The sequence below is a fragment of the Ciconia boyciana genome, chromosome 7, assembly GCF_034638445.1.
Source record: "Ciconia boyciana chromosome 7, ASM3463844v1, whole genome shotgun sequence".
NCBI classification, from domain to species: domain Eukaryota; kingdom Metazoa; phylum Chordata; class Aves; order Ciconiiformes; family Ciconiidae; genus Ciconia; species Ciconia boyciana.
The window spans coordinates 41877526-41940300 of record NC_132940.1 but is presented as its reverse complement, the minus strand read 5'-3'; the positions used below and the strand labels follow the sequence as shown (position 1 = coordinate 41940300).

Here is a 62775-nt window from a genome sequence, read left to right as displayed (position 1 = left end):
GCTAACTGGAAGAGACTACATACTATGGGTGAAGAAACTGTCTTTGCTTAATTCCTCCTGTGCCCAAGGAAATGGACTTTTGTATATTATTTGGAAAAAAAAGGGCTACACAAAGTAATACCCTACTTCATTCTCAGTTTCTCCTAATGGAAAACAACTGACAAGTTTCCAATACAGACCACTTACTCAGATCAAAACCAAAAGCTATATTCTTGATTTATAATTCCACGTGAAGCAGTGTTCTGGGGATGTAAGGTGGATGGGGTGGAAATGGGAAAGAGACTTAAGTTTGCAAGGGATGCGATTTGAGAGATTCAGGGAAATGGCTTTGTTAAAACATGCACTGCACCCTTACTCTGCAAAGCCTTTAAATACCTGTTTAATGTCAACCATATGTGCAGGTCTCACAGAAGAGTCCTTCTCCCTTCCTCTTTCTCTCTGTTTCTGCTTTCACTTCTTGTCCCCAGTCTGCACTGAACCCAAGCAAAGGCAGTTAGAGATCAAGCATCATTCAGCCCTGGAGCAGTAGACTGGTGCACGCTCAGTCAATTGGGGATGGTGCACATGCAGCCAGTCAGCACGTAGGAGTTCTCAGCAACTAAATTGTGCTTTATGCAGATAGAAATGTTAGCAAATTCAAGCTATAAATTTTAGGAAGGCAAGATTGCATATATGAGAGATGAAATTTTTCAAAGGATTATAACTTGGCCAAATTTGGGTTAATTCTTAGTAGTAAAGCAAAAAGCCATGTCTATGACAGCAAGCCGTCATCCATGTGCTCTACAGCCCTGTTCCAGGGCTTGCTGAAAAAGCTGTAAGAATCTTCTCCATGAAGGCAAAATGTTGTTTTCTTCCATAGCCACATTCTTGGCTACAATTGAAAAAAGTTAGCTGAAACTTCAAATTATCAGCACAAAAGAAATCTCTGGAATGTAAATTGGGGTGAATGGCATTCCACCTGAGTGGCCTCAACTTGTCAAAGCTATAAGAACTTGAAAAACAAAGATTTATAATGGGATGTGCCATTCCCAATGTTCATCATAAGTATGTGTCCGTGCATGTATGCCTGTACACACACACACAACGCACACTTACACACATACATATTACAGTGCTACTACATCACTGAAGATTTCGTAAACAGAAATATCCCCAAATAATTATATATACTGGCAGTAAAATTGTAAGAAGACAGAGTTGGACATTTCAAGGATGTTAAAATTGTGGCAAAAAATGTTCAAAGTGGCTGTGAAGTTAAATGGGTAGTTGCTATTTACAAATATGATGATTACATGATGTTACCATGGAAACTTGGGATGGAAAATAAAAAGCCAGTTTAGCTTCATCTTGAAACTGCCCTGATTAGGAGGAAAACAATATCTGACATTCCTCCAGTAGGGGACTAATTGCCCCCTTAAAGAATGTACAGTATGTTTCTCCATATTTTTAGCTACTATGCAAAGTTTTAAAACTGCAACCAAATGAAGATAAGGCTAGGATAATAGATACATATGTTGTTAAGAATCACAGCACAGTATCATTTATTATTTTTCCTATGCTATTTACTGAAATGGTAACTATTAAACATTTTCTCTCCTAAGTCTGCTTCAAGGGATTTTGTGTCACATCTAAGTATATGGCCTGGTAATTCTCCCCAAGTACATTTTTTCCTTATCTGTGTTTCTGCTTTGACAATATAATGAGTGAAGCATGCTCTAAGGATGTGACTCATTTCCATCAAAACAAGCTTCCTGAGAACCACAAAAGAGGCAGGGAGATGACCACTGGCCCTGGAAATTTTTAGGACAATTCTAAATGTGAACCACTTGGCAGAATAAGCTGAACAAGTTATTCCTAAATAAAAGATGTACCCAGTGAGATTGCAGCAAGCACTAAGGCTGGAAATCAGAAGACTACACAGATGGTACCATCTGTCTGTCTTCTGGGAATCATTCCGGTGCTGAAAAAACCCTTCTGAGACAGATGCTCAGAGCCACAGAAGTGTTTGCTAACAGACACACATGCTACACCTGGCAATGTTTTGTTGGATCCCTAGTGTTCACCAGGTATCTGTACACAAATGGAGCTAGCATATTCAATGGGCCAAGGCTAGACAGTCAGTGAGTGAACGGTCTTGTTACCATAGGTTGGAAGTTCCATTAAAGATGTGATTAAAATCCTGATTCCAGCCTGAGTTTGAATGCAGTAAAAATTGCACCTGTTTCACCTCTATCCCTGTTCCCATCTCAGGGGGTAAAAGTTGATGACCAGCTCCACTTGTCCCACAACATCTTTCATTCAAAGAAAGGCAGCAGGCCAAGAGCTGCAGGCATGTGTATGTACACTGAAACTTTAAGATGAGTCTTTAAATTTCTTTGATACTACTTTTTCTTATTTTATACAATAAGTTTGTTCCTTTTGTTATATACACCAGGTAACAAGGCAGTAGTTAATCTTATATGGACACACAGAGTCTGTTACCTATTTCATTGGGAAGAAGTGTAGTTATTGCTATATGGAAAGAAATACAATTTGCAAAACTCCTGAACTTGTTATTTTTCTTCTTTGGGGGGACAAGCTCCTTTCCAAAAGCTGTGCTATTTGACAGGTGAATGCCCTTCAGCTTTGTCACTTTTCACAGTGTTTTTTAATTTATTCCAAATTATTAAAATTAACAACAGTGAGACACTGCACTGAGACACATTCAGATGGCAATGATTCTACACTTCTGCTCTGATAGATACCTGTCTCACTCAAATACACATTTGAAGCACTTTAAAGCAGAAACATCCACTAAGATTAATAAACTCAGCTTGACAGTTCCTAGTCCAAGTGCTTATAATGGCAGAGACGAAAGTCTTGAGTAGTTATTGTAGAAAAGCAAATGATAATTATCTGCCAGACATTTCCATGACATTTTAAAGAAAAAGTGAACATCCAGTGCTCTTTGCACCTCCTCTGTGATAATGCTCACCAGTGATTTCCATTTGCCTATCAATATATTCTGCTTGGAAAGTTCAAGTAATCCAGCCACATGCTGACACTTACATGACAATAATAAGGCCCTACAGAGAACTGGTTTCTTCAAGAACTACTGTCAGAACTTTATTAGAATTAGGAGAACTTGATACTCACTAAAAATTATTAAATAGTTCTTCCTTGTGTTCACGCTCTATCAAGCCTGTACCTAAAACTTTGTTTAGTCCCCTATACTGCCGGGCCTCGTGGCATGCACGGACTGCCTTATGATGAACCCTGCTTATAACAAGCCTCTGTTCTTGTAACACCAATCCCAACAGCAAGAGTCAGTTATTTAATTGTTAATTAGACATTAGCCACAGGGCTGACCACAGCCGTGAAGATGTGAGTAAGCACAGGGAAATGGAGTTTAGCTATGTCTAGTTTGGGCAATAGTGAGTACATTTCACTTTTCAGTGAAAAGCCTGACCCACCATGAGGTGGCCTCCCCCTCATTTTTAATTACCAATCTCATGCTATCTGATCTAGACACAACCTTTACCCGGTGAGCATATTCCCTCCATACCATGTTCTGCATTGCTTTTTTGTTACTGATGAGTAATATCCAGGAAATTACTATATATTGAAACTCCATTCAATAGGGATATTTGTTATTATTCTGATGCTGCAAATTGTGAAATCCTACTGTGGCTAACTCCCTCATTAAACAAATATTCGTTCAGGTCCAGAAAACATTTTTAGGGTGAAGTTAGCCTACATTTAATGAAATAGCTCATGTTTCATAGCCCTCTACTACAGGAAAATACAGTTCTCAACTGATGTCTTCATTTACAATATGCTATTTTGCATTGTGGCTCTGTTTAGTGAAAAAGCAAATAGTGACACTTTACTGAGACTGATCTATAAGACATTAAGTAAATAAAAATACTGTATTGCTTATCGTGATATAAGCAGTGTTTTCAACTGCATTCTCTGATACTTGATGTTAAACTACCACATAAAATTAAGACTATTTAAAGTTTTCATGGTGCCTTGGATTTTACGTTTCAATTTCTGAATTTGCTAGCAGATATGTTAAAAATCTCAAGCAGGAACTCTTCCTACAGCTATGGATGTAAGAAGTGCCTAGAATACAATCCATTCTACCAAGTAAAATATGTCACATTTTCAAGATAAGAAGAGAACATTACTGCTTTTCCAGAGGCTTCATGTGAATAACTTATGTGGCAAGTCTGCAACTAGCAACAAGAAGGCTTGTATATCAATCAAAATTTTTTATGCTTTTTTAAACCTCTGGAGTATGTAATGCTGTTATCATTCTTTTTTCTTTTTTCTTTTTTCTTTCTTCTCTTTTCTCTTTTTTCTTTCTTCTCTTCTCTTCTCTTCTCTTCTCTTCTCTTCTCTTCTCTTCTCTTCTCTTCTCTTCTCTTCTCTTCTCTTCTCTTCTCTTCTCTTCTCTTCTCTTCTCTTCTCTTCTCTTCTCTTCTCTTCTCTCTCCTCTCCCCTCCCTCCCCTCCCTCCTCCTCCCTCCCTCCCCTCCTCCCCTCCCCTCCTCTCCTCTCCTCTCCTCTCCTCTCCTCTCCTCTCCTCTCCTCTCCTCTCCTCTCCTCTCCTCTCCTCTCCTCTCCTCTCCTCTCCTCTCCTCTCCTCTTTTTTCCAGGCTACATACACGCGGCTGTTTTTAGCAAACTTCTGCAAAAAGTCCTTCACACTTGTTTGCCAGTGTTGGGTGCTCTCATTGCTTGCACAGCTTAACACAGAGTGTGTTTATTAGCAAGTGCTGCTTTCTGTGGGGACCTTGACTTTGAATTCTTCATGACTTTCTGATGGTAGTCTCTTTTTCTGAAGTATCTGGATCTTGTAAACTGGTCTTGGTATGAAAGTAGTACCTGACTTCCATAAATTGAATTCTGGACTAGGTGACTCTTTGTTTGCTGTATTGTAATTGCTTTGCTGGTGGGTTAACGGTAGGTGTTCAATCCTGCTTGTCTCTAATAAAATATTACTCTTCAGCATAGGTGGTTTACAGAATTTAACAGCTGATCTCTTACTATGAAGCAACTTTCTAAAATTATAAGGTTGGAAGCTGAACTTTAGATGAACCTATTTCACTTTGTTTTCCTACTATCAGTTTAAGAATGTGTCATCTAGTCACAAAAAAATGTTACAAATATCAACTTCATCACACAACAGTAAGACTTAAATTTCTTTTGATAGGCAGCAACATAATGCAAATAAAGACAATTCTGTGGCACCACATATTGATGGAAGTGTGGCTCACAATCATCATTAAACTTCTGTCAACAGTTTACTAAGAAATTGAAGGCAATAAATCCAACAAAAGTAAGTAATGCACAGGAATGCATACAATACACAATGCAATACAGTTCACAGCTTTCTGTATTGCTTTGCCCTTCAGAGTCCTGCATTTGGGCATAGGGACAATGCTTGTTGTGGAATCCGTGTTATTTTATGTTTCTTAATGACTATATAAAGCTCTTCTGAACTGGACTATGTCTGGTATTCTTTCTAACATCATTCTTCCCTCATGTAACCCATCCTTAGAGGAAACATAAGACAAAGCTATGAAACATCTCTGATAAATTTCAATTCTGTTCAAAAAGAAAAAAAAACCAAACCAACAAATTAATAATTCTGAGTATCATGAGCTCACTGCATTTCTGCAAGTATCCAGAAAATGCCAGATACAGCCTATCTAAACAACCTCTTGGTACATGACCTTGTGGTACAAGTCTGATCAGTTCCATGGAATTTCCCTTGCGCTTTCCTCCCAGTTCAGCCAGCTGGCCTCAAGAGTCACAGATTTTTTCTCTGCCGATGCAGAAGCTTTCAGCAGCAAAGATTAAGAACAAAACAAAACCCTCAAAAGTGAGATCCTCATGACAGACATAGTGGCTACAGCCACACTGTTCTTGGTGCACACATCAATTCAGCTGCTGTTCCTGGAGCCACATGACCGCAGCCAGCTGCACTCCCACTGCCCGTGCCCGCATCTGCATGCCCTGAGAGCCAGCTGGCTCTCTCCAGACTATAGCCAGGGTACAAACTGATGTAGACACCGAGGGGTGTAGGATGAAGAGAGAATGCAAATACGTTGATGTTACAGACACAGGGCACCTTGCTGGGCTTTGATGAACCAGAGCCTAAAGCGGGTACGGGTTTTAAAGTGAACCAAAATATGGAAACAAAATAGTCAATTATCCCCCTAAAGAATTACTTTCAAACAAGTCCAAAGCAAATATGGACAAGCTGCTGATAAGCACATATTGTAGACTGCATATCCTCTGAGGGTTGTATTTCCACAAGTTTTCTATTTAAATAGGCAGTCAGGCATTTTTGAAGTATTGCTAGCTCATAACAACTGTATCTCACCATAATAACAGCTCCTAGAGAACCGTTCTCTGAGCAAGTGAGTCATGATGGGCTGTGTTACACTGGATCTATTCTTCCTGTGAAGCGGAGTTTTTAAAGAAACCAGTAATGTCTTCTCAGCTGCAATAAGCATCTTCCATATACATGCTGCTTTCATAGCACTTATGCATGTGACGAGTGCCGGAAGATGTAAATCAAAAGAGTATTCTCCTCAGCTGTCCCCATCCTCTTGAAAGCTCTGTTTATTCCCTGGTAAACTGAGCGCACTCAGTGTATCACTGACATGAAAATAATTAGGTTACTGTCTCCATCCCTTCAGCATGTACCTCACTCCTTGCCAGTCCTCTCAGCTGAGGCTGGCAGAGATGATTCCAGCAGTGATGATTTTTTCTTTGGCTTCATGGCATAAAGAGTGACACCAGGAACTAGATACCCTCTTCTTCCCTAGCTGGCAGTCTTTTGACACAAGTACAAAATGGGAGTCCTATTTCAACTTGGCATCATTTTTGCCTCCATTTTGTGTGAAAGCAAAGGGCTCCCAGGAGGTCAAGGAAAGTTTTGATGAGGGCAAGTGCATGGAGGTAAATGGGAAAAAATCCATTTGCAAAACCTGTTGTCCGAGTTGTATGTCTGTTATGGTTGTATTAGATGTGGAGATAATGTGTTTTATTCCCACACGTGCTCCACGAATGAAGTATAAAAGAAAAGTGACAAGTTCCTAAGTAAATTGTTGGGGATGCTTTTTCCTGTCTCATAAGGAAAGGGCATTGCTGTAGGTCATGTAATTTACAGCTTTTTCTGTCACCATCTGCTCTTGAATTCAAAGCACAAAGGCCGGGGGTGAGAGCATTACTGACATACAGAGGTGAGAGCATTAATGACATAGAGAGATTCAACAGATAAAAACAAAGGGGAAGCTTGCAAGTCAATTAGCAGCACAACTTGGCAATGACAGCAGCCAGCCCTCAAAGACAGAAGTTTCCAAGAATGATTATTACAGTGCACAAGTGCTAGGGATTTCAGCTCAGCAAAAGGAAAGCATACTAGACTCAAAGAAAGAGAACTTGCTGTCATCACCTGCTTATGTGCATTTTAAGGGTAATATAAATATTAATGCCTTCCAGCATTTTTTTAAGGTACCTTTGCTTTTTAATGGGGCAAGCATTATTTAGGTATGGGGTGGAGCTCAGTGCTCTTGCAGGGCAATGCAATATTAATGAGAGTACTATATATAATCCTAAGCCCTTCCCTCTTCCCCAAGGAAAGAGCTAACAGATCTTTATGCAAGCTTTGGAGAAATGACTACTCCTATGCAGTGCAACCGCCTCAGGTGAGCAATAGTGAGTGTTAGAGCCACTATTTAAGTTGACGCCAATGTTGCCTTTGAGTCAAAGGGAATGCATGAACCCCCGTGCTCTGTGCTTCTCAAGGAAGAAGTCGTCTTGGACCACATTTTCAAAACACTTCAAGATACAGTGAGAAACCCTAGAACCAGGTTTTTTCTACTTAGCAATAGGCCCCTGATACACCTAAATTAGGAGAAGGATCACTCTAGGGTTTCTGTTTATTCAGTGGAAAGATAGTGGCACCCTTAAGGAGTGACTGAAATTGAGATGGGTGGAAGCACTCCCTGCAGAGGCCCTTCTGTATTCTGGAGATTATAGAGTGAATCTAAAGCAACTACATCACTCTCCCAGTACCTAAATGAAGTGTCTGAAGTTTGATGGGATGAATTGGTATTTGAAGTATTTGAAGTATTTCAATATGGTATATTGAAATACCATAGAAGTATTTGAAAAATGCCTCTGAAAGTTAAGAAGCAAGATGATGCACCTCCTTAGATTATTTATAAAATTGATTCCTAACTGCTTCTTTAGGCACCTAATAAATTGGCAAATCTGGACTTCTAGGTATACAAATGGGGAAAGCCTGAGGAAGCTTCCAGGAAATCCTATTACACATTATAACTTGGCTGACTTCATTTAGGCTTTGTCAGCAGTGGAATTATCATATTACAGTGGCTCAGTGGCTGGCAAAGAAAAGGGCACCATGAAGGGACTCAGAAATGAAATGTCTCCAGATTAGTGACTATCTTCATTGACTCATTGAGTTTGAAGCCAAAAGCTCATTCAGTTAATCTAACTTCCACACACTGAGTCCACTACGTGTTCACCCATGTATGCAGCATGTTTTCCTTCACTTTTACAGTGTATCTTCCAGAAAGCTGTCCCACTTTGAATTTAAAACTTTAAAGAATGACCAGTGAGCATAAGCAGTTAATTTCAGGAATTACTTACTATGCCACTGCATCAAAACCACCACTTAAAATACTTTCTCTACAATGCAAGAATCTCAACACCAACTTAAGGGCTTTCAGGTTCTGTCATGCCAGGAATTTTATTTAGAGGTAGAATATTATCATTTTAAAGCTTGATCTGGTTAGATACAAACACCTTAGAGCTTTAGAAAAGTTAGGGCAGATGTATAGATGATATGCTGATGTGTTTGTTGTAAATGCTGTGGAAGAAACATGAATAAATGGATACTTGGATTTTCTATATGGAGATCCCTTGTCAGCTCCAGGTCTCTGAGGTGTTGTCAAATGCCAGTTGACAGGAGCCAATCCTTGCTGAACATGAGGGCTGGGGATATTTTTTTTTACTGCACTGGCCTAATGCTTTGATTCAGCACAGATGCCTGTCAATATGAACAGTTCCAGGGAAGGCAATGCCTGAAGTAGACACCTTTTATACACTGAATTAGGACTACTAGATCTCAAACTGCTAATTCTAAGGGAACATGAACTCTCTTGGTATGCCTTAACTCCCTAAGTGCCTGTTCTGCAACAATTTTTTCTCTTACTTATATTACAGTAGGGCCTGGCTGAGACCAAAACCCATTGTGTAGGGTACCACGCAAAACATAGCAGAAAGAATTCACATCCCACAGATCTCACATTTTTCTGAAGGTTTGTAGCTTTTTCAGAGTTGAGTGACACTTGAACAAAGAATATTTGAAATATTGCCTTAACACTTATGTCTTTGGCTGAAATAATTTATTTGAAGACATGGATGTTGGCCGAATGTTATTGCAGAGTTGCAAACCAGACAGTGCACCCTGAAATACAGACACAGCTGGCAATAAAACTACAGTGAAACCACAATGCCTGAAATCACTCTATCTGCTTTTCTTGCTTGAATGGTTTCAGAAAACAGCTTTCTGCTTTGGAGCCAACTTATCAACCTGTTCAAAATAAGTAAACAGCACCTTATCTGGTAAGTTGGTCTCAGAGATGGGTTGTATTAACCCTTTTTGTACCATGTCTGTTAAATGATAAGTTACTGGAGGAACGGGCTGCCTCTTTTTCTGCGTACATACAGAGCACAGAGATGCTCAAGCCTCTGTAATTACTGTAATACAAACAACAACAGAACTTTCCATTTCTGGTTGTTGTTAGATCATGGGTCAAATCATATAAAGAGCTTTTGGTGTGCGCTTGGAAGCCTTTTTCATATAGATGAGGTTTTCAGCAATTGATCCTGTAAAAATCAGTTGCATATTGGCTCCATGCCTGGAGCTTGATTGTTCCCATCACTGTTTTCTGGTGAATGCTTTCTGCAAGGTACACAGAAATTGTCAAGTAATTGTCTCTTAAGCTTTTGTATATGCAAAGAATGTACAATATGGAGAGCACTATCCTCTTTAGATTTATCAACTACTGCACAAATAGGCATTGTCTGTAGTATTTTTCACTACATTGTAATTAAGGGCTGTCACTACATTGTAATTAAGGGCTGTCTCTTCCAGTGCTGGCCCAACACATTAACAAAGGGGAAACACCGAAACACCTTCAGTGCTTCAAATAGAAATCTTTACAATTTCATTTTGATGGTATTTTATAGCAAACTGAACACTTCCAGACCTGACACAGTAAGGAAATAAAATGAGGTAACATTTCTGCTCTGACTCAATCCAATATGATTATCTTAGCAAAGTTTAGGCTGCCAGATGCTGTAGCACTGTTGTGCTATCATGTTAGTGGCAAGGGAGAGAAGGGATGTTTCTTAGTTCAACATGGGCATATACTTCCATGCTTTGCAGCCTTTCTACAAGAGGGAAACCTAGGTGCAAGCTGGAAGGGAACTACTCTGCATGCTAGTCAGATTCATATCTGGAGCATTTCAGCTTGATATGCAATCTATAGTTTTGCTTAGACAGAGTAGATTTTCCGGCATATTTCCTCGGGTGCCCGCCTCTTTCTACTAACTCTACAAGTTGAGTGCTGATGCTAGGTGCTGCATTCTCTCTTCTTCCTCTTGCAGCCCACAGGCCTAAAACATTTCTGCTTCAATACCCGTGTACGTGCAAGATAAATATCCAGTCTCAGAAGTGATAGAGTGGAGGTTTGAAAAGAAGGAGAATTAAGTGAGAATGATAATGAGATGAGATCATTAAGATGAGAATACTCTTCGCTGTGTAAAGAACTGGCTGGATGGCCGGGCCCAAAGAGTGGTGGTGAATGGAGTTTACTCCAGTTGGCGGCTGGTCACAAGTGGTGTTCCCCAGGGCTCTGTGTTGGGGCCAGTCCTGTTTAATATCTTTATCAATGATCTGGACGAAGGGATCGAGTGCGCCCTCAGTAAGTTTGCAGATGACACCAAGTTGTGCGGGAGTGTTGATCTGCTTGAGGGGAGGAAGGCTCTACAGAGGGACCTGGACAGGCTGGATCAATGGGGAAAGGCCAATTGTATGAGGTTCAACAAGGCTAAGTGCTGGGTCCTGCACTTGGGCCACAACAACCCCATGCAATGCTACAGGCTTGGGGAAGAGTGGCTGGAAAGCTGCCCAGCAGAGAAGGACCTGGGAGTGTTGGTTGACAACCGGCTGAATATGAGCCAGCAGTGTGCCCAGGTGGCCAAGAAAGCCAATGGCATCCTGGCTTGTACCAAAATAGTGTGGCCAGCAGGGCTAGGGAAGTGATAGTGCCCCTGTACTCGGCACTGGTGAGGCCACACCTCGAATACTGTGTTCAGTTTTGGGCCCCTCACTACAAGAGAGACACTGAGGTGCTGGAGTGTGTCCAGAGAAGGGCAACGAAGCTGGTGAGGGGTCTGGAGCAGAAGTCTTATGAGGATTGGCTGAGGGAACTGGGGTTGTTTAGCCTGGAGAAGAGGAGGCTGAGGGGAGACCTTATTGCTCTCTACAACTACCTGAAAGGAGGTTGTAGAGAGGTGGGGGTCGGTCTCTTCTCCCAGGTAACAAGTGATAGGACGAGAGGAAATGGCCTCAAGTTGTGCCAGGGGAGGTTTAGACTGGATATTAGGAGATTTTACTTCACTGAAAGGGTTATCAAGCATTGGCACAGGCTGCCCAGGGAAGTGGTTGAGTCGCCATCCCTGGAAGTATTTAAGAGACGTTTGGATGAGGTGCTTAGGGACATGGTATAGTGGTGGTCTTGGCAGTGTTAGGTCTACGGTTGGACTCGATGATCTTGAAGGTCTTTTCCAACCTATACAATTCTATGATTCTATGATCATTCAGGAGACCTAAATACAAAGGGGTAGATGAAGAGAGACACTTCTGAGGCACACTTCCACGCTGGCCTTTTCCTTGTTCTGATGGGAGATAATTTGCTTCTGGCTTGTCTTAGCAACAACAAATGGCACTACGCTGTGTGGCAGTCCTAGTACTGCAACTTGGTCAGAGGATCTCAGTGGGAATATATAGCTTGGCAGAAATTATTCTTAGCAAAGAATTCAGAGTAACTGCGTTTGGGTGTGTAGAATGCTCTGGCCCTCTTTCAGGACTGTTTCTGAAAAGTAGCTGTTAGGTTTTCTATTTTCACTTGGAGAAAACCAGAACACCTCAGGACTGTATAGTAGAGCTCAGCTGTAGAAATAAAACACTGTCAGTCAAGAAGCTCTACCCTTAGCCAGAGCTCCTGCTGCTTAATCAAAAGGCATGCAGAGGCTTCTGGGAGATGCAGATATTGAAGTCTGTCCCTATAAAAAGCAGAAGTCAAATACAAACACTTCCTACACGTTTCAGTGTAGCTGGTACACAGCACAGTAACTCCCAAGAAACAACGGATGGTCACCCTCCACTTTGTGACAAGGTGTTTTAGTGTCTGACTGCTGGAAGAGAAGGGAAAAAATATGGGGCCTAATGGAAAAGCTTCTGAAGACATGATGGTTTCCACTGATTCCAGTGTTTGGCAGGCTGGGTTTAAGAGGGCAGGCTCACTATGCATTTGAAGACAACACAGAGCGGGGTCTTCAGAGCAAGATGAGGGAATTGACTTTTAACTTACCAGTTCCAGTGAGCTTCAAGAATGATATTAGGCAAAGCAGATGCCCCCTCATCAACAGTTCTTCCAAAGTCAACTCCTGCCCTAAGTCCAAATCTTCACTAACAAGCAGCATGTAACTGAAGCTTTCTTACCTAGACTCAAATATAATGATAGACAAGAATATAGATCAGGAGCTTCTATGGTGGTGGCCACTGGGCTATGGCAGTCTGATAAGGGAACACAAATATATGGTGGCTTGGTAACGGGAGATGTAGATCTATTTCACCACATTGGCACAGATTTTTCTAAATGACTCTGTCCAAGTCTTATTGTCCCTGTGCTTTAGTCCCTTCAATGAAAATGGAGTGTAACTACTCTTTTGATCTCTCCCTCTTCCCTTGCCATGTCTTTCTTTTGGCTACGAGTGTAAATCCTCTCCTTTGTGCATGTAGCACTGTCTTTAAATGCTAATGGAATAGTACAGCCAACGTAAAGTAAAGGTGAGAGAGCCCCGATAATTCAGAGGAAACACTCCCACTGATGATGGCTGGCTGTCAGGCCGAAACAGTTATTAGTGGAAAACAGAGATGTGTTGTACAAGTTTTTTTTCCTCTTCCTCTTCAGAATGGCTGTGATGAGACAGGAACTTTTCTGCAAGTTGCAAAGGACCTAGACCATCCCTGATAATCCTGTGCTTTTCAAAACTGTGTACAAATAAAAGCGAAATACAAAACTCTGTTCCTGCCAAACAGGCCACATTTCACAAACAGTGAAATGGCTTTCTAGTGGCATGACCTGCAGGGATGTCTGATAAGCACGTGGTCTTTCTCCTGCCAGTTTGTTTTTAATCAGATCTGAATAATAGAAGCTGACAATGAAATCCCAGAGTCTCACCCAGAAAGTTCCTCAGCTTTTGGTTGGACTTTTTGTTTGTCTGTTGTTCAGGGTGTATTCTGCAATCTGCTGCCTGGAGGGCTACACTGGCCTTACACCAGGAAGCTACAGACAGCATCTCACTTGCATATAACTCTCTATACTGTTTCCTCTGGAGTGTCTGAAGACATCATTTCATTGCAGAAGCATACTGAAGTGTCTGGAGTGCTCCACAAACCACAGGCCAGAAGGAGGCAAATGAGAGGAAGCATGGTTTCAGTTATAGGTTGAGAAGAAGCATCCTCCACCTCTGCCACAGCCTTCTCATGCACTTGGGCAAGTCTCTCAGTCTTGCTGTCAGCATGCTAGAGCTAATCAGGCATTGGTCTGCTTAAAGGCAAGTCCCCTTTTCAAAAGCAATTTAGGCTTTTCTCAACTCTGAAGCCTTAGCCCACAGATTTTCCTAAGACATAGATGTCTAAGTACTTTAATTGCTCCGAAAATGCTTATCTGTTCTGTCAATGCAGTAGATTGTTGCTCATGTCACCTTTAGCAAAATCCAGCTCTCAAGGCTGAGAAGAGCTGGGAAGACGAGTGGCACAACCCTTCCTCTGTGTCTGCAATCACAATATGCCTCCACGATTCCTGGGAGCTTGGCTGCTAGCACATGCTACAGTCCGCACTGCTGTGGTCTTATTACTAGCTACATGCGGCTGGAGCAGAATGTTTCTGCAGTCTGCGAGCAAACTTCGTCTTCCAGATATGTTATACAGATATGCTGTTTTGCAATTACATGTTACGTTTTGCTATATGGATACGTTATGTTTTGCAAATTTGAGTGGAACAAACCCTGAAGTGATTTAAAAACCTGGGCCCTTCACTTCAGCTCCTCACATGTAAGACAATACTCCTGTTAGGAGACCTGTCTGCATTGTAGTTCTTCCAAGGGAAGGCTGTCCTGCACTGCCTGCATACTGCAGTCCTGTTCAGGACCTCTGTATGACGCCACAAGAACCACCTTCTGTTGCTAAGTAGGCACTCATCTCACAGGACAATGTTACAAAAGCTGATCACACAGATTCATTTTTGCAGGTACAATGTGCCAAGGAATTTTAATCCTGGGTGCAGGTCAATTACCCACAGGAATGGTAGGAGTTAAGAGCTCCTCCTTAGCTAAGAGCTAAGAGTCTTTTCCACGGGAGAGAAGGAAGTATGGTAAGGCAGTCTGGATAAAGATTTTTGTCCAAGTCCATGATTTACCTTTCTGTTTGGGACTATTATATACATGACTAAGACAATACAACCTTCTGGAAAACTAGAAATATGTTCTTTTCCATCTCCCTCTCAGCAGGGAAACTTTATACATGTTGTACATGGCTATGTACAAACTATTGCAGAGTTGGTTAGTTTCACACTTACTCAAGCTTGCTTTATTTTTGGACCTATCTTCTGCTCTGCTATTCTCACCTAATGCCTAAATATTTTCAAGTTGCCCATAACCTTCATATTTAAGCTTTGAAAAACTAATAAATACAGTAATAACCATATAACAAATTTGGAGCCCTAGTTCTTTTAATTCCTTATTCACATGGGCTGGGGCCAATTGTATGAGGTTCAACAAAGCGAAGTGCCAGGTCCTGCACTTGGGCCACAACAACCCCATGCAACGCTACAGGCTTGGGGAAGAGTGGCTGGAAAGCTGCCCAGCGGAAAAGGACCTGGGAGTGTTGGTTGACAACCGGCTGAATATGAGCCGGCAGTGTGCCCAGGTGGCCAAGAAAGCCAATGGCATCCTGGCTTCTATCAGAAATAGTGTGGCCAGCAGGGCTAGAGAAGTGATTGTGCCCCTGTACTTGGCACTGGTGAGGCCACACCTCGAATACTGTGTTCAGTTTTGGGCCCCTCACTACAAGAGAGACACCGAGGTGCTGGAGTGTGTCCAGAGAAGGGCAACGAAGCTGGTGAGGGGTCTGGAGCAGAAGTCTTATGAGGATTGGCTGAGGGAACTGGGGTTGTTTAGCCTGGAGAAGAGGAGGCTGAGGGGAGACATTATTGCTCTCTACAACTACCTGAAAGGAGGTTGTAGAGAGGTGGGGGTCGGTCTCTTCTCCCAGGTAACAAGTGATAGGACGAGAGGAAGTGGCCTCAAGTTGTGCCAGGGGAGGTTTAGACTGGATATTAGGAGATTTTACTTCACTGAAAGGGTTATCAAGCATTGGCACAGGCTGCCCAGGGAAGTGGTTGAGTCGCCATCCCTGGAAGTATTTAAGAGACGTTTGGATGAGGTGCTTATGGACATGGTATAGTGGTGGTCTGGGTAGTGTTAGGTTTACGGTTGGACTTGATGATCTTAAAGGTCTTTTGCAACCTATACGATTCTGTGATTCTGTGTTCTCCAGCAGCAGTTCTCCTGATCTTTCTGTTGCAACCACAGTTGTTTGGTCAGTTTATTAATATTTTTCTTGATTTAAATATTTTTCATTTCATTAACTTGCAAGCAATGCTGCTTCTTAATATGATTTTTTTAGCCTGGTTGAGCACTGTATTAGTTGTAATAGTATTAACAGCATTAATTATAGTACTTAATAATGCTGGCATGTATTTTGTTTAAAATAATTTGTTTATCCTTAATGAAAATGTGTATTCTGCTTGGTTTAGAGCTGAATTATATTTTATGAACCAAAGTAGGAAATTTGAAATTTAAATCTCTGCAGTGTATAAAGAATCTATGAGGACCCTCAAATGACTGTGAAAATTCAAATGCTTATGTTGGTGGCAGTCACAATTTAGCACGTATTGAAGAAATGCATTATGTCAGCTGTGTTATGACAAAGAATTAGAAGTCACCATATGGCTCAATTTTTCCATTTTTTCCAAATAGCAATTTCTTAGGCATTTAGAAATTTAATTTTCCAATTGAATTTTAACCCGTATGTTCTAACTACAACTGGCAAGTTGAACTTCAGCCTTGTTTTGATTCAGGACAAGAATGGGAATTAAAAAAGGGGGTTTGGTAACTCTGAAACATTCCAAACGTTTTTTTTTTTTTTTTAAGTTATTAGTGTGGGATGAATCTTACAGCATGCTTTGAACGTGACCAAACTGAAGGTGCAATTATGAATAGGCTTAAAATTTCAACAAAAGCCTTCACTTCCACACTTCACTAGCAAGCAACTTGAAAACAATCCACATTTGTAATAGTATTAATCTAAATTTTCTATTTCTTTTGCTCAGGGTACTAAGACTCAGGCCTTCAGCTCTGCAGCACAGCTAGTTAGAAACTTCCTGATGGAAAGTTCCATCAGCAAATGCAGAGCCCAATATATTTAATTCAAAACATTTCAGAATTTAATGACATGATAAGCCTAATATATGTTTGCATGGGTTTCCAGCATATGCTTGAGTTTCTGGCAGACTGAAGATCTGGTGTTTCCTGGCTCTGTGCCTCTGTTGTGCACCCTCAGATAGGACCTGTGTGGCACAGAACTTCCATGACAACGGCCCTGGTTCTGGGTTCATAGCCCTAACTGAGTTTCCAATGTCAACATAGTATAGGTCATGGTCCCAAACAGCTACTAAACAAAATCTTGATGTTCTGTGCCTGTGGAGGTAATTAATTCAGGAAACACCATGACAGTTTCTCAATGAATTTTAAAATGGTTTTAAACCTAATCTGAAAAGTAAAGTTTTATAGGAACCCAGACAGCCAACACTGAACACATGCCAAAAAGGCAGCTGTCCCCTAGTGACTGCTCGCCAAGGATAGGATCTGCTGAGGCTCCCAAATCCTCAAGAGGAGTATTTTTTGTTCCAGTTGAAAGCTGCTTCCTCCCCCAGTCTAAAGATTGTCTTACCTTCCACCTCTAACCCAATACATCCAAGTTTCTGAAAATACTTTTTCAGCGATGAAAGGTGAACAGTTTTGGCCTCAGAGAAAGGACTCCTAAACAAACAGGAATGACTTTGCTGCAGAATTTGATCTACACAAATCTCATTTACTGGTTGTTTCTGAAACCTGCAGTTCTATTCACAGATAGATGATCTCTCTTTATCCCTCCTGTTCTGCCTTCACCACTTTTATGGTACTTCAAAGATATATCAAAGCATGTACTACACTACAGCCATAAACTACACTATCACGGGCTTTCTAGGTAATTTCTAGTTAGAATTGCTGTTGTGTTCAAGAAGAGAGAATAGATGGGTGTGAGCTTGTTGACAGATTAAGTGAAATTGTAACTATGATGAATACTATTTCTGTATTGTGCAGTCTTAAAACAAAAAGAGATTGGCTGAAGCCAACCAATTAATGATTTTTTTTTCTTCTTTTTACTAACTGTGATGATAGGAGTCATACTTCCTCCTATGTTACCAGGATGAGCCTGGGAAAAGTTCTAATAGGAAGTTCGATCATCCAGGGGAAATATTACATCTCCCTGAGACGTTTTCCTCATTTTAAACTGTAACTATCTCATATATTTTGGGTTAGAAATGGAAAACACAATTTGAATTGTGAAGATAATTAACTAGAGACACAGTGCATTCTCCATCAGTTCAGATTTTGCAGTGTGCAGGCAGCACCGACCCAAATAGAGTTTAGAGCTGTCATGCGAGCATCACCAAGACGCAGTTTCTGGCTGTTTTATGTAAGAGGTCACATACTAGCTGGCCTTTTCTGGCCTTGAATACTTATGTGACTGCTTAAGCAAAGTGACTCTGTCATTCTCTGTTGCAGTTCCATGGCATGAGATTAGAAAATGTCCCTTTCATAATCATAAATAAGATAGGAAGAAAAAAGCCCACGTGTCTTAGTGTGATGGGGCTGACACCATGCCAAGTGCTAACCTGTGCAGAAGGGGATGCATTTAAAATACTGAGGAACTGCGCGTCTTGGGGAAAGAAGGCATTAACCGTCACTGGGTCAGTGTTCCGCACCACACCTTCCCCCGTGGAGGGATCCGAACACGGACTGACACGTTCCCACCAAACGCCGCGGGGTCCCACGGAAAACACGGCGGGTCCCGCAAGGCCCTGGCTTCGGCGGCGGGGGGAGCCCGGGCCGAGCGGCCGCAAGGGCCGGGGCCGCGGCCAGGCGCCGGGGCCGGGGCGGGGCAGCGCGGCGGGCTGACGTCAGGACGGGGCTGGCGCTGCCCGCTGGCGGAGCGGGGCCGGCAGCGGGAGCGGGGCCGGCAGCGGCAGGTAGGTGCGGCGGCGGCCCGCCACCGGCTGGGCACGGCGGCGGGGGGCGGCGAGGGGCACGGCTCTCTGCGGCTGCCCGCCCTGACCCGGCCCCGCCCGGCGGCCGCGCGAAGGTCAGCGGGGCCGCGGAGCAGGCCCGGGGCCGGCGCGGTCGGCGGGCCCGGAGCTGCCGGGGCCGGAAGGGGCTTCCCCGGGGAGCGCTGGCAGGGTCCCTGCTGTCGGCCCGGCTGTCGGGTACGCGGAGGGTGAGACGGAGCTTTCAGGGCAGGGCGCGGCGGCCTCTGCGGGGCGAGCCAGCCGCGCCGCCGCGCCCTGCCCGCTGCCCGGCGGCGGGTGACGGGGAGGGAGCGTGCGAGCGCCCCGGGGGGCGCGGGGAGCGGAGCTGCCGCGCTGCCTTGGCCAGGCGGAGCTTTGGACAAGCTGCCTGCCGTCACGGCGGGGCAGGAGAGGAGGGAGCGAGCCCGGGCCCGGGGCCAGCTTGCCCCCAGGAGGCCTGCCGGGGGGAGCTGTCCCCGTGGGAGAGGGAAGGGGTGGGATGCTGCCGCTCCAAACCGCCTGTTCCTCAACACTGACTCGCTCGCGAATGAACAGGTTTTGAACTGAGAGCCACATCTCTCAGGCATTGGCTAAAATAAGCATAACTTCATGGAAAAAAGGCCTGCGTGTAGCTAGTTGCAGAGCCAGAACGTTCAAAAAATAGAAACCTTGCTTTGTTTTAAGGGGGGGGGGGCAGACAGGGTTACATTTGAACACTGCTCTGAGCTTGGTATAGTTCTCTACCTGAAGTCTTGGGAGTAAAGTAACAGTGAGGTGTCAGTGGGCACAGCGGGTCGCCTGGGACTCAGCTCTGTGGTTATGTCTGTGTGGCTAAGCCCCTTCCATCTACATGGATTGCAGAATCGGGTCCATTGCTAGTTTCACTGCATTAATCAAAATTGCTCTAGTAGCAACAAGCTGCAGGTAGAAACACTTGATTTGTTTTGAAGTTTGCTTTTCCTACCAGCCAACTGGGTTTGGGAACAAGAAGTGAACTGCCATAGACTGTTGGAGATTCCACATTATATTCTGTGCAAAAAAGGAAAACTGCTATTCTAGGGAGCAGGAATGAATAGCCCCACCCCTTTGCTGCATTTACTCTTAACTTCTGTTCAGTTTAGGGTGCTACTACTTTTAGATTTCAGTCACCAAGGAACTTCTGTTGACGTTGGTGATAAATTGATCTTTGATATCTTTGTTTAAATCCCTTTTTCCATGTTGGTTTGGACTGAGCTAGTTTAACAAGCAAATAATACTCAGTTGCGACTGATCTTGCCAGGCTATCTTCTAGCTCTGCAAATACTCTCTTAAACATAACGTGGGTTGATTGTGAATACTGTATCGGACTTCAAGTGAGTGCTTGTGCTTAAAAAGGGGCAGAGAAGAATATCTAATTGTTTTTGCACATCCTGCTCCAGTGCTGACAGATTGTTCTGTGTGATTCTTTGCTCTCTATCCAGAGCTGAAGTTTTGGGTACTTAAATTTTGTTGGGAAAATGTAGTTTTTGCATCTGAGATTACATGCAAGGTGCTGTACAGCTGCTGAAGCCTCTTTTGCTGTTGTAGCCCTAGATAGCTGTGAGACATTCTGTAATGTGAGACTTTGATTGTGAGGCATTCTGTAATGACAGGCAAAGCTTAATTTGTCAAGAGAAATGTTTTCTTCTTCATTTCTTCCCCTTTGTGTGTGTGAGTTAAATCTAATTATGCTGTTGTGTAACAGAGTAGGCTTAAAGGCAGCAAAAAACATTCAGTGGCCTAATCTAGCACTTGTAACAGAACTGAAGTTCATGGAAGTTCTTTATTGGCTCTTAGACTATTGAAAGGCCTCTGGAAATACAGTGATTTCACCTTAGTGGGCAAACTGGAAGACATGGAAGCACCATTGGAGAGACCCATTCCTTTGAAAACGAAGAGCAAGAAGACGATTTCCTTGTAAAGGAGAATCTAGGGGGAGAGGAGCATATACCGGGGTGGCAGGAGAATGAGGCTCAGGTCCTTTGTACCGCCTTGTTACTTTGGAAGAATAAATTGGCCTCTGTTTCTGAAGCCCTCCCTCTGTAGACAGGTGACAACAGCATGCTTAGACCCTGTCAGAGCAGGACCTGGTGACCAGGATTAAAGCAGGATAGGAGTTTGACACTCTCTTTCAATGGGCTGTCAGCTAAATGTTTGTTTTCCCAGCGAGCTGGTACAAAAGCCAAGAGTAAGAGGTTTATCTTGGAGTTTAAACTTTACCTGCAGGTGGTTCTCACCATCACACCCGAGCCTGTGCTGGATGTGGCATTCCTTCAATATGAAATCCTGCTGGCTATAGTCTTTACTTGTGTGTTACAGAATTTGCCCAGTACTGTGAAGAGGACACAGCTACAAGTAATATCTAATAGATGGCATATATACATCTATCAGAAACTAAGTGGATGCTTACTAACTTTGTATTTTAGTAGAAGATAACAAAACTCTCTTCTCTTCCTCCCTCCCCCAAGCTTTAAACATATTCCTTGTCTGGGAGGAGTTCCTCTATCAACTCTACTGTGCCACCTTCCCCCCCCCGGCTTCTTATGCTGCTACAAGTAGAATGTTATCTGGTGGGTTTAAGTATCTGTCTCTCATATTGGCTTACAAGCCCCACAAATAATTTCTAAAAAAGGCAGCCTTCTCAAGGGAGGCTTAAAATGCTTCTGTTCTTGCTTTTCTAGTTCAGTTGCATCCAGATAGTTATGTTTTTATTAATCCATTTTAGAACAACAGTCAGAACACCATTATGCTATAAAATAAAAACTCATCCTCCAACATATCCTATGCTTGATCTCTTTTCTTTAGCATGCTCATAAACCAGAGTGCAGTGGCCGAGTGCTTAATGTCATGTGTGATAACTTGAATTTAATGCAGGGTCCTTCCCATGCCATTTCAAGCTTCATTTAAAAGTTGAAGAGAAATAAGAATCTCACTTTATGGGCTTAACTTATTTCAATTCATCTTTGAGGGAGCTAGTGATGATTTGGAAGAAATACAAGTCATAAAACCAGCTTTCTCCTTCCTGTTTAAGATTAAACTATTTCACCTTTTGTTTTGGCTGGACTTTGAGCCAGTGAATGAAAAAAACAGAAGAGGAAGTACAGAAAAAGGGACATAGGGAAGAAGTGAGGGTGCTTAGTAATTTGAGGCTGCAGACTACAGGAAGCATACGTATGTCAAGAGAACAACTTTGCAAGGAACTGGTGGTGAGTCAGGAAGCAGTCACTCCAGTCTGTTTCTTCCCCATGTTGCAATAGTGGTAGCTCTAAGCTTGTGCATTTTCCAGTTAAAGTTAAAGGTGGTCTCTCATAGTCACATTGGATTGCTACAATTGCACATTTGTTCCACTTGTTAAGTCCTAGAATACCAGTTGTGCCTTACTGAATATCTTCAGCTGAGATCTACCTTGTATTTCTGCCATACTAGCTGGGTACACACAGCTATAATATATGATATTATACCTTGAGAAGCCTCTTTCTAATGTATTATTGTGAAATACTGAAGACTGCTTTTCTCCCCCTCACCTTCCTCTTCTGTCCACTAGATTAAGCAACAATGGCATTTGTGAAGAGTGGATGGCTGCTCCGGCAAAGTAAGTCATGGGCCTTTTACCTGCTTTTCTCCCCACTGTGTCTACCTTCTTCAAGAAACACCAGAGCAACTTAGCAATTCCTAGGTCTTTCTTAAAACACGTCTCTAGCTCTGTGGGTTGTTTTTTGTTGGTGTTTTTTTTTACCTTTAGGACACTTCACAAAATGACCTGTCATGACAGTATTTCCATGTGACCTTTTGCGTATACCAGTGCAAAACAGGATATACCATATCTGAGGTGTCTGACTGGCATTCAGCTTCAGATGTTGCTGTATAATTAGTGCTGTACAAGTGGAGACTTGGAAACTTTACCTGACACCTTACCTTAATGTCTTCAATTAGTCATACCCTCTGCTTGTTCTTGCAGCAATTTAGAACTAAAGTGCCAGGTTATGTACTTAAAATAAACTCAGCTGTGACTGAATACTAGATAAAATATGGAACCCAGTTATGTAATGTTCTGAAGTGGGGATGCTGTAGTACAGGATTTTGCTTGGCACCTCAGAATGTCTGGGGCAACTGTGAAGGATTTCTTGGTTTATTTTTTATTAACTCTAGGACAGAAATACTTCCCAATATGTGCCCTCAAAAGTGACTGTCTGATTTTTAAGGTACTATTTTACGGCGTTGGAAGAAGAACTGGTTTGACCTGTGGTCTGATGGCCGCTTAATATTCTATGACGATCAAAATCGCCATGATATAGAAGATAAAATCCACATGCGAATCCATTGCATCAACCTCAGAGTGGGGAATGAATGTCGAGGTAATAATGAAATCTTCACGATTTGTGTATTCAGAGATTCTTTACAACTTCAGTGCCTGCCTAGCATACCATTTACAATACCACTGCAGAAGTAAACATGTCCAAGAAGTGTGCAACTTCATTGTTGTTAAAAAAAACCCCACCACCTTCCATCTCCCTCCCCTCCCCAAAAAAAAACCCAACCCAACCAACTACTAAATTCCCTTATAGATAGCCAGGGTGTGGTATCCCCATGTGATAGATTAGTTAGGGTTTGATACCTACTTTTAAAACCCAGTGAGGACAGTGTACCATATATGCAGGTGGTGGGCATGCACATGAGAATGGGATGTTCGCAGTAGACTTGTGTGTCTGATTATAGAGTGTTACAGGTGTAATTATAGTACTGGCTGGAGTGAGATGCAGGACTAGAAATGGGAAACCTCAGCAGATTTTTTTCAAGTGTTACTAAGTTCACTTCTAGCATTTGTTAGTACTCTACTTGATGCTGACACAAGTGAAGGACACAACTGTTGGAGAGTACTTACTGCTAAGTATGGATTTGTTCTGCTGTAAGACACTTGCATTTCTTAGGAATGATGTTCAGAGCTACTTGCGTTCAGGCCACTCTAAAGAGCAAGAACAGGTTATTTCCTTCTGTAATTTGTTCTGATGCCATGGAAAGCAGCTACAACTGGCCCTAGTTTATTTTGTCCAGACTTTTGCATAAACTGTCTCCCTTCTTGCAAATGCAATCATGAAATTCTTGTTATAGATATTTCATAACTTGTCTCTTTTTTCTGACTCAGATTTCCAGCCTCCAGAGGGGAAGCAGAGAGACTGTTTACTGCAGATTGTTTGCCGTGATGGGAAGACAGTCAACCTCTGTGCAGAGAGTGCAGATGACTGCCTGTAAGTCTGCTAGAGAATATTGTTTTTGCTGCCTCTTCCTCTTCTATCTTTCTTTTTCTCTCTGTCCCTAATCATTTTCCTTCCTTCGGACTTTCAGAGACACATTTTAAGAAAGTATTCAAGCAAGTAAAAGCAAGCTTTCAGTGACAAAAAATATAGCTCTCCTATAAGAAGTTGTCTAGCTCATGCAAACTAACTGCAAGTTAAGTCACTAAAAACACCAAAGGGTGAGGAGGAGTAAAAGGATCTTATTAATATGGTTAATGCAAGACTTGTTGAACAGATTTTTTTTCACTTTTCCCATTCTTCAAGTAGTACATGACCCTGCATAGCCCAAGAACATCCCAATCACAGTAGTGAAAGGAATAATACTCCATTATTGTGAACTCTCAACTAAGCTTGGCTATGTATAGTTAGATAACTTCTATCATCAGTGTTTGCCAAGTATGCGTGGTGCATCGAGCATGCTCCCAGCCATATGGCATGGGAGTATCTGTGTGAAGTATATGTACCTTCTGTTCAAACTGTAATAGCATCAAGACCCACACTCTAGTCAGCACAGACGCAACTGTTCAGGCAGGAGATACAACTTCCCTGGTGCATCTCTTCCTATTTCCTTATCCTGAGCATGGCTGCATATTACCTGGCTGTTGTGCTTGCAGTGAGGACCTTCAAAACCGTGTCTGTTCTTTCTCGTGTTCCTCCTCATTCCTTCTCAGCTCTGCAAAGAAAGTAATTATTTCTCAGTCTTGGTGTAACACCTTTGTGCATTCATTTTAGTGTATCATTGGGCTTTGATGTCTGCAGTATCTTAAACTCTGCTCCTGCGGTACCTCTAGTTGCTAACCTTGTTTTTTTCATAGGCCTAAAAAGAAAAAGTGGCGTTAATTTTTATCAGTGTTCCACTAAACAATGGGGATTTTTTTGCAGGGCATGGAAAATTGCTCTCCAGGATGCCAGAACAAACACAGTAAGTGTACAACCTAGCCTTTATACTGATAGAGAAGCAGCACATCAGTGTTATGTGTGCTCCAGCAGTTTACTTCTGAAATCATGTTCCATCCTTCTCTGCTAGAGAAAAACAGGGTTATGAGCATGATGGTAAGGCTTGTGGGTGGGGAGAAGAATGATCCTCTGGATCACAAGCACATGTCATTCTTGCAGCCAAGTCCACGCAAATACATGCTGGGTGGAAGTGAATTATTTCAGGGAATGATTTATCTGGGTGGAAGTGAATGTTTGGGAAGCTGGTCTGTAAGGGAGGTGGGCACTGAGGCAGTGGGCAAAAAGTAAATCTGCAACCAGTAAAAATGCACCTTCCACTCCTAGTGTTTGTTGCCTACCAGGTGCAGTGCTAAAGAAAGCTCACTGCAAAGAAGCTGTTTGTTAATGTAGATCCATTACATTGTGGGATGCTTCTTGGCGGAGACTAGGGGAGGAGCAAGAGGTGCTTGGAGGGTAGTGCAGGCATGCCAAGAAGGAGTATATTACCTCTGCATTGGCATGCTAGCTGTGGAGAGTGAAGAGGTCAGGAATCATAAAAGCCTATCTGTGAGTCTTGGAGTTCTCTACAGAACTGTATCTTTGGGGAACCACATCCATGCACTTGCGGGTATTGTTAATTTGTTATTCCTCCAGACTGCCTTTCAGAGTACTCTTCAGCACTAGCTTTCCTTAGATGGCTAGGCTGAATCAACCTGAGATGTTTCTGTTTCATGGGGAAATGCCGAGTTTTGTAGAAGCTTATCTCAGTTTTTGATGGGTGACATTAACACTGCCACTGTACTGAGGCATCTGTCATATGATATAACTTGGATTTGTAGATACCCAAAGCAAACACTTGTCATAGCAAAACTACCCTGAACACGATTGCCTCTAACTGCGGCTATGCTATGCTGCTTCATGGTGTTAAATGAGAAGTGAAGGAATTGTCCTCACACAGAGGACACAACACTCAGTCTGTCTGCCCTAGTAGTTTTAGGGGCTTTATCTTGCTTATGTATGAGATGGTGACTCCTGGTTTCAGGAGTTAGGAGCGGCTGCTTTTCATGTCTCTCACACTCAGCTGCCAGCCCTGCTAGATGGCATTCAAAACTTGCCACCACCTTTGTCAGCCAAGGCAGACGCCTGCTACTGAAAGTAGGGCAGGTAGCTCTCTGCACAGGTAACATCATAAATTAGCACTTTCCAAAGCTATTAAAGGTCTCCAACAAGAACTTGAACTAACCGGGTAGCTGGGTTTGAGTCCATCTGTAGGTGTCTGACAGCTTTCAAAAATACCAAGCATCCAGCAGTGCCTAATAACTTTACTGGAACAGTAGGGTGATCACCCTAGCTTTGAGAACTATGTCATTTACAGACGTTTGCAGGCTTGTGTCATATGCCTGTACAGAGTTCCCTGTAGCACAGACAGAATACATTTATTGCTAAGATGTGAGCATTTGCTGGACTTTTTCTCAGGTGGTGGAAATACCTGCCTCTTCATACAGTGCTTTCAACAGCGTGTTTCAACCAATCCTTAGAATCTCCACCACGAGTTTGACTTGGGGTATGGCCACAGCATGCCCTCAAAAGTCTTTCTACAGTCCAGGTACAAGAGACAACAGGAACATTCTCTATTGAGCTATTAAAGCGTTCACTTGTAAGTTAAAGAAAAGGAGCTGTTTTTTTTCTTGGGATAGGGCACTAACTAAGAGCATCACTGTAGATTTCTGATATTAGGGGCAAGAATACAAGGCTACTGTAACAAATCTTAATTATCTTTGAGAGCTCCTTGTAGATGGATTCAAGTAAGTTATCACCTTTGCCTCATGGCTGCCTTCAAAAAGGACCAGAATTGTAGGTGGCATTTGCAAAGTAACACCCTAAAAACAACCAAGCCCCTCAAATCCCTACACTTAAACCTCTCATTACATTTTTTTTTAAGTCTCCTCACAGCCAGAAAGTGAGAGGTGGCTAAGAGCTGTGACAGTGTTCCGCTAAAATGTTCAGGTGCCACTTTTGGCTACTGCATTTGTGTCCTTTATCTGCTCTTGCAGAACTTGGTGATACCACTTTAGGGTGCCAGGAAGTTGCTAGCTTAGTTGTGAAGACTTTTAAATCTGAAAACAGAGGATGAACAAGAGGGTAATTTCTAAAACTGAGGCTACAAAATGGGGGAAGGAGTCATTGTGCTTGCATGCACATGTATGCACGTGTGTGTGCACACACACAGAGGTAAGAAATTTTATGGCTTCTTCCTGTCGTTGATCAGGCATTTGTGTTCTCCCAGGTCTGCTCTCCAAGTAGTTTCTTTTTGCAGTGCTTTATAAGGTACTTACTGCTTTCTTAACGTGCAGCACGTCTAAAGGTTACTCTTGCTTTGGGGTCATTAAGTTTTAATCCTTGCACTACTCTAACTGGTTGTCTGTAGGAAAAGGTGATAACTGCTACCTTTCCATGGTATTTAGGGCTACGTGGGATCTGATGTGATGTATGATGAGACAGCCATTTCCTCAGCCCCTCCTCCTTATACAGCTTATGCCACACCATCACCTGAGGTAAGAGTTGCAGTTGGGAAGCATTAAAATAAGTAAGGTAACAGAAGTGGCCATCCTTCAAGCACCCAAACTGTACTCCCAAAGTGCTGTGTTTCACAGATCCAGCTTTAAGGTTTGTACGAAAGGAGAGTGAGAATAAGGGACTAACAATCTACTGTCACTTCTATTTGAGATGGATTTCCTTTGAAAGGGATGAAGCAGATTTGGTTGGGAGGTATATAGAGGGATGGCTGCTCAGTGAACTTGGAAAATAAAGCTTCTTAAAGACAGGGCAGAAGTTATTTGGCTAATCTTGAAAAATACTGGCCATGCAGCTTTTAACATGAGGAGGTGTGACCACTTTCACATTGTGTAAGCACTGGAAGGATATGAAATCAGGAGTTTTAAAAATAGGATTTAATGACTGGAGCTGTCACTTTTAACACATAAGGATTTTGTTGTATACAAGATGTCATAGCAACACCGTAACTCTAGCTTCTGGATGCACAGTTCTTTTACAGTGGAGAAGGAGCAGCACTGGGGCCGAGCCAGTATACATTGGGGATTTCTGGATGTTCTGACTCACGCGCAGTGATACACAAAGGGATAGTTTGGGGTAGTGTTACTTGTTGCACTATAGCTGGTCTGCTCCAGCCCCTCACTGTTAGAAATAATTGTTAAGAACTAGTTGTGGTACTGGGAGCTGTATCAGGGCTAGCAGCAGGCCTCATATTTTGGAGAACAAAATTGCTTCCAAAACATATGGCTACAGAGTATTTGTCCCGAATCTGACATTACTTGCAGTGTACTAGAGGAAAGTTGGTTGGAGTTTCTTGGAATCAGCTGCCACCTACCTGGCACTTCTGAGCTCTCCATAGAGCTGGTGTTGGTATGAGGGCAGAGAGGAGAAGCTGGTAAGGCTGCTGTGGCTCTGCCTGATGATCCAGGCCCTGCCTCTACCGTTCACCACCCAGGAAGGGTGGAGAGTGAATGATGCTTAGGAGCACTTATTTTTTCAAGCAGCTGTTCTAAATCCTTTCCAGGGAGTAGACAGACTATATCAGTACAGATTGGATATTTTAGTGAAACTTTTAACTCCATTAGAAATGAGGGACAATTGAACAAAGTGCATAATTGGATACATAGCAAAGAATACTTTTGTAATGGACATTTTTAATTTCACCAGGTTTATGGCTATGGCTATGATCAGTACAATGGTGCGTATCCCCCTACTGCTCCTCAAGTCTTCTATGCCTCCAATGGACAAGCTTATGCTGTTCCCTATCAGTATCCGTACCAAGGTAATCAGTATCAACCATATCCTTCACCTTCCTGTAGAAGCTATTTGAGTCAGTCTTTCTGGCTTTAATTCTGTTAATCACCATCCTTTACCACCCACCACTCCTGCACACAGAGTGATAGAAAGAAGCCTGACTTGTAACTGGAACCAAGTCCCCTTACCCTTTCACAACAAAGCAAGTACAGTGAAATTTGTATTAAGTGATTTAACCTTCCCAATGTGATCCCAAAATCTTCAAATTACTTCATAAACTCTTTTTGAAGCACACAGCTCTCCAACTACAGTAGGCAGCATGTTTTCTAAGGAAAGATAGAAGAGCCAGAACAAGATTGATTCAGTACTCCATATTGGGCATTGATGGAGCTTTTGATTCATCTGTTGCTCTTATACCTAGCTTAATTATTTCAACACTAATGTTCAGCTATGACCTCAGAATTAAATACAAGTTTCAAAGGTAAATCCACTCCCAAAGCATGGTGTTAACTGGTTCCTTCCCCGCATGCTGGAATTGCTGTAAGGCAGTACATTCAGCCTTGTGAAGTCTTCTGTTGCTCTGTTCAGGTTTCAATCCCAATAAAAGAAGAGACTAAAATTTTTGGGTGTACTTTTAAGCTTAGTCACCTTAATTTAGGATTAGCTTTGCATAGAGAGCCCTAATCCCACAGAACTGGGGCTTTAGAGTAGTATGGGTAATATAAATCAGAAGATTTAACTTAGTAATTGTTTATGATCTGGCTCTGCAAACAAGAATCTCTATTCAGAATTTTTTTCCGTTGTGAGGGAGATTTTTTTTTCCATTTGTTACCATTTTGTTTCCATTTGTTGTCAGGTTATTTCATTTGTCTTTTCCATTTTTTGTAACAAGGGAGGTGCATCAGCCTAAAGCTTTTAAAGCTTTCCTCATCTAAGTTAGTAAAGCCCTAAGATATAGATCAAATATATACAAACACAGAGGAAGGTGGGTTCTGTTGGTTCTCAGCAGCTGAAAAGCAGCAGCTTGTTGAAAGTTCCAAGAACCATTTTTAAAAGCTACCAGCAGGCCTTGGAAATCAAGCTTCATAAACCTGTATGATAAAAATGCAGCATTAAACAGTAACTCTCCTAAACAGTTTGCAAGTCCAGTGTGTTAAGATACTAGTTATAGGTTGGGCATGGTAACCAAGCCTCGATGTTTTCCTTCACTAGGGTTACTGCAACTAAATCTTAGGGGTCAAGTTCACCCCTAGCAACTAACTTAATCCCTGTACATTTGACTTCATTACTCATTCTCTGAATTGACATAATCCTCATGAGGTTCCCAGTCATGCATTGTTGAGAGTCAGTGAGAGCCTTTTCCCATTGCATTAGTTGGATTACTTCACTATCTGTTACAAAAAACATTGCAATATCTTCAAGAATACTTAATCTTCCTGAAATGTCTGGAAGGGAAAGCAATACCATTTTGTTTGCTTTGCAGGTAGGAGCAAAGTCACAAAACATGACAGGTGGAGCTTGTACAAGTCTGTTGCAGAGCAAGAGTCAATTGCTGGTTTTTTTGCGTCTTAGTTCCTTACTACTGGGCCAATCTTCATCTAAAAAGAAATGTAGCAGCTGTCACCACACAACAGATCAGTCCAGGATGTGACGGCTGAATTGAAGTAGTAGGCAGTAATTGTAGAGTAAAAAACTGATACACAGTTTCTGACAAAGCCCTGGCTTAAGAGCTGCCAAAGATTTTGGGAGGGGGGAACAACACTATTTGCTTTAACTTCAAGGTTGAATCAATTTTTAGACCCATTTCTTGCATTAAATCCTCTAAGTGTTTGATAGAATGATACAAGTAATTCATAGGTTCTTTGCTAATATAAATCCAGAACAGTGTTCAGTTTTACATTTGTGAGGAGCTTTTCTCCCAGATGTTAAACTATAATGAGGCTAGAAGTGTTGCTAGGCCTCTTTATTTATTTAATAAATGTAGAGGCTGAACCCAAAGCAGGGATGTATTCTACCTTTGTAGCTGGCATCATCTTAGTGTTCAATGGAAGGAAGAGGGTGAAAGAATGGGCATGCTTTGAAAGTGCAGTGCATGGTATTAAGATAGACGGTTCTTTTGCCTCCTCCTAACAATCTCTTATTACCTAGGACCTTATGGCCAACCCCCTGCAAACCATGTCATCATTCGAGAGCGTTACCGTGACAGCGATGGAGACCTTGCACTGGGCATGCTTGCTGGAGCAGCAACTGGAATGGCTCTGGGATCATTATTCTGGGTCTTCTAGATACCCGTTCCTTATCTTTGTAGTTCCAAAAACCTTTATTGTGCAATAATATATTGGCAATGCTGTTTACTGTTAAACTTTAAGAAATGCAATAGTTATTTTTCAGTAGTGACATCTTAATAACTGATTCTTAACTGTCCTAAAGAGAGTTTAAAGGCACCATTTAGTTAAGTGGTTGGATATGGCATGTGCTGCTCTTGAATTCTGTTCTGATGTTTGGAGTTATAAGGATTTGTACAGATAAGGATCAATATGAGCACCAGTGTAACATGGTAGCAGTCACTAGCTTTGTGAACAGACTGTTACTGTAAACAGAAAAAATGGATTTTTGGGGTGTCAAAAATCTGGTCCAAATAGGAGGTTTACAGGAGCCTTGCATTAGTATATAGGTACTACTGGCTTCTGAACATTCCCTGGACAAACATATAGCTCAGCAGAAACTCCTTGGCATTAGGTAGTTTGCCATGCTTGAGGATTTTTTTGTTTTCAAACTTGCTTGCAGATGGTAGTGTATTTTCTTAGGTGGAGTCCTATACCTGTCTCTCACACCATCCAGGTGAAGTTGTCTTTGAGAACGTATAAGTAAATCGCTAAGAAGTGGCAGCACTCCTCAATTCTTTTATTCTCCCAGAAATGTGAATGACCAGTGGCAAGGAAGACCAATGTTTGTTGTTCCACCTCCCTCTTTATCCTGAATCACTCTTCTCTGGTCAGATGGAAGTAATGGATCTTTAGCTTTGCAAGTGGTCTTTGTCTGTAGAACAGTCGCCTGAGACACTGTACCAACTGTATTGCTGAGGAAGAGGCCATTGCCTAGTGTCTCACTGCATTACTGCTATTGCTCTGCAGAGTCTGCAGGAGGAGAACTATCTTGAACAACCTTTGCCCTGTTGGGCCCACCAGAACCCCTCTGCAGGCAGTAATAGTCAAGAGGGCAGAGACAAACAGCACAAGTAGACCTAGCACACAGGCACTTTGATATCAGCTGCCTTGCCATGGCTAGGATAGAATGTCTGTGTCTTAGCCTCTAAGGTTTCCTGAACCAGGTTCATTATTTGCAACTAGTTTTGAGCACAGATGAGCCTGGGTTTGTTCTATGCACACTTCCCTCTCACATTCAGCAGGTCTCTTCTTCCCTCCATGACTTGTCAAGGAAAACACTCCAAGGAACCTGGCTGGCTTTGCTTGTACGTCTGGTTCCTTATACAATGTGCTCCTGGAGGCTGCTGTACTATGGACTGTAACCTGGAGTGCAACTGTTATGTGTGTTATGTGGCCTATTACCTTTTCCTGTTATAATCCATGCTGAGCTGTGCTTGGCAGGGGAAGGAAAGCTCTGAAGAAATACACATGCTTTCTTATTCAGGTAAAAGAGGCAGGGTGCCTAAGTTGAGTTCTTTATAGTAAGAGGACTTATTTTTCTACTTCTACTTTCAGCTTCCTGTATTCATACTGTTTTAATATGTTAAGTCTTTCTTATGCTTTCATTCAGAAGTAGGTTAATTTCCTTAAGGTTCATGGGGTTTCAGGTATGTCAGGAAAGATGAAAATAGATGAGAACTTGCACCCATATAAATTGAGATCAAACCCCAACCTTTTGTATTTCATCCTGAACCTGTCTTGGCTCTATCCTACATATTTAAGTAATAGAGATCTTGGACAAGAGTTTGGGTAGCAGCCAGAAGAAGCACTAAGCTTTCATGACTCTTAGGACCAACTCAACAAACTGAAATCATCAGAAGGAAACAGACGGAGGTAATCTTGGCTGCATTACTAAGAGTGGGCCTAATCCAGGCAAAGTAAACTTCTTTCAAGAAGCTTTGGCCGTACACCAATGTGCATGTTCTTTCACAGATTAATACAAGCTACATATGTTCTGCCAGTGGTATGTACTGAAAGGACTTGTTGGAGGTTCAAAAGAGGACTAAAGCGAAAGTTTCCTATTGCTAGTCCAAACCAAAAGAAATTGGAGTACACTACTGAAGTTCTCTTAGAGGCCTGGTACCCTTGAGGTCAGAAGGAAATGATGACTGTCTAGAACTTAAGTGAACAAACATTTCTACCCTTTTTAAACCTTGAGATAACCTTGAGGCTGATTACAGGTCTACACTGCTGTTTAGTTTATGTTTTGCAATATAACTAGTTCTGCAGAATGCCTCCATCTCCTCTTCTCCCTGTGTGATATTTAGCTTATAAGGGGTGGGGGAGAATAAAACAATTGAACATCATTGTGATTTCTTTTTAATTTCATATTGTGAAATTCAATTCTTTCAATTGTGAAAGAATAGCACAAAGTGAATCAGCTATTTTAAGTTCAGAGTTTTATTGTGTGGGTGGTTTTGGTTTTTTTTTTGCAAGAGCTGGTGATCACAGCAGGGGACCATGTCTTCTGTGCTTTCAGGAGATAACTGTATCTAGGTCCCCAGTTTCTTTAACTGAAGTATTAGGTTGAATTCAAAGCAAGAAATGATCTTTTTAAAAGTTCAAATTGAAGTAAGTCTCCATTAAAAAAAATAACCTTACCCCTTCTCAAGGGGGAAAAAAATTTACAAATTGAAGCTGAAGATTCTAGTTCTATCTTGGTAACAATAGGCTGCTTTTATACAAAAATCATGAGCTACTTTTCTATCCTGGTAGCACAGGCATTTAGAAGCTAGAAAGCAAATGTACAAAACCATGCTAGAGCATAAAATCAAGAGAGTAGTTATCTTATTGCAGGTGCTTGTAGCCTTTCTGATCTCACTGCAGAAATAGAAGTGGAAGTGTCTTGGTGCACAAAGCAGTAGCATGGGGATAGCCACTAGAATTCACTGGTTGTTAAAGCTCATAGACTTGCTTCCTGAAGACATGGCCACACCTCCTGTTGCTCAGAACAGAGTGGAGGTTTGCTCATATCTATAGTAATGTTAGGCTGGATACATAGTCATGACTCAATAGCCTTTCTCTGCCCAGTCCAGTACTTCATATATCTGCAGTTTGTGTAGATGCTGGTGTGAGCTGAAGGGGCAGGGCCAGAGTGGATTTCGGGGCTTGGAGGGACTGCCATGCCAGCCTCTGCAGATAGGTGATACCATAGTGATGGGAAGAGGCAGTGGGTGTGGCAAGATCGTTTTCAAAACAGATTGAAATGATAGTCCTCAACAGGTGTTCATTTCTGAATGGTGCTATTCATGATGCTGTGATTCCAGTTACACCTGCATAGCACCCAAGCACATGCTTTCCTACAAGAGGCCCAATACTTGACCTCCCTAAAGCTATGGGAGGTCCACAGCTGCTATAGTGCCACTGTTTTTTGCAGTGTACACTATCAGTTAAGGATGACTAAATCTGTTGTACAGAAGTTACAGTCCATTCAGAATTAAGTGGCGGTGCTTACAGACGTCACGAGTCTGTATGTTCATCTGCAACTAGTTACTTTTGGATTCTCAGTTATAGACAGCTAGACAGAGTGAGGCTTCCAGAGAGTGGGGTGGAAATGCTCAGCCTTCTGGTAAGTCCGACCACATTAAAGAGGTGAATCAGGGCCCCCTCCCAAATTCTTAGTTACATGTGAAAACATAGCTGTTGGCTTCTTTTGCCTAAACATGGGGGGGCTAGGGAGCCAGCCTCTTCTAGTGAGTGGGTAAAGGCTTATGAACTACAGGGAAGGGGTGGAAAGTGTTTATGTACAGAGTAACTGCAGTGACTTTTGTCAAAGACACATCTTTTCTAGTGCCGAAGCACATTCTGAGCTGCGTCTAGATGGAGCTACCCTAAATGTCACACAACACTGGCTTCATTTTGTTTGTTCTTCAGTGGAGATTCAGTAGGTGATGGAACCATCTAAGCAAGCTGAGTAAAGGAGAAAGTTCACACCCCTGTTCCTCAAATGTGTTTGTGGCTTTTCATCCTCATGATATGACTAAGACAGATAGGTGTTAGTTAAGTCATGGAGGGTAGGATGCAGCAAATGTTTCCCTGCCCAGATCCTTCATGTTCTTGTGCACTCTCTATCTTAACTGCTGTTTTACTGTATGTCCTCATTCTCATTATTAATTTATAGCAAAATACCCTTAGCAATAAAATTCATATTTAAGTGTAATTGTTTTGTCTTGACGTGTTTACTAGCCTTTGTTCAACATTTCTCCTTTAGTTAGTCTGTAGGTGGGTATATGTTTTTCAAACATGTAGTCAGCTTACAGGAGGTTTCCTTTGCAAGGAAACAGTGCCATGATGAATTCTGTGCACGTCCAGTCTTTCCTAAGCAATTACAAAGCTGACTTTACTTCATAGAAAAATGAACTAAGACAACTGTGGCTGTTGGAGTTAGAGCTCAGGCTGACATACCTCAGTCATCTCAATTACCATTTAATAAAGATGATGTAACATCTGTGAAATCAGCAAAGTAACTCTGCACTAACACCGCTATACCAAGATTAGAATTAAGGCCTATTTGTTTTTTAATGGAGTTGAAGGCTTTGACTCAGAAATGCTTAATCTTGGATATATGCAATGCTGATCCAGATTTACAATTTGACATTGTGTTATCAAATCAACAGATTTGTACTGTTTAGTATTACAGTAAGCAGCTTGGAGCACAGATGTTGCTCTGGGCAAAATGCTACTGGTTGCTGTATTGGTATTTTCTGTTTATGACTTGTTTCAGTGGAGTTGGGTACAATCAGTCAGTTTGCTTAGACAAAGACACTAAATGACCACAACTAGCTCCACCACCTAAAGGCAGAGTATCTTGTATGTTTTCTGGGAATTAAACTATTTGTCAGAAGGACCACAGTACATTTTGTAAACCATTGTCCTTGCTTTATGCTCATTTTGGTTTTACTGTTGAGGGTGGTGGGTTTTTTAGCCACTAATCTGGGGGAGGAATGAAAACAAAACTGCTATTTCAACCAGTTGGTTAATGTAGGAGTACACGTCGCTCTTCTCCCCAGCATGCTATGCTGGCTATGCTTATTTTATCAGTCATCATTTCCATATGATGGACTTACGAGGCTAAGCAGACCGTTACGTACACTTAACCCTGCCCACCAGAGAACCCACCTTTACTGAAATTTCTGCACCAGAACAAGTTAGGGAACTAAATTTGCTGTGCAAAGCTTAGCAGCTCCATACCTTCCTGAATTGCCATGCTCCTGAACTGGCAACAGCTTAGAGAACGGGCTTTGCCTCTTATTACTGCTTTCCCTTCTCCTACTGCATTCCTTGTCCTGTTTGTGGTCACTAAATGCAACCACAGTAATTAACTTGGGTTGTATTCCTAGAAGTACCTTTATTTGTCCCTCTCTCCTGTTGCAGTTCCACTATAATTCATTGAAGTGAGTGTGGAGCATCTGGTGTTCCCTCCATTTCAGTGGAACTGAAAGTTTCCCCCAGTATGTTGTGAGCGCTTATTAACTACAAATAAGAGCTTGTAACAACGGACTGATGCTAATGCACTGGTTTGGGAGTCTTCTGATTACCACAGGTTATCTCATTAGGTTTCAGAGTTTTCGAGGCATCCAAGGCTCCAAAACTCACAGTGCAAATAAAAACTCCAAATGTCTCTGCATTAATAATTTAAAGCTTAAGATCCATTTGATGATGATTTTTAAGGCGCAGGTTGTGAAAGTTTCAGACTGACAATACTGGGCTTAATCTGACTGAATATGGTAGATGCCATACTGATACCGCCTAATTCTCCAGATACTTTAGGTACCAAAGTTAACTGTGCATTTTGCAACATAGTAAGTCTTTAGATACGACAGATAAAGTCAAGAAGAGAGTGACCCAAAATGATCACTGACAAGCACCCAGAGCTTTCAGCTGCCAGGTGCATGCCGGGGCTAAGATGAACTTACCCTGCTTGGGGTGCTCCCTGAGCAGCGGGCTGCACAGCGCCCCAGCGCCCTGCCTCTTGCTGTAAATCGACCAGCACTCCCGGCGGGGAAGGCAGAGGCCACCTCCAGGTTTTCGATGGACAGCAGGATCTTCTGTAACTAAACCGTGGCTCCAGCTACTTCAGACGGTCCCGCCCTGCCCGTGCGGAGCGGTCACCGCCCGCGCTCCTGCCCGGTGGGCCCGGCTCTCGTCACGCCCTTCTTGGGCCCCCAACGGCACCAGCCCCGGCCAGGCACTCGCCGTTTGAAACCAACGCTCGCCCTGGCGCTCGCCCGGCCGGGCAGAGCCCCGCCGCCGCCCGCTAGATGGCGGCCCGACACCGGCGGTGGCGGAGCGGCGGCGAGGCGAGGGGAGCCCGGCCGCGGCCTGGCCCGGCCTCGGGGCCCCGCTGCTGCTGGCGCGGCCCGCGCGCGGCCCCGCGTCCTCCCCGCTTCCCCTCCGCGGTCACCTGGGCAGCTGCACCCACCTGCCCCCCCTCCGTTCCTGCGGGAGCAGCAACGCACGCTGACAAACGCGGATTATTAAAACAAGCCCAAGGCACAGATTTCTTTTTTCGGGTATAAAACTTTGATGGCCGACCTAAGGAACCCCACCCCGCTAGCAGCCACCACTGGCGGCAGGACGACACTGGCCTGCGCAGCGATGCAGCTCCCCCCCCAGCCCTCAGCCGACGCCAGCACAACCCAGACGGCCCACGAGGAAGGGCCCCTGGGCAGCCAATTTCAAATTTCACGAGGCAACAAGGGCTTTCTTAGACATCCTGCCAGTACGCAGCTGCCCCCACCGACACACCTCCCCTCCATCCCGCCGGAGCTCCTCACTCCCCCCTCAGCAGCACAGCTGCACAATCCTGCAGGGCAGCAGCGGCATTTCTCTTCCCCGTTCATAAATGGGTATATCAGTGTTGTTTCAGCCCTCGGAGGAGCTCTGAAGCACTCCTGCCCTGCAAATAATAGTCTGGGATAACGATAATGATCATATTCATGGGTAGGGAAAAAAAATGCAGGTCTGCAGTTAGGGTTGCAATCTCTGCAAGGCAATACTTTCCAAGTCTGCTGCTGATCAACAGCAGTTTTTCATGGGAATGCTCAGAGACATGATTGTAGTGAAAGGCTATTTCCATGCCAGATTTCACACTCAAATCCCTAGCTGCTTCAGCTGAAGAGCTGTTTATTATAAAGTCACAGGATTTTTCTTTTGCTGGAAGTGGAGGGGGTATTTTTGTTCTCCTCCTTGTTCTGCCAAGCTAGCAGATGAACTGGCTTTGCACTAACCAAAGTCTAACCCTTGGGCAGCTACCATGCTTAGAAAACTTCAGCCCCCCAAACAGGAGTGTTCCTACTATGCCGGAAAGAGACTGGCTTCAGTCTTACACAGCCTTACAGGGGTTGCTGGCTGAGTGCATGAGATGAATGAAAGCCATCAATATGCTTAGCGGGTCTCTGGGATCTGGATTTTCCCAGCCTGTGCTTTAATGTGGGAGGATGGACTGAGAGCCCTGGCCTGGGACTAGGATGTTCTGGGTCAGTTTTCCCAGTCCTGTTACAGGCAGTTTTTGTGGTGTTGGAAAAAGCCACTTTACATTGTCACATCTCATGTCTCTCATTCCCAAAAGACAGAACATGACACGAAAGAAATGGACAAGTTCATGAAAAGCCAAAGCTGTTCCACTCTGTGCATGCACTGAGGATACAGGGATATCAGTCTTGGTTGACGTTTTCAGAGACCTTTGATATGATCATAAACAACAATTAACAGTGTTTAAATAAGAAACAGCCTAGAATACAGAGCGTAAGGACTGGTAATTAATGAACAGCATCGTGTTTCTTTACACACAAAATACAGGACATGATGGCTGGAAGATTTTTAATCCTCCTTTATCCAAAGCAGGCTCAGCTCAACCACCTTGCACGCTCACAGCAAACCCAGCCCTCCCCAGAAGCCCGAGCCCTAGGAAGACCCATTGTATGCAACCTCTGCCTGATGCAGGCAAACAGGGCAAACAAAGACTACATGTTATTCCAAAGTGGGGGAAGGAAAGGGAAAGAAACACAATTCTCTTTGGACAGAGATTTTTAAAAGGAAATGTTACATTTCAATTTCCCCGTTTCAAGCTCATTCTAGTTATATAGACAGGAGAGATCAATTTAGAAACTGTCTATCTTCAATTCATAGCAACATAAGCATCATCAACATATAACTTTTGTTACCATTTTCAAACAACTGCCTAGTTCCGCAAATGGAGACACAACTGTGTCATGCATATCAGACCATGCATGATAACAGACGGACTCTGAATACGTGAATTTAATGTCTAGATCGTGACTCTTCACAGACTGTACTTTAAATTTGTTTGCTGTTGCCATGACTGGCTGACAAAGAAGGGGAAAACAGAGAGACATTTATTCTTTAACTACTCCGGAAAATACTAAGTCAACCATTTCACTACCTGAAATGTCTCCTGATGTGGAGGTTCAATATAATGCCATGTGCCATCCCTCTGTGCAGGCATGAATTAAGGCAGATAATCAGAGGTGTGAAGAAAGCACATCCAGGTAAAATCCCTCCCATCAGCATAGGACTGTTTGCCTAGTTCTAGAATGAATCCTAGTACTGATTTCTCAATCAGCTCAAACCACTTTTAATTTCTGTGTTCCTCAGTTTGCAAATATGACCGAGCCATCTTCTAGTCCCAGGAAAGTTCCTATTCCTGTGAAAGTGATGTGCATATGGACTTTCCAGACAGATTCTGAACAATGGCCCTTTTTACATCTTCCTGATTAAATCTAGGTAATGTTTTCAATCTCAGATTTGGATGGTTGAGAAATAATTAGGAAAATAACCTTGGCTTCCTATACTCCTCCATAATTTTCTCTGAAAGATGTTCAATTGCCCCTGCTACATTTTTTTTTCTTAAAATTTTCTTTAAAGATTATTCTCAAAGTTCACACCACAGCGTCCTGCTGAGTTAAGAAAGCAAAATTGTACACTTACAGGCCAGAAGAATCCCCTTCAGTCAATCAACAGCTATATTTCTGACTGTTTTAACACCACTTGTTTCGATGCCACTATTCCAAACAGCTTCTTTCCTGATCAATATCTCTGGCAGCTGTTCAGATAACCTATCAGTGGAACTAATTGCTGTTAAAGCTATACACCTATGATCAGTCAGGCTAGGATGTGTTTTCCTTATGTAATTGCAATAGAAAACCTCACATAAATTCAACCCATGCAAAGCACAACTACTTTCTGGGATGGGCATATGTCAATTTAGCAGAACAAACATTTTTTGGTGCTTTTCTTTGTCCTCACCACAAAAAAAATCCAGAAATATTTTCGTTATTCCAGCTCCGTCAGCGTGCTGGCCCAAGCAGTCAGTGTGCTTAACTTTAGGCATGGAAATAACTGCGTTGACTTGAACGGCATGCACACTGTGCATCTTCAAGTGCTTGTGTTGTTGGATAGGCCAACAGTTTTGTAAAAGCACAAAGTTCCCACAAACATATTAGTAATTTTTGGGGGGAAGTGGGGGAACCCTCCAGACTTGCTGGATTTGTCTATACATGGTGCAAGAAAACAGGCCAAAATCTGCACCAGTGTAAATGAGCAGAACACTAATGAATCCACATGCCAGCTTGCACCCTGGTTTTACAGCTAATGAAGGCTCTCAAAGATCCATTTTAAGTAAAGGAAATGCCTATGCTGTAAACAAAACAGTCTGCTTCTTCCTTCAACAGAAGTATTACCAAATGCTTCAGAAGTGACCCCAATTTAGTATTTTGCAGAGGCATCAATATACTCCTTCGTGCGTGGAATCACCTACAGATGTTGCAGCACACTGCACTATATTTTAGTGGTGCATGGGGAAAATGAGAAGCTCAGAGCTGCGTTTGATTGTTTCTGTTAAAGACAGTAAGGCACTGTGGGCAGGGAGGTGAGATTATGGTTTTGATCAAATCACAGTAAACCTGAGTTAATGAGATGTGGTAAGGCAATTCCTGAGAAGGGAAGTGTCCTGTCCCTGCACTGAACTGGCAGTGAGGTCCTCAATCCACTCGTATAAACAGTTGCAAGTGCATTTCAGTTGGGACCTCACTGCTGATGAAAACAAACTTTGTTTACTAAAACTGACCGAGTTACTATTCAGACCAGAGCAAATCCCTCTTCTTTTCTGTGGAAAGTTTTCAAAGGGCAGCTCTCATGAGGACCTTGCCGGCATTTCCAAGCAGGAGCTTTCACTCTTCTGCTGACCATTTACAATGAATTACAGCAATTTCTTTCCTCTTCCCCCACCCCAAAACTGGAAACATCAGTGTCCAGTACAAAGTAGACAAAGATGAGATTTTATGAGTATTTCTTGCAGGAAAACTCCTGTTCTTCTGACCAGCTCTTCTGAAAGCGTTATTCAGACATGCAGGTGTTTCAGAGATGATCCTCGCTCCCCCAGCTAAGCTTACTTTCCCATTATCCAGCAAGCTTTCTGTCTCACAGCTTAAGGGAATAACTGTAAGACCAAGTGGCAAATCCACAGTTCACTCCCCCGCTGTCTTGCCTGGTGCCTCCACTGCATCTTCAGTTCTGCTCATCTCTGTGCAGTGGGAGGCCAGGTGGCAGGCAGGGGTTCTTGCAGGACACAATAAAATGAAAAAGTAAGTAACATTTCAGTTTGATCAACTCCTGAGACAAGGCTGAATGAAAACCTTCATTTCCATCCTACATCTCATCTTCTTTTCTATAATATTCCTCTAATTAAGCAGTTGTCCTCAGTGCATCAGGTGCAAGCCATTTGAACACAGCTTCAGACTGAGTTTATGATCATCTCATTTACATCCAAAAGTCACCTAGTGAGTGACCCGCCAAGGCTAACTGTATACGATGTGGTGGGCACATATGCAAAACACAGCAAATGGCACTGCAACCAGCTAGGCACTACAGCCAGGGCTACAGAAGAGGGAGCAATTTTAATTCTCTAGCAGGGTCAGTATTAGTCAGATCACTATTTAAATAAAGTAGCTCATTTTCCACCCTGAATAAAGCAGAGAGAGGAGCAGCCCCAAAGCTTGGTGGAGCTCATATCCGAGTCAGTTATTACACTGGTGAGTATGTTCAGTGAAACCAGATACTCCCCACAAGCTCTGCAACTGTAGCTGAAGTGCTGGCTCAAACACCTGACACATGCACCTCAAGGCAGTTGTGAATTTTCAAACTATTTAATATATTTTGTAACTTTTCCACATCCCACTATCTGCAGAGTTTCTCTTTAGAGTGCAATTTTCTACCTATCTCATATGAAAATTCAGGTAGTTGGGTTAATACTGCAGCAATTTCTGTATCTGAAATAAAAACCATAATTCATATAGAAAAAGATATTTTTTTTTTTTAAAGTACTATGGGTTTCTTTCTCAAGGACTGTCTTAGTATTTGTTCCTTTCATGATACCAAACAAGTTGTCTGCATCCACAGCTTGGTCCTACTTTTGTGATCATCCGAGTCTTATACTAACGTATCATGAATAGCGCCAAGTACTTTACTTGATACAGAAGCAACTGCATTGGTATGCTACCGCGGTTTGCAAAACTGCAATTACATCAACCATTAAAACTGAGAAGGGAAATGGAGAACAACGCTTTACATTAAGTGATACCAATTACAGAGTAAGTACCTGATGCTAAGAAAAGTGACTGTTATATTTATGTGGTTATATAACTAACAGACTGAGCAAGCTCTTGCCTTTTGCTTATCTGTGGGCTCTTATTTCAGGAAATGAGAGTCTACCTCCATGGGTGATCTCATAAGCCAGGAAATGCAGATTTCGAAGTTAGATTGCTGATAGGCCTCTTGGAATAAGAGCAGAACGTTGAGTTATGTTGTTATGTTAAAGATAGTGCTCTAACTACTGTGACTGCACTGAACCACTGCCTTTTCAGGGAATCACAGAAGGGCTGAGGTTGGAAGGGACCTCTGGAGATCATGTAGTCCAATGCCCTGCTCAAAGCAGGGTCACCTAGAGCAGGTTCCTCAGGACTGTGGCCAGTCAGGTTTTGAATCTCTCTGAGGATGGAGACTCCACAACCTCTCTGGGCAACCTGTTCCAGGATTTGACCACCCTCACAGTAAAAGAGTTCTCTTACATTTAAATAGAATTTTCTGAATTTCAGTTTGTGTCCATTGCCTCTTGCCCTTTCACTGGGAACAGCTGAGAAGCATCTGGCTCAATCTTCTTTACTCATCCCATCAAGGTTTAAACACATTGATAAGACCTTTCCTGAGCCTTCTTTTTCACAAGCTGAACAATCTGAGCTCTTTCAGCCTCTTCTTATACAAGAAGTGCTCCAAGCCCTTAATCATCTTTGTGTCCCTTTGCTGAACTTGCTCCTGTAAGTCCATGCCTTTCTTGTAATGGGAAGCCCAGCACTGTACCCAGCACTCCAGATGTGGCCTCACCGGCGCTGAGCACAGGGGAAGGATCATTTCCCTCAGCCTGCTGGCAGCGCTTCTCCTAATGCAGCCCACGATGCTGTTGGCCTTCTTTGCCACTAGGGTGCACTGATGGCTCCTACTCAACTTGGTGTCCAGGGTACACTGATGGCTCCTGCTCAACTTGGTGTCCACCAAGACACCCAGGTCCTTTTCTGCAGAGCTGCTTTCCAGCCAGTCAGCCTGCAGAGTGTACTGGTAGGTGGAGTTATTCCTCCTCAGGGGCAGGACTTAGCATTTCCCTTTGCTTAGCACCATGAAGTCCCTGTTGTCCCATTGCTCCAGCCCATCAAGGTCCCTGTGAATGGCAGCACAACCCTCTGGTGTATCAACCACTCCTCCCAGTTTAGCATAATTTGCAAACTTGCTGAGCATGCACTCTGTCCTATCAGCCACATCATTAACAGAAAAGTTAAACAGTACTGACACCCCAGTACCAACCCCTGGGATACTCCCCTAGTGATTGGCTTCCAGCTGGAGTCTGGAGTCAGTGTGCTGATTACACCCTCTAAGCTTGGCAGTTCAGCCAGTTTTCAGTCCACATCATTGCCCATTTTTTAAGCCCATACTTTGTCACTTTGTCTATGAAGATGTTATGGAAGACAGTGTCAAGAGCTCTACTAAGGTCAAGATAAACAACATCCACTGCTCTCCCCCTGTCCACCAAGCTAGTCATCTCATCGTAGCAGGCTATCAAGTTGGTCAGGCATGATTTCCCCTTTGTAAATCCATGCTGACTTTTCCCAGACATGTTCCCATTAATTAGTATGTTTGGAAATGGCTTCCATTATTATTAACTCTATCAGCTTCCCAGGGATTGAGGTGAGGCTGACTGACCTGTATTGCTCTAGATCCTCTTTCTTGCCTTTCTTGAAGATAGGAGTGACACTTGATTTCTTCCAGCCCTCATGAACCTCCCCCAATTGCAGTGACCTTTCAAAGATTGAGAGTGGCCTCACAATGACATGGGCCAGCTTCCTCAGCACTCATAGGTGCATCCTATCAGGTCCCAGGGACTTGCCTCTGGCCAGTTCATTTAAATGTATTCTAGCTTCATCCTCCTCTACCAAGGATACATCTTCCTTGCTCCAGAAGCTCTCTTCAGCACATTAGGGATTACTCTGGTTGTTAAGAATTAAATTCTCCATAAGAGACAGAATTTAGGTACAGATGCTACCCATTAAATGATTGTATTCATCCAGCACACACTGGGACTGGTTAACCATTCACCTGCTTACATTCCGCTTTTTAAAAAAGTTTCCATGAGGACAGTTATATAAGCTCTTCTTAGTTTGTCTCCCCTTCTGGAAAACGAGATATTATCCCTTTTTTTTAGCTTTACAGTGCAATTTAAAATGAAAGACACTAAGCTGCTCAGCTAGTGGTACTAGTGATGCTAAGCATCACAGCAAATTGGTGTAAGGTTCAGATGTTACAGCTAGCAGAGCAGGACTGTGCTGCTAAAGAGAAGTGGTCTGTTGTGGATACACACTTCGCAGTTGTGTTAAGTGCTCATTTGCTCACCACACACACTAAGTCTCTTCCTTCTGATTACAGGTTTGGTCTCTGAACAGACTACTCAAACACAAGAGACAGGCAGTGCCCCAGAAGCAGGCTGCAAGGCACAGGAAGCCTCTCCGCCACCTCTTACCTACCTCCTCCCTCCAAGGCCTGTCCCAAGAACCCTTCTTTAAATCCTCTGCCAAGCTAGGTCTAAACATCCCTCTCCATAAGACCCAAGCACCTATGCTCTGCCACCATGCTGGAGAAGCTAGCTGAACTGCTGCTTATGTTAGGTCAGTGCCAGTGGCACTTATAAATGGTGATGGCATTTACCAGTGCAACAGAATTACAGCCCCAGGACAGACTGAGCTGTTTTTAACCCTGGGCCTATTTTACTTTCTGCAGTAAATGAAAACAAATGGCTTCCAGAGACAAGTAACGCATTCTGGCAATATTTTAGGCCAGTGGTAATTCAGCACAGCTATAAAGGCCTCCAGACAATACAGAGTTCTCAGGTTTTAAGTACTGGTGGTCCGCTATCAAACCTCCAGAGCTTTAACCCACCCTTCTTTCCAAATGACACTGCAGGGGCTGGATTACTCCCTCACAGCAGGGTTTGAAGCAGTACAGAAGCAACTGATGTTGTAAGGGCTGATCAGGCATAGCTATTGGGTAGGGACCTTAAAATACCACTCTGCTTGACTTGTATCTGCTCAGTGACACTTTCCCAAGCCCTACTCCATTCTAAGACCGCGACAAGCAACATGAGAGCAACAGCACCCACTCCCTCCCCTCAGCCCTGCTACAAGACAGATCTTGTTTATTCTGCAGTCCTTCATGACCACTGGGTATAGGACTTTGATATGCAGGTTTTGAATCCTTTTCTCTGAAGATTATTTGAAGCAGAAAGATGGTTCAAAGAAAGAGAGAAACAGAAGCTTACATGCTCTGTTGGTTGCATGCCCAGAATTAGAATATTCCCGTGCACAGGCCAGCAAGTGTTTGTGTTATTGTCAGCAAGCTTTCTGTAAATTGCTGTGCAACTAGTCGAAGTTGCAAGCGATGCGAAGCACAAGGAACAGCTTGGCATTCAGGTTTGCAGTCACAATTATGCTAGTTTTTTTGTAAGATGGAGCAGGCTTTCAAAACAGAGCAGTAGTCCTGCTCTGCAAGCCCCTGCCTCGCATATGGCATGAGCTGAGAGGATCCAAACACCACCAGGTAAGAACTTCTGAACATCAGTGTGATACCCACAGATCACCCCCACTGTCAGGACATTCCAATTGATCTGCCCCTATTCTGGGAGGGCTCTACTGGATGAAGGAGGCACGATGCTGGCAGAAGACAAGGTACAAAACCACAGTGTTCCAGCGCAATTTTGCCACTGAGCATGGATAAAGGGGCCCCAGAGGCAGGCAGGGCATGGGCATGCAGTACATGTACTGTCATAGCTGGGGTACTCTGCTTGGACCAGTCCTTACAAAGGGACGCTATTTTCATTGTTGCTTTGGCTCCACTGGGCACAGCTTTTCCTCCTTGCATGACAAACATAAGAGTTGTGTCAGGTTGGGCACTGGTTTGTCTTGGGATTTCAGCTTGCTTGACTATGACATGCATCAAAGTCATGACCAGGCATCCTAGGGCCATCAATCAGAGCCCTGAACCACATGTAGTTTTAAGATGAGACATAAGGAGATGAGAAACATCCCTGAAGGATGGTAAAACCAAAATCAAAACAGAATAATAAAGATCCCAGAAAACAGAAGAGCAAGAACAAAAGGAGACTAGAAAATAGGACAGAAATCATCACTGCTCTCAGAAACAAAAGCATCAGGGACAAAGGCAACCACCCTGTTGTTGGTCCATCACCATGAGCAGTCAAGGAAATGAGTCAGCCTTGAAGCTCCTCATTTCACATGGCTGTGAAAAACTTTCTTGGGCCCTTCTGTGATCTCATCCAGCTTCTCCATGGAAACAATTTAACAATCTCCCTCTGCTTTTTTTTTTGCTTTCCACACACATAACTCATTAAAAATAAGAAAATATTGGGCTTGACTGTGGTGGGTAAAGGGAACAGCTGAAGTGCATGTGAAGTGGCAGGTCTCTTCTGATCCAGAATGCCTGCATGCCTGACTGCGTGAATATCCATACATGCTTTGGCAATTCTTGCTTATAGTCCCACCTACAGCTGACACTGTACTGATACTTTGGTTACAGATTGGAAAAAACCCAAACATCATTTGAAATTAAAGGAAGAAAATAATTACCTTGCATAACAAAGTCATTCTACATTGAAGGGAAATCTACTCTACTCCTCAGCCCTGAATGACAGAAAAATTGCTAGGCCAGATAACACTATGGTAGGTGCTTAAAAGTAAAGTTCCTGCTGTCCTGCAGTCACCTGATGCCCGAACTGCTAGGGATCTCAAAGAAGTTGGAATACTCTATCGCTAGAAACCAAGCCATTAATGCTAGTTGTGAAAGTGCTCTTTAGCAGAAGAATACAATCAAGAGATTCTCATAAGACAAAGTTATTTATCCTGTTTAGAAGAGCTGTCAGAACATGACTGTATTACAGAATAAGGCAACTAATACACTTTTAAACTTATTCCATAAGTCTAGAGGCTCACTTGCAACTACTCTGTTTTGACACTCAATTATAAACAAGCTCAACGTGGACAGTGCAATAGCAATGAGGCAGAAATTTCAAAAGTTCAGGGTGGCAGACCAAAATGAGTTTCAATGCAAGTTCAAACAGTAAAGATACAGCAGTGATAAGTGCCCTTTCCACCCAGATTTGCTCTGAAGTGCTAGCCCATTCATCATCCTAACAGGATATTAGAAACAACAGTGTTTGCCCTGTAGTAATTCCATCAAACATGATGTGTTAAAACATTGAAATTAAAATACAGCTTACAAGAGAAGACAGTCTTTAGTGGTTTCCTTGTGCAAGAAGCTCACTTATCTATTCCTGAGTTTAGCTAATGGTCTTAGGCTTTGTTAGCCTCAAGACTTCAATGCTGATGACAGGGAGCTCAAATCCTGCATGCATTAGCTACAAAAAAGTTTATATTAGGGCTACAGCAAAAAATGCAAAATAGCTTTGAGTCCAGTGGTGTGCAGAAAACTGGATTCCTCTAAGTCTGTGCAGTGGGAAAGTCCTGATTCAGTATTTGACTACACCATTGCCTTTCATGAGCATCAGACACTGCCATATGTTTTCTTGAAATACTGGCCCAGAAAACTATGCTTCCTGGTGTCTCACTCAAAACACAGATTGGTTGATGCTAATATCCCTGCTGGGACCCAGTGGCTGTCTCTGTACGAATGATGAGAGAGCAAAGCTATTTGGCTTACTTCCCTTGGAAGGGATTTTGTAGGAACCTATTAACAGCAGGAATTTCAGTAATGACCCATATATAAATATATACACACATATACATAAGACTCATTTTAGCATAAGCTATAGGATGAACCAGATTATCTAATTTTTATGGTTTGGATGAGAAGCAAGATGAAGGTTTACACCCTCCATTACATTTGCCACATGAAGTTTAAATCAGCACCCAGGACTGCATGCAGACAAATAGTCAGCGGAAATTCAGGCATGTCCAAAACAGTCCTGTGTATTTAGTCCAAGCTCAGACACTGCAAGCTCTGCTATGAAATAAATGAAGTAGAAAATAATTCAAAGGATCGGTTATGCAAAAATGCACAGCAAGCATTCTCCTTCACTTGCAGCAGTTCTCACTGCGAGGCTGAGATCAGCCATGCCAGCTGCATTCCCTGAAAGAAGGGGAAGTTTGAGTTGGGCCAACGTGGGTTTGGCAAGCTACAGACCTGTGCTGTTCAGTAGCTTTTCAACTGTTCACGCTATGCTTTTCACAGCATAACTAGAAACCCACATACACTCCCAGGAAAGAGAATTTAATAACAGAAAAAACTTTCTCTTATGGTCACAGTTTTACTTTTAAAGGATTTCAGGAAAGATCTCAATGTCTGTTATTCACATGGATTAGAAGCTGTACTGCTGTTACACACCTGCTAGCAACAGAATATGCTCCAAAACTGTTTTTAGTAATTCCAGTGTCAATAACAGCCCAAGGAAGAGTCAGTTCCTGGTTCCTAGCCATAGTTTGCAATATACTGGCTTTTATCAGTGAGACCTTTTGTCTTCTTACAGCCCCATACCTGTGGGGTATCACATACATGACACATAGTTTGAACTGCCCCCATACCGTCTGGTGGAAGTTTGCTTTCTACTTGCTGCCAGGAATTGTGGGGAGAGGAAGAGCAGCTCATGTCACAATAAAAGTTTTTGCATATACATAGAGTAAATCAATACAAGCAATTTCTTGCCTGCTAATTCAATTCCTGCAAGCTCTTTATTCATCACGTTTCCAGAACATTTGATGTAGCAATAAAACATTTTGTTGTGAACACTTTCCAAGTGAAAAGAAATAAATTCTGTAAAATAAATCAACTAATATTTCAAAACACCTTATCCAGTTGTGAGTGTTAGGCCCTGACATAGCACAGACTACAAGTAAGCCACCAAAGTTGTTAGGCAATTGCTTAAATTAAGTAAACTCTTAAGTGCTGTGCTGAACCAAGGCTCACGCTTTCTAATCACTCTCTCAAACACAAAGGTCACATTCTCAGCATCTATTCCAATGATGTACAATGTCCGTTACAAGAGATCATGCATTCTGAGCATATACAGACACTGATTATTCCCCCGCCCCTTTTTCCTCCTTTGAGCTGTGAGGTAAGGAGTTAGGGAAGGCTTTACAGCCAGGGAAGAAGCATCTTTGAGAGGAGGGAAGGAGGGGGAAAAAAAAAAAAACAACAAACCCAAACCAAACCAACAAACCAAAAACCAAGAGAGCTGCAAATAGGAACCAATTTGTCTAAAAGGACTGTAGTCCTAAGAGCTAAATCAGTACCCTGGAAATGATCTTCGGTTAATGTCTGTCTTTCCTCCTTTGTTTTTTCTGTATTTTAGAGAGGATTAAAAGTAAAAATACAATGTTAACACTAGAAGACTGTTACTCTGAGTATTTCCAGCACAAATGGAATAAAAAAGACCTACTGAAAGAGGCCCAATTTCACAGAGCAGCTTGAATAGCAATCCAGGGACTAGCACATGGGCCTGTTGACATTGCTGGTTAAGATCAATTCAGTAGAACAGCCTATTTAGCCTCTGGAAAATGTATTTATACTTCTGAGTCCTTAGCAAATAGCTGTTGAATACGATGCAATTCCCACATCATGCTTTGACACTATTAGAGACACTGGTAACTACAGTCACCCCATTTACACTTGCTATCGCAACTTGCAATGTTTGGGACATAAATGCACTACCTATTCTACATGCCATGGCAATAAACTTCATTTCAGTAACGTGATGCAATGCTCTGCGATATGTGCACAGAATACTGATTTATTTGAATGTAACCCCGGAGTATAGTTCAAAACCTGAGGCTCTTCCCACTTCGCAATACCTGCTTGCCTTACATACCTAACTGCACCACATTATATATTTTTTACTTAGTTTGGGTGCAAAGTGAGTTGACCAGTAGAAAGTTGTAGCTATCTTGAGTCCTAAACACATACCTTCAGCAGTACTTTTTCTTAAGTTTAATGAAGGGTAAATAAGTGTTAAGAACAAGATTAGGAAAATATTACCTTAATCAATACATTAGGTTCAGTCAAGTTCACAGCTCATTAGCAATCCAATACCTACCACTAAGCCATTTCCTGACTTAAAATTCTCAGCTAAGTTTTCCCAGTTTTCATTTAAAAATAAAAAATAAAAAATCTTATTTTATTTGGAACAATCCCAGGATTTGCAACCCTGCCTCTTCCTCATCTTTACTGAGACATTTCCAATCAGTTGCAGGCCCTATTCCAGTCACCCTTTCTTATGCTGGTTCAGCTATATCATACTCAAGGGGAAATCTCTCTTACCTCTGACCATCTCAAAGACCAGCTGGAAGGGTGTAACCACACTAGAATACCTAGACATTGAAAGCAGGGTCTAGCGCACCAATTTTTTCTCTCCCTGCTCACAAAAATAAGCTTTATTGCTCTTTACGTAACTCTGCAGAGACTAATTATTTGCTAAGGTTTGCAGGGTTGAGGTTCAGGTGTGGGCAGTGCTACTTTGCTACTGCTTCAAATAACTGTCTCAAAAGACATTTTTCCATCTTCTAGTCTGTCTCTGTGTTGTTATTTTGCATACAAAGGGGTGAGGGAGAAGCAGCTTTGGCAGTTAACATATACTTAAAAAAAATATAAAATCCCCTTTTTACCTTGCTCCTTGATGTGAAAGCAGGGTTTGTAAACAATAGTTTGCAACATTCATTTACCTTCCTCGTAAATACAGAGCAACATAGCCATTGATTGCTACTTGATGCCACACAGAGCTAGAAGTTCATCCTACTACAGAGCACTAGCCTCCGAGAGGGTACTTACCACACAAGGGCACTTCCTTCACATCCACTCTGGGCAAATATTCTGCAAGTCTTCATAGAAGAAAAGCATTTCCCACATGAAAGAGGCTCTAATCTGTGTGTTAAAAAAATGGGAAACCCTAAAAGAGAAAAAAATAGTTTAAGAACACATACAGCAACCAAGGGAGTCAATTTGAAAGTTAGTCTTAAAATGTTATTTCCTTACTAATATTTTTAATTGAATCATATAAAAAGTTTCAAGAAAGATAAGACAAGGAGCACAAGCAAAACAGCAGACTTCAGTGGGCATAGATGAAGGGGCTTTTTACCCCTTGGAGAAATTACTTTTAGCAGAGCAACTAGCAGAATAGGAACAAACACAACCTTTCCTGCTTTGAGTTGTGTGTGAGCCAGCTTGACCCTGCTGCTACTTCTGTCCTTGGGTGGAATTTACTGGTCTTAGTATTCAAACACTACCATAGCAGCATTGAAACTGCCAGAGGGAGGACTGGGAGCAGCCAAGCACCGAAAAGCAATACAGTAGTAGGGCCGATGGGCTTGCATCCAGCCTTGCTGGTTTGTTCCAGTCTGACTGGTCAGTCCAGCGGCTGATGCTCACAGTAGCCCACCTAGCCTGATCATCCTCCACAAGATATAATTTCCATCTCAAAAAACTTTAGAGTAATTACCAAAATCAGCACTTTCCACAGCTTTCTTCCAGAACAAGGTAATAGCACTGGGAGATAATATGGAATATGATGTTGAAAATCCCTCTGAACAGAAACATTCAATCAATGAAAATGCAGAATGCAAAAAGGAACTGATACCATAATAAATACAAAGAGAGTTTTACATTCTTTAGCATGACTTCTTATATGCTGCAACAATTTTCCCCCACCTTATCCAGACAGTGGGATAGAGCACCCAGCAACCAAACAAAACTGACAGCCCCTAGCCTTTCTGGAGTGGAAATACAGCCCTTATACAACTGACTCCCAGCTGAAGGCAATCAGAAAACTCATGCCTAATCACCTGCTCCCATCCGATGGAGCCTCCAGCTTAGTTCATTATCCCTCTTTGCCTAAGTTGTGCGGCCTGGCAAGACAAAAGGGAAGGATCTGTTCCTTTTCCCCAGCGCTGAGGTGCATGTGACCCAGCTCAGTTCCAGATGGCAGAATTCAGATTCAGAGCTGTCTGCACAGGGGATGCTGTTATTGCCTGCTTGCTACATCCTGAACACCCCTCCCCTAACCATCCCTGTTCTCCTTGCTCTGCTCCCTGTCCTGCTGGTGATGAAGGGACTCCTGGCTGCTGGGGGAGGATGCAGGAGCTGACAGTGTCACAGCCTACCTTGGGCGTGCAGCTGAATGTTGCCTGCAGTGGTGCAAAGGCCTGGGCACAGCAGGGAGCTGGAGGGGACGCTGTGACTAGTGCCTGCCCTGCCTGCAGAGGGTTAAAGGTTTGCAGCAAGGGACATGGTTAAACCAGGTAAATGAGTGAGGGAGCTGAGCAGAGGCCAGCCATCCAGCAAAACAACACCTCTTTGCAGTGTCAGTCAGAAGCTGTGGGTCTGGCAGAGTGATGGGCAGCACGAGACACATCCGAGGCCAAGGGACAGCGTGGCATGAGCTGCCATGGCCAAGGAGTGCCATCACCGAAGAGGAAGGCTGGGACAGGCGTACTGTAGCCATCACCTGCACAGCCGAGCTGTCAACAGGCCACAGCAACCTTGTGCTGCCCCAAAACACTGGCTACTGCTGGGCATTGAAGGTGACACCTCTAATTTGGCCTTACAGGCTATGGGATAATGAGTTAACTGTCTTTCACCATGTGACCAAGGCAGTGTGTCCAAGAGGGTAGCAGGGGCATGGGTGGTTGTGTTGCGCCGCTGTATGCCTGGGAGACACTGCTGGCAAATGTATGGCTGAGGATGGGCTGATACGCGGAGAAAGCCCCAGTTTAAAGATGGGCATCATAAATAACCAACCCTCAGGTAAGGACTGAAGAGAAGGAGAAAAATGGATCTGTGATTAGGTCTGATTGTTTGAAAGTTTCCCTCTGCACATGCTCTTCAAAAGAAAGCATTTCTGAATAGGCCTTGTGTATATTAGGGGTGAGGGAGGGAAGGGAGGAGGGAAACCAAGTGAAAGAGAAAAATGCTTCAGCTGACAATGACTGAGAGGGAGAGAATTGCATGGGGTAACGTGCCATCCATCTACTGGGCAAGATTCATTATTCACGGCTCAGTCATTTGGTTCTAAATTTTAAATGTCATCTAAAGTGCTTTTTGAATTCATCAGTTTAAAAGATATTTACTAAGAAGCAAAACATGGTGTTATTACTCAGTAGCACCGAGGGCTGCAGGATGGCAGGCAGTGTCGTCGGGTGGTGGAGCAAGAAACCAGCTAAACTGGAAATCGCTTATTTGCTATTTAGAGGTGGCCCTGCAGGTACAGTGCTTGTTGGCCCTTGAAGCTTCCCATGGCTACATCCCAACAAGGTGCTCATCCTTTCCAAAAAGCATCTCACAGATTTCAGTCAGGCATGAGCAGAGAAGGAACATACCTCGTTTGTTGCCTCACACACCAACCTTTGTACCAGTCACCGCCAGGACCACCAGTGCACTAACCTAAGCACCCAGGAAATCCCAAGCACATACCCTACCACACAGGGATATACATTTGATGATTGGATTTTTACATGACCCTGTGGCACTCTCTTAAGCAATAATAAAATCTCAGCCACAGTATTTGGTTAGCAATTAGAAATCAGGCCTGAAAGAAGACACAATACTGTTTATATCCACCACCAATGGCGAGGCTGAGTTGCAGGGTGCTGAGGTTTCCAGGGACCTCAGCTTCCCCTGCTCCTTGCTCACAAGCCTGGCACAGTGCCATTAGCATAATCACTCCTGTACTAATGTCTTCTACTCACATAGTCATTTCTTTACTAGCAAAACCATGCATATCCTCAAGGTATTTAAGCTACACATTGTGGGATGGTAATAGCTTTGTAATGGTGTTCATCTGTCACCTATTTTAAATATCCTTGCTCTGCCCACTAACCCATCTCCAATGGCTGCACTGCTCATCAGACACAAACATTTCTGAAAAGTTTCAGAGGCACATTTCAAAAAAAAAGGCGTGCAGGGGAAGAACCAAAATGAAAACTTCATAGGCAGATCTTCATAGCCTATCATTGGGTTCGAGCCACATGACTGAGGTGAAATTTGAGCTGACTCAGACCTGAGATTTGATGCCTACCTCAGAGGATAGCATCAGTCATTTTGTGGAAATTACTTTATTCCTTTCTTATGTCCATGGAGACTGACAAACATAAAAAATAGCAAGAAGCTTGAGAGAGATCTGGGGCATAGTGAACACCATGTAGGAGAACTAGAAGAAGTATCATGGAGATTCTTTCTCCATTTTGTCTGGCTTACCTGTCTCTACTGCTCCCATTCAAAGCGCACTGGCATAAAGAAAGACTCCCACAGACTTTGGATGACTCATTAAAAAAAAAGTTTTCTGTGGTTGAGCTTAATTTCTTCCATTACCTAGAGATACAAAATTTCAGTTCTACTTGGCTCTGGGTCTGCATAAAAGTTGCTTCCAATTTTAGCAGAATCACTTCATTCATGGAATAATAGAATTATAGCAATTACAGAGCAATAATCCTCAGCACTCCATGGGATCAAAGCAGTATCCAAATATTAAGCCACACTCAGAGAAGATAGCTCAAGTATTATTATCCTTATTTTCCAGAGCAAGGATGGGAAGACACAACTTGAGAGCACAAGGCTTCTTCCCAGGAGGATTTATGTTGGGAATCACGTGCTCCAGGCCAGCTTGGGAACTCGCTCCTTCCTGGTGCCCTGAACCGAACACTGTGGTTAGAGCCCAGCCTCATGCCTGGCCCAATGCTCCCTCCGTACCTCCACCGCACTGCCCCTTAAAGCTCTTCCCTGCCAACTGCAGCATTTACCAGCGCTACTGCATTTTAAAATAAGGAACAAAATATTAAATGTCTGCATCACAAAGACTGCGGATCCTCTCTAAACTGGTCCCTCCAGGATGAACTTTACTCAGCACTTAGAAGCCCAGCTAAGATTAGGGTCCCTGTGGCAGGCGCAGCAGATATAATTACACAGCCTAAAGCACCCTGCAGTTGCTAATGCAAGCAGGCAAAGGGTAGAAGACATTATCCTCCACTTTGCGATGCGAGGTCACAGAATGACCAGTAACATGCCCAAGGTGTGGAAGGGCCAGGAATTCAGCTGCCATCCTGTCACCAGGACCAATGTGTTACACCTAAGACCAAACCATTTGTCACTAGTTTAATGACTGGACATTTAAGCATACTAAACAGCTTCCTTTTTAGCATATTATGTGTGCTTGAGGCACTGCCAGGTCACCTCCTTTAGAAGTAAGATACATACACTGCTGCTCAGGAGCCACAGGTAATGCTGGTGAAGTAAACAAGTGATGATCACAAGGAAGGAGGGAGAAAATAGATGCTGGTCATACTGCTGTACTGTGTTTACTTAAATAGTACTCTTGAATAAACAAGTTCCAGAAACTAGAAAGCAGGAACTCCAATTTTCCAGACTGAACTGCACAAAAGCGTATATATTAAGGAAGATAAAGAAATATAGCTGAAAGCCAAATACAGGGTACAGTGGCTGGAGATCATCTTCAGGAGATGAAATATTCCTTAAATGATGAAGACAATAATTCACGAGAATGAGACTCTCCAGTGAATTATGGGATTCCTCTTCCAGTAAGTTAGCAGAAATACGATTCTAAAATTTAAACACACTCATCCATCACTGATTCTGCTTAAATAGATTTATGGATATATACATATTTTACCATTTTTTGTATTTTTATAAGCCTGACATTTTAGTTCACCCGTAGGTGATACTGGGACTTGAAATGCACCAAAAGCTACAGAAGAGGGTAATTATACTCTGGCCCCAGTTGCCTTCCCCCCCCCCCCCCCCCCATGTATTATAGGCATGGAGAATATTTTTAAGCTCAAGGACCAAGCGCTGACAAAAACATAAAACAAGGTACAAAGGAAGCTTGAAGTTATTATGGCACTTTGGGGATGGGAGAAAAGAAAGATACTGGTAGATTAACCTTGGAGCCCCATAAAAACTTTCTATGACCAAATCCAAGCAACAGTCATTAAGAAAAGTTGATACGATGGGCTCTGATTGAGCAAGGTACCTAAAGTCAAGTACCTAACTTTAAAAGCAGTATCATTAACTTCAGTGGTGAATATTCATGTGCATAGTTAGAGGATCTTCCTAGCGCACATTATAGACTAATGCACTTTTTTCTTACGCTGGATAAATCTCTAGCCTTTTAACAGTTTTCTCTGATATAAATACAGATCGATGTCCAAATATTCGCTCTTCTGTCTTAAATTGAGGGCACCTTTTTTGTTATTTCTAGTATTTTCTCTGATCTGCTTCTTTATCTTATCCAGTGATTATATGTAATATCTTGTTTGCAAGGAAAAAGAAGGAAACGAACCAACCTTGGTTCAATAGCCTGGTTCCCAGTACACAGTCCTCTGTGTTTGCATATGCACCTGCACAGGAACTAACCCATTGTGACCCAGTGGCCAAAGACTGCATTTCACAGATGAGTAAAAATCTCAGTACAATGATGTTTCTGTAAACTGAGGATGGGGAATTGGCTGGGGTAGAGAGACCATGTTAATGAAGAAAAGGCTGCCACATGACTTCATGCTCCATTAGACACATGAGCAATATTCCCTTTTAAGGCTATGGCTTTGGATTTCATTACATCCAGTCTAGCTATAGGCTCTTGTTGAAAAAAGTGGTCCTATTCTCTCTTCTCTCCTGTTCCTGCCACATGCTTTGGCAGCCTCCCTTGCCTCAGGTTGTGCAACTATACAGTGCATGGATCCAGCTCACTGAGCTCATAGAAAAGTAACTCACCAAAATAAAAACAACATTTTCTTCCAGATCGGCAAGCTGATCCAGCTGCGTGTGGTCACATAGCTACTGAACATGGCAGATGCAGGCATGGAGTGGGAGGCTCAGACCTCCCTTCCACCCTTGCCTGCTGCAGCCTTCTTCACTTACATTTGGTTCAACATAACGAATGCCAAATGCCCCAACAGCAGGGAGACCTTTGTCCCGAAGTCACACTGTCTAATACACAAAAGTCAAATCTATAGGTCAGTTATAGAGCATTGAGCACATTTCCTAATTTTTGAGTGCTTAAGTTCATAACCTTCACCTTTTATATACATATGCAGTATTTGTAAAGTTCTCTGGATTTCCTTTCCAATGAAGGTAGTTTACATATGGACACAAATATATACTCAGCCAACAGCACCAATACCTCTGTGGATTTTTGGGCATATGCTCATAAGCAGTTTTTCACACACATGCACACACACGCACACACGCTACTGACAAAAAGCTAGTATGTCTTTCACTGTAGGCCAGATTAATATCTCCCTGCCACCTCCATGCATACCCTTTCTCACCCAAAGAGCTATCCCTAAACCATGCAAATATATATGCAACTGCCCAAACTGTATAAATAGACAAATCAGAAAGCTATATCCATCACCGCTTTCTGTCAAAAAGCTTTATTGCTAGATATATTGTCAGCCAGAGCTCACAATCAGCAAGAAGATTTGCTTGGCTGTATCTGTATTGATATTTATGAAGTTTGAGGCACTTGCTAAAACAGACCAAATGTATGATTTTATTCTTTATTGAATAGTTACTGGTAATGTAAGTTGGCAGGAGAATACACTGCCAAGAAAAAAAAAAAGCTCTCAATGTTAAATCAATGATTCATTTACTCTCTTCATGATTAATTGCAAAGTATTTGGAACTCTAATGACTTTTGTGGATGCAATATCATTTAATCAAAAGGAAAAAAGATCCTATCTGCATGGAGATACTGATTTTTCTCCTATGTCGGTAAAACAAGAAACTATTTGCTTCCACTAGTCCAGGTGCTTGGGAAAGCTGTCAGAATCAATATGGAAGCCTGGACACCTCAGTACGGGAAATTCAAAGCTGTTTTTCTTTTGGAAAGGTGGGTCTGTCTCTTTGCTGCTGTACAAGTAACGCATGACCAAAACAATGGATTGATTAACAACAATGTGCTGGCCAGAGCTGGCCTCCATCTGAAGCGTTCCAGATTCAAAGGGAATCCCAGATGCTCAGCTGTTGTAATAGCTAGTTAAAAAAAAGACCACAACCCAGCAGGTGCCCCCAGTAGTTTGCAGACTGACATTGAGCTCAGGCACCTCTCTAGTTTAGCATAAGCTATAGCTGCTATTGCCCTCCCTATGGATCCTCCTTTCCAAGGGCTGGATTAGCATCGAGCCCAGGCAAAGCACTATCATGGCCAGACGAGGACTTCCAGTGCCAGAGGGCCCTTCCAGATGCAGAGAAATTTCTGAAGAAAATACCAGACCACTGTATATGCTTTAACTATACACTGGAGCATACTGATCCCTAGCATTGCTCACCCATGTCGGTGTCTATACAGCACTGGTTTGCTTTGTTTCAAGTGTGAACCATGAGAGGTCACCAAATCTGTTCTCCAGGAGCCCAGTGGCACTGACCACCCAGACAGCCAGTGATATAATACAACATCGCCACTCCTGCCGAGATCCACTTGGGATACACGGGATCCTCACTGCTCTTGCTGAACTGTTGAGAATTGCGAAGGTAAGTCAGAGCAGCGTGACCGTGCCCCAGCCTGGCTGCCATGCCTGTCACGGGCAGTGTGCCAATGTCAGGCCATGGCAGCTGCGGGCTGTCAGCAGGCAGCCGCACGCTCCGTCCCTTCTGCTGTGCCCTGTGCTGTATGCAGAGCTGGCAGCTTCACACAGGCTTCTGGCCTCACAGCAGGGCAAAGCCCTGGCTATGCATCAAGGAGAAGAGGGGAAAGCAGGAAGCTTAAAGCATGCTTAAAGGACATTTAAACAGGCTTTTCGTGCCACATTTAACCCTGAACATGTAAATGACTGAGAAGCTAATCCATTAACGTACTCTTCTGCCCTTCTGCAGTCTGATCGCACTACCTTGAATTCAGAGTGGTTTTGCTGGCAGAGGGCTTTAGAAAGGAGGGCATACACAAAAAGCATCCATGATGCTGCTTCTCATCATCTACAATGATTTTGCCTTATGACAGATCCTTGGGATGTGCTCAGAGAGGAGCTGGTGGTCACAGCTAGTTCCTAGGGGACAGGCCTCTCGTGGTGCTCACCAGCAGTGCATGTGGCCAGTAACTAACTGGCACTTTTTTCCTTACACTGGATAAATCTCTAGCCTTTTAACAGTTTCTCTGATATAAATACACAGGGAATGCAGAGCCAGAGAGGTGCTTGGAGACAGGGTCCCCTGCCCAACTCTGGCAGCAGCAAAGTTCCCACCCCTCCACAGAGATACTTATGTGGCAGAAGGGGGCAGGCAGCTGTGTCACAGCATGTGTCCAAGGAGAGCTTTGCTATCGTGACGTAACATGGAAAAACTTTGCTGGAAAACAAAACTAATACAGAACAAGAAAGGCTGCTGGCATCAGCAGCAAGGGGTCTGACTGACTCAGTCCAGTGCAGAGAGAGAGTGGAGTGGGAGAAGACACAAAGCACCTGGTAAACTGGGCAGAGCTTGAGACTGGGACAAGAGCTGCAGCCTTGGGTAATAGTCCCCTCACATTCACTACTTGGCTTCTCTTCTCCTTGGCTTCCTTCCTTTTGGGATTTCCCTCCTGTGTTTCCAAAATTTAAAGCCCCACTGTGCCTCTGCCCAGGAAGCCAAGCAGGGAGGAGGCACCAGACCCAGAGCACAGGAAGGAGGCTGAAAGCAGGTTGCAGGGGGTACAGGGAGAGGCTGAGTGGTTTCAGCTGGCCAGAGCAGGTACATGCCACACCTTTCCTCAGCCCTAAAGACTAGTTAGCCCCAAGTGAGAAACAGAGATCAGATCCTTCTCTTGCATGCAGAGCACCCCGTGCATGTCAGTCCCATGCCTGTACTGTGCATGCCGTGCCAGTACTTCCACTTCAGGGAGGGCTTGCCAGGGATCTTTCCTTACCTGCCCAGCTCCAGGATGGATCCTGTCCTGCTTGCTGCAGCAAGCACATCCAGGGGAAGCTGCCAGAGCCTCCACTGAGGTGACAGACATCCCACCCAGGTTACATGAGTGCAGGAGACCAAATTTGTCTCAGCCTTACAGCCTCCTGAAGCTGCTGGGGCTCTCTGGGATGCAAGTCAGAGTGGTTGCCTGCTGTGTTTAAAAAGGAGTATAGTCCCAGCACATATTGCAGATTGCTTCATAGAAGAAGGCATGAAAAGAGCAATGTTCTGTTTTTAAATAGGTCTGTCCCATGTTTGCCCACTGCCAACCCATGCTGGCAGGTGAGAGGAGGAACAAGTGAGGACTTCATCTACTGCTGGAGCCCTGAGCTGGGAGAGAGGAGTGTGAGGACGCCAGCTTGGCACTGCACCTTGTGGCAACATGGTGCCACTTGCAAAAATGCAACTGAAAAAATGCCAGACATCTGTGCCCTCACTGTGTGAAGCAAAATGGAAAAGAACCAACTATTTTTCTTCCCACTGGGATTTGTAAAAAGCCCCTGTGTGATCTAAACTGACACACAAAACGACAGTCTCCTATTGATTATTTTTAACCTAATTTAGCTGATGCTAATTCTACTGGACCTCTCTAATTGTGCACAGAACTTGGTAGCAGCAGTAGGATAGAATTATCATCAGCTTCATGGGGCTAATGTTATGCCAATATCATATCTGATCCATGTTTTCAACATAGTTGAATGTTTACCGAATATCAGAATATCAACATTTACTTTCCTTGGGAGCTTAATTTTTCATTTCCTTTCACATTTCCTTTGACTTTAAATACGCCACATGCAACTTAAAGTACTACAGGTTCTCCCTGCCCACTTCACAGCTCTTCATCACACTAGTCTCCCCATCAGCTCTGGTCAGCAGTCTCCCTAAGGTAAGATTCAGCTCCATGCAGCCTTGACCTAGCTCACCCCATCCCTTCTTTAGCTGTGTGCAAGAAGGGAAGAGTGTTTTCTTGTGCCAGGATGGTCAAGACACTGAGGTTCTGGTTTGAGAGGGGGAGAGAATCTATTACTCCTTGTAGCAGATTCACTGCAAAGGTCTCAGTAACTTTTGGACCATGGCACTGATGTCTCATGTGCCTCTGCTGGATGCATCATAGTACCAAAAGGCAAGAAAGTCAAACATAGCCCAAGCCATTTAGGGCTTCATGAAGCAAGACTTAAATTCCATCTGGCAACCAACAGTGGGAAAGCAGAGACCAGTGAGCCCAAGTGTAAAAGCACCACTTAATAAATGCACAAATACACTGTGCATTAACTGAAGTTTACAGATGGTGGTCCCAAGTTAGACTCCTTGTTAGGAGCCATATAATTGTCTAATAACTCTAAAAGCATCAAATACACAGATAACAGTGCTGTCCCTGAATATTTTTGTACATTTTTCATTAGTGATAGATGAAAGAACTACCTTAGCTGTACTCACTGTTTCCACAAGTATTTTAGAGCCTAAAATGTCTCTCCATTGTAAAGTGGAATAATAAGCACTAAGTGTGCTTGCTCTTACCAAGAAGACAGATGTAATCTCCGCCACTTCTCCCAGCAGGCTCTCCCAGTTTACCGGTTCCCCTCCCCTCCAGGTCCACTTCAAAGAGAACCTTCTCCTTCTCCCATCAGCCTGAGTGAGCAGCCAGCTTTTTCAATTACAGCTGAGCTCAAAAAGCTGAACTGTGAGATAGTTTAAAGCCCATAACTCAATTTCTTAAACTGTAAACTTAGCAAAATGGGGAGACTGTGAGGAAACAGAAGAGGAAAAAAACCTCTATTTCAACTATTCTTTCAACCTTGTATGCTGGGTACTTTTTCATTCCAGTGTTTTAAATATGTCTGACTATCTGTTGCAGTCATGTGCACAGGGAAGTATCACTTACAAGTCGTATGCAATGTAGTAGGGAAAACCAGTAACTGCTGCTCGGAGTATGCATAGGCAAATGCCATCATATTTATTTGGGCAGTTTGACCACTTCGCAATGCATGGCCTGCAATAGGAGAGCTCACCCTCTTTTTTGTTAATGTAACTCTGTACCACTGGACTATTTCCCAAGGACTCTTAGAAATAGGATCAATTGCATTTTTAGAAAAAACACAGCTTTCTAATTGACTTCCTCTGAAAAATGAGAAATTAATCTTGAACTGTGCCTGGAACTCTGTGTGGATGTCCTGAGCAAGGGGTTTGCTGCTTGTGGCCGCCACTACCCAACAGAAGC

General features: G+C 43.1%; 1 protein-coding gene across 3 annotated transcripts; it reads left to right on the top strand.

Moving 5' to 3' along the window:
- The first annotated feature begins 18638 nt into the window (after positions 1–18638).
- Positions 18639–33623, top strand: PLEKHB2 (pleckstrin homology domain containing B2). 3 transcript variants are annotated; one of them, XM_072866541.1, is made up of 8 exons: positions 18639–18730; positions 22329–22376; positions 22987–23139; positions 23928–24030; positions 24961–25000; positions 27480–27569; positions 28735–28849; positions 30970–33623. In XM_072866541.1, the coding sequence occupies exons 2-8, from the start codon at positions 22340–22342 to the stop codon at positions 31104–31106; spliced, it is 675 nt and encodes a 224-aa protein (XP_072722642.1). In that variant the 5' UTR covers positions 18639–18730; positions 22329–22339; the 3' UTR covers positions 31107–33623. The 3 variants fall into 3 exon arrangements, with proteins under 3 accessions (XP_072722642.1, XP_072722643.1, XP_072722644.1); XM_072866542.1 differs by lacking the exon at positions 18639–18730 and adding an exon at positions 18745–18964; XM_072866543.1 differs by lacking the exon at positions 18639–18730 and adding an exon at positions 21920–21990.
- Positions 33624–62775: the final 29152 nt, after the last annotated feature.

Bases quoted from the DNA above. Each gene is read 5' to 3' on its own strand.
- PLEKHB2 (XM_072866541.1), top strand. From the start codon at position 22,340: ATGGCATTTGTGAAGAGTGGATGGCTGCTCCGGCAAA. The intron at 22,377-22,986 runs GTAAGTCATGGG...CTGATTTTTAAG, and splicing joins TGGATGGCTGCTCCGGCAAA to GTACTATTTTACGGCGTTGG. The intron at 25,001-27,479 runs GTAAGTGTACAA...CATGGTATTTAG, and splicing joins AGGATGCCAGAACAAACACA to GGCTACGTGGGATCTGATGT.